Below are 72,089 nucleotides of genomic sequence, written 5' to 3'. Positions count from 1 at the left end.
ACAAAACACTCCTGTTAATTCTATTACAGGACCGGAGGCTTCGTATTATGCTTCTCTTTCTTTTAATGCTACACACAGCAGCCAATAAAAATCGTTGTATATGTAAAATAAACTACATTTCCCATGATGCAAACATACATCATTTCCTGTCATAGCCCATAAGAACTAGGCAACACCGGATATAGTCCTCTTTCTTTGCTCCTCACGCAGCCAGTTAAGTGCCTTATTGCTCTAGCAAGTTATGGTGTTTATGACGTATTGTCTGTTACTGATGTTTTGAGGCCTTGTTAAGGGTTTATAGCGCTTGTGTGCGTTCCGCTATTTTGTGTGCTTTCAGTATTTGCATTACCGCTTGTTATTGCCTCACATTGTGACTCGCGGCTGCCGCGCGACCCGCTGTCAGTGGAGGTGTGCGCGGGCTACCGCGAGTCTGCCTTGCTGTCTTCCCAGCGCGAGCATCGCGCTTACCTCAGACGCGCCTCCGTGATTACTGGCGGCGCGTCTGAGCTTCGGCGGCATTGTGTTATTTCCCGCCGGGCGAGCCAGGGTTGCAGCGGTCGCTGCGTGTTATTGTCCTCCTTTGCATCACCGGTACCGACCTGCCGACGGCGGGGTTTTCTTACCTAGTGTGAGCGCACAGGCCTCCCTCATTGGCCGAGGACGCTCGGAGCCTTTCTCTTTCGCTTTCCCTATAGTTGCAACGTGCGTAGCCCAATTGGGCTTGTTTCTAGTAGGATTGGGCTACGCATGTTGCTACTGCCTGTATTCCTTCGTTTTCTCTGCATTTCTCACCGGATTGTCCCCCGAGGAATTGTTCTACGCCACGCAGGCTATGAGAAACGCTGGGCCTGGAGGGTGCACACCTCCCTTGTAATATTTCTGCTTGGTTGGCTCCATTTTACGCCCTGTGGGCTGCAATAATTCTGATACAGCCTTGGCTGAGGAGCTAGGTACCTGGTAATTTTTTGTTGTGCTGTGGGTTAGCTCCCCCCTATACTCCTTCCAGGATTCTACCCTTTTGTTGAGCATGCCCATGTACAAGTTTGGTGCTACCATGGAGGACTGGGTGACCTATGAGGAGGATGATGTTCAAGGAGAGGAGGTGACTCCCACTTCTGTTGAAGATAAGATTGTTGAGGCCCTGGACGCTTCAGTTCAGGACTCTGTTAACAAGGCCCTGGAAAAGTCGGTTCCTGGAACTGTCCAACAAGCCTTTGCAACTGCGCTAAAGCCTATCACTATGCAATTAGAAAAGTTCGCCAAGCGCCATGGGTTCACAAAAAACCCAAAGCCCAGGAAGGATGAGGGACCTGCGGGCTCGCAGGCGGATTCTTGGCCCCACACTTATTCCTTGCAGTCTCTACCAGCTCCAGAACCCGGTAAGTCCGGGGCTCCAGATACAGACACTGACACTGACACTACCACCACTGGTACCTCTGATGAGTCCCCTCCGAGGAAGAAGGCTAAGAAGTCTAAGAATGTGGAGCCTTCCCCGCAGATGTCTACTCCATTTACATTCGATCCCGCGGACATTGTGCACCCTAGATCTTCCGATTGACTCCCGGCGCCTGAGGTCGCCCTTTATATTCATGACAATCTTAGAAAAAGTTTTGACAAGGAAGTCAGGAATAGACTCAGGTCAGAGTGTCCCAGGCCTGATATTGCGGACAAAGTAGCAGAAACCCCAGACATTGATTCCAGTATGCTGACCTTTCTCAAGAAATTTGCAAAGGACCCTTAGAAGGGCATTGACCGTGCTTGGAGAGGGTGTCAGGACAAACTCCTGGACGTAGTTGGGCCCCTAGCCAAGATTTTGGAAATCACGTTGGAAGCGCAGGAATCGGGGGCGGCAATGGATCCTCAAGTGCTGGCCGACTGGACCCAGAGGGCTATCTGCCTCTTGGGCAATGCCAACTGCGCTATTTTAACTGAGCCCCGGAAGTCCCTCCTCATGAGGATGGACTCTAACCTCACCGAACTTGCGGCAGCTGAACCAGGGCCCCTTGCTGATGGCAATTTGTTCGGTGAGCGTTTTGTAAAGGACGTTGCGAAATACGTGGGTACCTTTACCACCTTAGATAAAGTCCAGTCAGGCTTTAAGCGAGCTATCCAATCTGGTGTTTTTAACAGGGCAGGACGAGTCCGGGGACGCTCGTTTGGCCGCCAGAAATTCCACGGTCCCCAGAGAGGAGACTTTGGCCGTGGTAGAGGCTATTGGGATTCCACCCGAGGGGGAACTTTCTACCCTACCAGGCAACGTTTTAATAAGCGGAAATTCAACAGGGGAACATATCGTGGTGGTTTCCAAGCCACAGAATCTTCAGGTGAGTGCTCCGGATATATTTTCACTCCCTCTCGGGGGTCGTATTCGTCATTTCTTTCAAAACTGAGTTCAATTGTCTCAGGATGCATGGATTTTAGAAACTGTACAGGGTTTTCATCTCGATTTCTTTCAGGTTCCCATTCAGGACAGGTACCCCAGACAGCTGTCTTTTTCACAAACAGAATGCATTTTCATAGATTCAGAAATAGGAGAATTGCTGCAGAAACATGCGATAGCTCGCTGCGACGAGGGCCCTCGCGGTTTCTGCAGCAATATTTTTCTAGTCCAGAAGAAAGGAGGCGGTTATAGGTTGGTACTCAACTTGAAGGAATTCAATGGTTACATAGTTTACAAGCACTTCAAGATGGAGGGCATCCATATTTTAGCGGATCTTCTGAAGCAGGGGGACTGGATGGTCCGCCTGGATTTGAAGGACGCTTACCTCTCTGTGCCGATATTTCCTCCCCATCGGAGGTTCTTGCAGTTCCAATGGAGAGACCAGTGGTACGAATATTTGGTCCTTCCTTTCGGTCTTTCGTCAGCTCCTTGGTGCTTCACCAAGGTGTTGAAGCCTGTGGTGGCCTACCTCAGGGAGCAGGGGATTCGCATGATAGTGTATCTGGACGATATACTAATCATGGCTCAGTCGCAAGACATGGCGAGTGGGCACCTGCACACGACCATTGTTACGCTACCAAATCTCGGGTTTGTGGTCAACGAGACCAAGTCCGTCCTCTGTCCAACCCAGAAGATAGAGTTTCTGGGGTTTGTGATTGATTCCAACACGGCTCAGTTAAGCCTTCCCTGGTCCAAGTTACGCGATATCCAGAAGGAGCTACGCGCACTTCTGTCCAAACAGACTCACTTCGACAGGTGGCCAGGATAGTGGGCCTTCTGGCGTCGTCCATTCAGGCGATCTTTCTGGGCCCTCTGCATTATCGGGCCCTGCAGAGATTGAACACCCAGCATTTACAGCAGGGTCTCTCATACACGGACCCGATTCCTCGGTCCTCGGATGTGCGGCAAGAGCTTTAGTGGTGGCTAGGCCACGTGGAAGCTTGGAACGGTCGGGCCATTTTCGGTTCCGTTCCAGAGGTGGTCATAGAGTCCGACGCCAGCCGCTGGGGCTGAGGTGCGTGCTGTGGCGATGTTTCTACAGGAGGGCGATGGTCCCTGCAGTAGCTGGATCTCCACATAACTGTTTGGAACATCTTGCCGGATCGTTTGCGATCAAGACTCTGTCACCCAAGAACGTGTCATGTTGCATGCTGTTGAGGATGGACAACATCTCGGCGGTGCGCTATATCAACAAACTGGGAGGTACAAGATCCTCCATGTTAGTAGAGATAGCGAAAGACTTCTGGCACTACTGCCTGAGTCGTCAGATATCGGTGGTAGCCGAGTACATACCGGGTCAGTCAAATGTAGTGGCAGATTGGTATTCATGCTACCTCAGGGACTACAGCGATTGGCAGCTCCAACCGCGGGTGGTTCATTGGTTGCAGAGGATATGGGGGTCTTGCCAGATCGACCTTTTTGCATCCAGGTTGAATCGGCAGATGTCTCAGTTCTTCAGTTGGAAGCCAGATCCGTCGGCTCTGGTGACGGATGCATTCACGCAGGACTGGTCTCAGTCCCTGAATTATGCGTTTCCCCCATTCATATTGATTCCGTGAGTATACTCACGGATAGTGCGTCAGAGGGCGGAGGCGATCCTAGTGACCCCCCTCTGGAAATCGCAACCTTGGTTCCCGAGCCTTCTGGAGATCAGTTGCGATCTTCCCAGGAGGATCCTGGAATTTCCGACGATACTCCAGGGCCCTCAGGGAGAGACTCATCCAATGGTGATTTCGGGACGTCTGTCCTGATGGCCTGGAGACTTTCAGGAAACGTTGGCAAATGCCAGAGATTTCGGAGCAGGCTTCAGCCTTTATCGATCAAGCCTGGGCCCCCTCCACGAGGAAACGGTACGCTTCAGCCTGGAAGGGTTGGGTTCGTTGGTGCGTGGAACAACGCGTGGATCCCGTGGGGGCAGGATTACCCTGCATTGTGAATTTCCTCTCTATGAAAGCTTCCGAGGGTTTGGCTTATCGGTCAGTTAACAATTTCCGTTCCACGATTTCGGCGGGTCATTCTCAGTTTGAAGGTAAGCCTGTTGGCATGCATCCCCTTGTTTGCAAGCTTCATCAGGGTGGCGAATCCGCCTAAGCCCAACTACACCTCACTATGGGATGTCTCTCTGGTTCTTGCCTTGTTCAATAGTTGGCCTCAGAATGATTTGTTATCCAGGAAACAACTTTCAGCCAAGTTAGCTATGCTGTTCTGTCTTGCGGCATGTCGGCGGTCGTCGGACGTCAAGGCCTTGGACCTTACAGGTAGAGTCTTTACTCCTCAAGGAGTTTCTTTCAATATTACGGCCAGGACTAAGACGATGTCTAGCAGTATTGACTATCATGCTTTCTCTTCCAATACAAAACTTTGTGTGGTGAATTGTCTCATGGTTTATGAAGAGTGTACAAGGTCTTTACGGCCGGCAGGTGTTACGCAGTTACTCATTGCCTTGCAAAAGCCTTTCAGGCCTGTTACTGCGGCTTCTATAGCCAGATGGTTGAAATATGTTATGCAAGATGCGGGGATTAATACCCAAATGTTTGGTGCTCATTCTGTACGTGGTGCCATGGCATCTAAGAGTTTTATGTTGGGATGTACTGTTCAGGACATCATGCGTTCAGCGGATTGGTCCTCAGAATCTACTTTTAAACAGTTGTATTATAAACCAGTGGGTGATATTTCCTCTGTGGTGTTTCAAGAGCGTTAAACTAGCATAATACGAAGCCTCCGGTCCTGTAATAGAATAAAAACATTAGCTAGCTATCGCGCCAAGAATTTTCAATTCTATTAAGGACACGGAGGCGAGGATTATCCCACCCTGTTTATTACACGTATTGTAATATTATGCCCACCCTGATATGATCTGTTTGACAGAATTTACGGGCGTATTTTTCTCATTTTTTCAGGTTCTGAAAAGAAGATGGACGGAATGTTTTGCGGATTGGTGGAATTCTTTCCAGTTGGCTGTTCTTCCACGTTGGAGGCGATTCATGTTGGATCAATGTTGTTATGGGACTAATGTTCGTAGCAAAGAAAGAGGACTATATCCGGTGTTGCCTAGTTCTTATGGGCTATGACAGGAAGTGATGTACGTTTGCATCATCGGAAATGTAGTTTATTTTACATATACAACAATTTTTATTGGCTGCTGTGTGTAGCATTAAAAGAAAGAGAAGCATAATCCTCGCCTCCGTGTCCTTAATTGAATTGAAAATTCTTGGCGTGATAGCTAGCTAATTTTTTATTCTAACAGAGGAAGAGTTTGAAACCTGTAGTACTGACTTAATGTGCTGCAGCCTGGTATATCAAGAGCGTATATTTAAGTCAAGATCGCCCTCCTGTGAGAGTTTACGTTACTGCACCTTTAAGTAGGCCCTTCGAGCTGGTTCTGCCGTTCAGAACAATGTTCCATCATTAAAACACACCACAATGACAAATCTGCACATCAAACTTATTGCTTGAAAATTTCATTACAGCAAAGGAGAGGAAACACAAATACAGGGAAGACAATATTATAGCCTCCCTCCCAGCCCGGTAGCACGTGAATAAGTCAGGCCGCACACACAGCTCGGTATTACACAGCTTTATTCTCTAGAGTGTAATCGTCAGCTGACTGTACTGTCTCATGAATTGTATCAACCACACCCAATCACTTACATCACTCGACTACTGAGTCTGTTAGGGACCAGAAGGCTCCCGCGCTTTTTAAAACACAAGACACTATGGCCCAGATTCACAAAGGTTTAACGTTGTAGGATTAGCAATACTTTTATAAAGCTAACCCGACGCTAAACCTGTTAGGAGATTTACAAAAGGACTCTGGATTGTGGGGGAAACTAACGCAAAGCAGCTTTATTTTGCATTAAGGGGGTGTTACATGGCTGATACATGGGCGTTTTCATGCAACCACCCATCGGATTTGAAGCTAAACCCTATTCACTAACATTTGTAGAAAGGGTTTATTTATTAGAAAGGGTTTATTTAGCACCAAAAATTAACATTGTTAAAAAGCATGTGTTAAACTGAGAATTGTTTATATTTCTCTGTGCTTTTCCAACTTTGCACGTGCATATTATCAAGAACGGCGTTAAAATTATCGCAGCTTTAGCGGCAGGAAACTGCCGCTAAAGCGGCGATAATGAGCTTGATAATATGCCCTAGAGAATTCTAATAGAAACCCATGTTCACACCAGTACATGAGCTTCTATGGGAATTCACAAGGGCATGTTATCAAGCCCATTATCACCACTTTAGCGTCAGTTTCCTGCCGTTAAAGCGGTGATAATTTTAACGCCGTTTCTTGATAATATGCCCCCACGTGTGCTGCACTGTGCAGCACACATACCAAGAGGAAAGACTTTTAAACATGTCTAGGCTTAGTATTTTGTACAGGAAAGTTACCCTTCCTTCACAAAGTCTATGTCAGACTCTGACACGAACACCAGCGCTATTGCGCTAGGGTGTGCGACTGCTGTGCGACTGCTGGTATCAGCCCTGGCACTAGAGAGAGTGGAGGAGAGTGGCATTTATTTGTGACTATGGCATTCTCCTACTCTCTCCCTGAAACGCAAAGCAGTGCAGACTCTTAAGTGCTGCATTCCATGACAGATTCGAAAATCTGGCCCCACATCTCCATCTTTTTTAAATAAAAAGTACAAACAAAACGTATATACATCATAGTTCCTCGGGGGCTTATCAAGCACTCGAACCACTCTTCCAGATCTCATTGGGTGAGGAAGAGGAGACACAGGAGAAGCAATCACAGCAGGCACTTGCAATCTGGAAGCTTTTGCAGTCCTTGGGCTGTCCTGGCTTTCTGATGACGGAGTCTCACCGGCAGCCGCGGCCGGTATTGGGAGTACCGGCCGGGCAGTGACGTGGGGAGGGGGAGTGGCAGGGTAGGGGGTAGTAATGTATGGAATCCGGACCTTAACAGGTAAGTAAACATCAAAATAAATAAAATGAATTTCAATGCAGTGCGCGCAATGAAATTCGTTTGATTTATTTTTATGTTTACTTACCTGTTAAGGTACGGATTCCATACATTACTACCCCTCACCCTGCCCCTCCCCCTCCCCACGTCACCGCCCGGCCGGTACTCCCACTACCGGACGCGGCTGCTCACCGGATGTCTAGAACCCAGCCACGGCCCCTTCAGGTAAGAGAGGTGGGGTAGTGGGGTCGGGTGGGGGGGATTCCGGCAGACGGCCATGAGGGGAAGTTAATTATTTATTTAATTATCCCTCATTGTCATCTGTTGAACTCCCACGCACCATTCTTACCTACACTAGAACCAAGAGACTGCGATCCAGGTGCTTGAAATGTGGTACATTCTACACCAAGGGATGGACTGCCCCATCATTTAACCATATAATATTGCTCTCCACACTGGATGGCCCTAGCCTGGATCTCCTGACCATTTGCAGTGCTGTGCTTGTCGAGAGGAGGCTCGTGGGACACTGACAGCTTTCTTGTGTCACTCCAAGCCCACACAGAGACATATTGGGCCACCTGCTAACGCCTTACGCCACAAGGGAGATTCCTGCAATGGTACACTCGTCATGCTGATGGCTAGCTCCAATAATTGACCTGTCGATTTTGGAGCCTGAATTCTGCTGGCGGCACCGCTACGCCACTGCCCTGGACATGTGACTGGAGGCACACATTATTTGGAGGCTAGTGTGATAAATTGCTTCTCGCGCTCCCGGAACACCTGGACTGGCTCTAACATTGACTGCTCTGCCTCAAATTCTACATCCTCCTGTAAATTGATTGATAGAGTGCACAACACAGAGTCCACACTAGCTGGGAAGCGGCCAACGCAGCAGGCCCTACAGGAGTGGGTGCAGATAGTTGCAGAGGAGGTTGGCAATCTACATGGCAGGGCATAGGACGCAGAAGGACGATCCAGGCGCAATAACACCCCTCTGCTGGGTTTTTACTAAACTCTCCGATAGCCCGAGCATGGAACATGTCCTTGAAGAACGGCTCATGAGGATGGTACTGTGAGACAAGGTGTCAAAGTTTTTCTCATTTGAACGAGCACATCGGGCACCGGGCAGGCACCCGCTTCCTGGCACCTGCCACGCCCCATCATAGGTCACCTCCTCAACTACTGAGACTGAGACCTTCTGTTAGTGGTTTTGCATCTGTGACTATGATAACAGGGTGATTTCAGCATATTCCGATTTCACACTGGAAACTCAAGGAGGCTGATTGTGAAACAACTCATATTTTTCACTCATGGGAAGATATTTGGACTTGGCTCCATGCCAGGGGGCTGTTGTGTGACACACCCACGGACTCAAGAGACGGTAAATGGCTAGTACCCCAATCTTGACGGGGTAAAGCAGACCCATCAAGGAGAAACCAACCAAAGATCAAGTGGAACAAGCCTGAGCGGTGTATGAGGCTTCGCTCAACAACACCAACTCCTCTGAACCACTCCATCCTGAGCAGCTGTCGGGATCGGACTCATGTGGGTCATCCTTATCGGCTGCAGGGAGACATCGGGGCCTGAACATCGGCCAAGGACCTGTAGGATGGATCCGAAGGTCTGTGGGGGAGGATGTCTGGTAAGGGTCTCCGGCTGCTAGGACTGATACCCACCAAAGGTAAGCAGCCAGTGCTTAATTTGTCAGTGCTTAATGTGCCAGGGCCCTTCTTGGAAGGCTACTGCAGCCTCCTCCACTCATACCCTGCCAGCGCTGCCAATGACAGTACCAGCATAACACCTAAGCATTGACATCCTACAAATGTAACGATTCAGACGATTTCTGGCCACACAAAACTAAAATATTGGTGTGAGAGGCTGGCATTATTCATTTTCAGTGTATATTGACTTAATAAACACGGCTGCTGTGCTGACCTCCAAATTTAAAGACAACGCCACCATGAGGTGGGCTGTCACTAGAGCCGTTACTGAGAATTAAGTGCAGGTGCTGAGCACCGGAAATCACTTGTACAAATTAAGCACTGTAGGCGGCATTGACTGTGAGGACTGGATGTTATACCCTTTGATGTGCATCACGAAAATGGTGCACACTGGCACTTCCACGCTCCAATCAGTCACCCTTGCTTTGCCTGATTCATTCACTAATTGTTTTTTCGGTAGTTGTTGAGGGGCATTTGGACTGGGCTTCATATCACCTTACCTGGGGGGGAATGTGTTTGTTACTTTTTGTTTTATTCATGTATGTGGAGGTCCGTGGGAGATGATCGTGGGGAGGGAGGCAAGGAAGGCTTTGATATTGGAATATGGTGTATGCAGGGTACATATGATTTGCTCGTTAGGGTTTGCCGTGAGGCAGCGCATTTGTAATATCCTATCATGAGCACATGTGCTGACACACTCACCCCGCTGCCGCAACACCAAGAGGTGTAGTGGAATGAGCACGATATGGCATCCCTGATTAAACCCTACCATGCCATTGTCTTGCCCAAGCGCGGATGCACACACATAGCTATTATGCAGGAGATGCATTTAACAGTGGCCGACCTGTAGAAGGCACTTAATACATGGAGCGGGCAAGTATATGCAGGGCTTTAAGTGGGCCGGGTCTCACCGGTGCTTAGCACCAGCAGTTTTTTAACGGGGGCCTGAAAAGGGTCTCTATAAGGCTCTGTTTTGAGCCCAAGCACAGGTGGCCCGTTTTTTTTCCGGACTGCAGTGACAGCAGGCACATCGATGTGCGGTGCTCACACTGCTCACTTCTTACTAGTGGACAAGTTGTGGTGTGACGTCTTGCCAGGTGAGCGCTATAGGGGAAGGGAAATCCTTAAAAGCAGAGGTGTTCAAACTTTTTTGCTGTGACCCCCCTTAGCAAAATGTTTTCAAGTCAGGCCCCCCTCCAAAACGTTGCCAGTACTTGGGGTAGTGGAAAGATCTAGGACGAGTGCAAGGGGTGGGATTATCATTTCAGGAGTACTTTTTCTGTAACTGATGATCCACACTAAATGTGACCGTGTAAAAGAGCAAATATATCAAGCAATATTACAACTTCTGAAACTTGGGGTGTTGTGAGCCCCTCACACTCCTGAGTCCCAATGCAAGTGCACATGTAGCACTAATGATAGCTGTAGGCTTGTGATGTGCCTCGTTCACCTCTTCCTCACTATGCACGGCCTTCACTCCAATCTTGGAACAAATTTGCAGTCCCTTTCATTATAAAATGAGCTCTGGCATGTTGTCCACAACTTTGCAGTAAGGGTTCCCCCACCTCTAATGCTAGGAAGAAAAGTCCACAGCCTATTTTTATAAATGATGGCAGTCATAATTGTTATGCAGTCGACCTGTCACTCCTGGGCCCGAGGGCCACTGCATCAACTTTAGTAATGAGATCAACTGCTTTGTGAAGTGGCATTCTTCTCTGCCCCTTATTGAAAAAATGGGACTCTATCTTGCCCCTTTCCCCACTCTGTCATCTCTCTGAGGCCTAACCTAATGTGTCTCCCCTGATTACATTTTCCCTTCTCTTGGGCCATTGGTCCGAGGCCCAAAGCCACACCCGCAAAACAATGGTAACAATAGTGGGCCCCAACATAATCAAGAAAAGACAGTAAAATAAACCTTCAATTAAGAAGTGGATACCAACCTATTATGGGCGCACTACCTTAACATCAGGGTACAAAATATAATTATTTGTAGTAATCACTAAGGTGCTTCAAGAGGAATGATGCGTATCCAACATCAACTGGCTTCATGTGAAGCAATACTGAAAACAATATCCTCTGAGCACTCCCACAGTTCAATCAAGTAATTCCAACGTGTATATGGCAAGTAACTCCAATCCTCAGGAGTCGGTTCAAATTAATATAATCTCCAAAGTCAATGCAAACAAAAGTCCACTTTCTGTATAAGAAGTCCTTATAATTTATTTCACAAGTTGATTACACCAGCCAACACGTGTTTCGTCGTGTATATATTGTACCTCGACTTCTTCAGGGCTGTAATCAAACAAAACATTTCCTACTATCAGTAAAAAATATTTTCATGTAACTAAAATTAGATGTGAAATAGTACCAATCGCCAACCATTAAGATAAAAGGCCTGCAGAGTGAAGAGTTTGAAGTGAGAAAAATGAAATAACAGAAAGCCATTCCAGTCTTAATAAGCACCCAGTGTAAAACGAAAGAGAAAGAACCCTATTACCAAGATATATAAGCAAGGTGGGGGTAAATAATCACCTCTGTATCTTTCCGTAATCTCTCTTTTATATTATAGTCCTCATAACACGAACAAGTCAATCAATCTGTAACAACAGAGGCGTAACATATAATATATACCTTATATCCTGTCACTTCTATCCAAAAGGCACCTGTTTGACCCACTAGTGAATCCAAACAGAAATAATATGCCAGCTAAAATTAAGCGATCACCCCCTATGTTATGAATCAATCGGGTTTACCTTCAAAATTCTCCTCGTAACTCATCCAGCAATATGTCAACAGTGTCTGTCTCTCCAAACACCTATAATTATCTACCAAAATCAAAATTAATTATGTTGCAAACCAAGTATATATTGCTGGATAGAATTAAACCTAACGCGTATCCTACAAAACTCACCCAGTAAAAATCATCTGGTGTGTTCTAATATATTATCATTTAGACTCCAAACATCCAAAGTATCCTAAACAATAGAAATAGCACATGTCACACCTCAATTCACGGTCCATATGCCATAAATGAAATTATTAAACCATCCTGTGAGTACAAACATCTGTGTCAATGTATATTCCTGTAAACAATATACCAAGTTTAAATAAACTTATTTCACATAACCCTTTTTATGTACAATGTTGCCCTAAGTCATCCCCACTATCAATATCACATTCACTTCTATGCAAGTGAGGGAGATCAGTAAGTGTCAAAACACCAAATATTAATGCGCTAATCCATTCTCTCCTCCCATAATTAAGATAGAATTACATATACTCACCAACGGTAACTATAAATTATATATTATGCAAAGGGTCGTCTTCTCTTGGTCAATATACGGTTATCTGTATCAAAATAATGACTAAAGTAAGATAACCCGTATCAAGTCTCTAGTTACATAGAGTAGATAAATTTTGCCCACACTCACCAAACGTCGTTATCTTCAAATATCTCGACTGCCTGAAATATATATAAAAGGAAACGGATATAAATATCAATACCGTTTCAGAATTTAGTGTTTACCATAAAACTACCGCCAACTCGACTCGAAATATACCTGTGTTCTGCTTATAAGCATTTCCTTCTAAGTCAAACGTTCACATCCAAGTATTGGCGTCTAACTTGGGCGCCATCTTAGAGTGTCCTTAAATATGCTGTTTCAGCGCGCGCCATCTTGTAACATGTTACTATTAGTTCTAAAATCCCAAGCAAGAAATTAAATATGCACTCAAGCCAAATGAATATCAATACTCCAGAATCATACAATTACCTATAATCGTACTATATAGTATTTTAAGTACGCTAACTAAACTAAAGTACAAAATCTCGGCATTACACATGGGCGCCATCTTGGAATGGGCTAAGATGCGATAGTATGTAAGCGCCATCTTTCAGTATGTTCGTAACATTATTAAGAGTAAACACACGTTACTCCATATATATTTCTGATCTAAACTAATATCACTGATACGTTAACAGGCATCATAGTGTAATGATGCATATAATATCCATACACGTTGGCGATCCATTCAATTATCCGATTACGATCGGATTTCCAGAGTAATTCATAGATCTAATTCAGACCCTATGCTTATCAACCGTAAACTCCGGGATAATGTACTAATCCATTCATATATCTATACATACCTAAGTAGCCAGATCACAGAAATAAAACCATATTAAGTATCCATATTGTGCCATGGTAGAGGGTGAGTAGAGTTAATGAAGGGTAAATGTCAGCCAGTAATCCAAACGTAAGGCAACCGAGGGTGCAATATCATCTTAACTACTCAATCACATTTCATCATCTTACATATAATATTTAGAAGGGAAGCAAAGTTAAATCCTAGGGACTGTGCGTCCCTGTACAGTCTAGTTCCAGAAATCTGCTAGGTGTCGACAGCAGTCATTAATATATTTACAGAAAATTGCAAAAGAAACAACACATAGGTCAAAGATCAGCCCAATTTCTACTCATTGCCCAAGAAGTACTGGTATTCATTATCAATATTAAGCCCATACTGGACCGATTTCAGTTTCATTATCCACAGTACCTCCCTACGTCTGAGTTTCAGAGTTCTGTTACCTCCCCTGGGATCCTGAAGTACATGCTCTATTGCATGATAACAAAATTGGTGATTTTCCTGATTATCAATGTTCTGGACATAATGAGCAGCTATTGGGTATCTAGTGTCCCCATTTTTCCAAGCCCTGATATGCTCCATCATTCTGTCTCTTAGTCTTCTTATCGTGCTGCCCACGTAAATCTGTCCACATGAACAGACTATAACATACACCACAAAGGAGGTTTCACAGTTCATGAAAGTATCTATTTCATACATTACTGAATTATTGTAGCTGAAACTCACAATCTTTTTACAGGCCCATCTGCAGCAATTACAACGCCCACATTTGTAAAATCCCTTAGTCACACTCCTGGGCCAAATTTCTCTATTTCTAATTGGATAACTTGGGCTTAAGTCACTCGCCAAGGTTCTCCCTTTCCTGAAGGTCACAGCCGGTCTCTGTCCAATGTGTTCTAATAAATCCTTATCAGAAGATAACAGGTGCCAGTGTCGATTTAGAATAGAGTACAATTTATTGGACTCTGTATTGTAATTAGTCACTAGGCGTACCTCTCGTTCTTTCTTCTCTGTAATTTCCTTATCTTTTAATGTTTGATATCGTTCAAGTTTATGGACACGTATTTTTGCCTTCTCAATAACAGCCCGTTGGTAACCCCTAGCATGAAATCTGGAAGACATATCCTGTACTGTATCCTTAAATTCATCGTCCTCCGAACAGTTCCTCCTAGCTCTGACCATCTCTCCATACGGGATGGATTTTATCTGAGAATTGGGGTGGCAACTCTTAGCGTGTAATAGTGAGTTACAACTAGTCTCCTTCCTATACATCTTGGAACACAACTTATTTCCTTTTATATATAACTCAACATCGAGAAAATAAATCCTCTCTTTATCATATTGGGTTGTGAACCTCAAATTAACATCATTACTGTTAAGGTATTCAAAAAAACACAGAAGGTCCTCCAGACTGCCGGTCCAGATCATGAGACAGTCGTCTATGAAACGACCCCAATATTGAATATATTCAGTCCACCTGACCCCACGACGACCCCAGATCCACTCCGCCTCGAACCATCCCATGAACAGGTTGGCAAAAGACGGAGCAAACCTGGAGCCCATCGCGGTCCCAAGGCGCTGTCTATACCAATTACGGTTAAACACAAATACATTGTTACTAAGCACTATCTGTGTCATATCTAGTATCATCTTTGTGTGCTCATAGTACTCAGCTGGTCTCCTGTTGAAAAAGGTCTCCACTGCATGAATTCCCAAAGTGTGGTCTATATTTGAGTATAATGAGACCACATCTAGTGTTACAAGAAACATGTCACTTTGCCAGGTCACATCTGACATCATATTCAAAACATGCTTAGTGTCCCTAATATAGGAGGGTAAATTTTCAACAAACGGTCTCATGAATATGTCAATATACTCAGATATCTTTTCAGTCGGACCCCCAATACCAGAGATAATTGGCCGTCCGGGTGGGTTCTCCCTATTCTTATGTACCTTAGGTAAGGTGTATAAACAAGGAGCTTTAGGTGTCGTGATTGTCAAATAGTTATACTCATCCAAATCCAATAGCGACATATCATACCAATTTCTAAGTCTCTCATTGATCATTATCATTAGGGATGGCAGTGGATTGTTGGATAAAGGCTCGTAATATCTATGATCATCTAACTGTGACATAATTTCTGCATTGTATTTGATGGTATCCATTACTACCACGTTGCCACCCTTGTCAGCCATTCGAATTGTGATGTCATTATTGGATTTAAGGAGTTTAAGTGCTTTTCTTTCTCCCTGTGTAAGATTGTCTGATTTTTTGTAGAAGCCACCCTTAGACCGTTTATCTATGAGTTTATCAATTTCAAATTCCACAGACTTGTGGAACGCATCTATAGTATTGCCTATGCCCAATTGAGGAGTCCACTTAGATTTCAATTTTAGACCGCTGCTTTGACTGAGATATCTGTTAATCTCTAAGTCCTCCAAGACTCTAGACAGTGTAATAGGGTCTTCCTCATTCTCTGTCAATGAAAGTAACAGTTTTGTAGCATTAACCCCTTCTATGGTCAGGTCACTTAATTGACTGTGTAAGGTAGTACTTTTGTCTTTTAATGGTGCATGAACAAAAAATTTTTTAATTTTCAAAAGTCTCACAAATTTATAAACATCAATCTTGGTCATGTACCAGTCCGAGATAACATTAGGACAAAATCCTAGTCCCTTTTTCAACAGTTTAATCATGTCATTGGTCAATTCAAATTCAGATATATTGATAATCTCAATCTCATTTTCAATATTGCTCTGCATATCATTCAATCCTTCCATGACCTCAGCCTCATTCCCCTTCTTGCATCCTGTTGTCCTCCTGCCCCTGGATCCTCTCCTAGTCTTGTATTTCCGCCACCTCTGCCCCTGATCGTGGAGTCCCGATTCCCAATTCTGTGACGCTTCACCTCTTCTAAAAAATCATTCTCTCGTGTGCCTGGTTCGGCCACCGCCCCTCCATTCACCTCTTCACTCTCACTACTTACTATAGATGAGGCATCAGTTTCACTAGCTGCAACGCTAGGTGTGGCAGTTGCTTTCTGCTTGGAACCACGGGGTTGTCTAATTAAGTAATCAAAGCGCTTAGCAAAGGTGAAAACGCGGCCCGCTTTATAATCATTCTCATCTCTTTGCAGCTTCCGTGCCTTCCTACGCTTTATATCTGCCTGGAGATCTGTTAGGAAGTTATCCAAAATAGTGTAATTTTTCATAATCACTTCTGGTTGGTTAAGTTCTTTAATTTCCTCCTCTAATTTATGTATCTCTTCGAGCAATTTCTTAATCTTCCTCTCTGCATTCTCTATAAGAATGTTAATAAGATTTCTGGAGGAATTTGTGAGCTCTCGCTCCCAATTTGCTAACAGGTCTGGTTCCAGGTTTTCGTATGTGGGCATGATTTGAGACCTCAAGCCCCTAGGTATTCTATTAAGCAGAAGATACTGTTTCAATGTAGCTGCGTCCCACCACTTGTTAAGCTCCTGTCTTTTCAAATTCTCCAATCTTTTGAATTTCTCCTTCAGACCCTCCGTCTTAGCAGGTATCGGTGCATTGACTGTCTTGCCTTGCTTTTTCCCTGTCTTGAGATTATTAAATAGCTCCTGTGCTTCCTGATCTCTATTCATTATAAAGATAGGTATAACGTACCCTCCCGGTGGCAGCTCCAAGTTGCAAAAAAGTTCAATTAAGAAGTGGATACCAACCTATTATGGGCGCACTACCTTAACATCAGGGTACAAAATATAATTATTTGTAGTAATCACTAAGGTGCTTCAAGAGGAATGATGCGTATCCAACATCAACTGGCTTCATGTGAAGCAATACTGAAAACAATATCCTCTGAGCACTCCCACAGTTCAATCAAGTAATTCCAACGTGTATATGGCAAGTAACTCCAATCCTCAGGAGTCGGTTCAAATTAATATAATCTCCAAAGTCAATGCAAACAAAAGTCCACTTTCTGTATAAGAAGTCCTTATAATTTATTTCACAAGTTGATTACACCAGCCAACACGTGTTTCGTCGTGTATATATTGTACCTCGACTTCTTCAGGGCTGTAATCAAACAAAACATTTCCTACTATCAGTAAAAAATATTTTCATGTAACTAAAATTAGATGTGAAATAGTACCAATCGCCAACCATTAAGATAAAAGGCCTGCAGAGTGAAGAGTTTGAAGTGAGAAAAATGAAATAACAGAAAGCCATTCCAGTCTTAATAAGCACCCAGTGTAAAACGAAAGAGAAAGAACCCTATTACCAAGATATATAAGCAAGGTGGGGGTAAATAATCACCTCTGTATCTTTCCGTAATCTCTCTTTTATATTATAGTCCTCATAACACGAACAAGTCAATCAATCTGTAACAACAGAGGCGTAACATATAATATATACCTTATATCCTGTCACTTCTATCCAAAAGGCACCTGTTTGACCCACTAGTGAATCCAAACAGAAATAATATGCCAGCTAAAATTAAGCGATCACCCCCTATGTTATGAATCAATCGGGTTTACCTTCAAAATTCTCCTCGTAACTCATCCAGCAATATGTCAACAGTGTCTGTCTCTCCAAACACCTATAATTATCTACCAAAATCAAAATTAATTATGTTGCAAACCAAGTATATATTGCTGGATAGAATTAAACCTAACGCGTATCCTACAAAACTCACCCAGTAAAAATCATCTGGTGTGTTCTAATATATTATCATTTAGACTCCAAACATCCAAAGTATCCTAAACAATAGAAATAGCACATGTCACACCTCAATTCACGGTCCATATGCCATAAATGAAATTATTAAACCATCCTGTGAGTACAAACATCTGTGTCAATGTATATTCCTGTAAACAATATACCAAGTTTAAATAAACTTATTTCACATAACCCTTTTTATGTACAATGTTGCCCTAAGTCATCCCCACTATCAATATCACATTCACTTCTATGCAAGTGAGGGAGATCAGTAAGTGTCAAAACACCAAATATTAATGCGCTAATCCATTCTCTCCTCCCATAATTAAGATAGAATTACATATACTCACCAACGGTAACTATAAATTATATATTATGCAAAGGGTCGTCTTCTCTTGGTCAATATACGGTTATCTGTATCAAAATAATGACTAAAGTAAGATAACCCGTATCAAGTCTCTAGTTACATAGAGTAGATAAATTTTGCCCACACTCACCAAACGTCGTTATCTTCAAATATCTCGACTGCCTGAAATATATATAAAAGGAAACGGATATAAATATCAATACCGTTTCAGAATTTAGTGTTTACCATAAAACTACCGCCAACTCGACTCGAAATATACCTGTGTTCTGCTTATAAGCATTTCCTTCTAAGTCAAACGTTCACATCCAAGTATTGGCGTCTAACTTGGGCGCCATCTTAGAGTGTCCTTAAATATGCTGTTTCAGCGCGCGCCATCTTGTAACATGTTACTATTAGTTCTAAAATCCCAAGCAAGAAATTAAATATGCACTCAAGCCAAATGAATATCAATACTCCAGAATCATACAATTACCTATAATCGTACTATATAGTATTTTAAGTACGCTAACTAAACTAAAGTACAAAATCTCGGCATTACACATGGGCGCCATCTTGGAATGGGCTAAGATGCGATAGTATGTAAGCGCCATCTTTCAGTATGTTCGTAACATTATTAAGAGTAAACACACGTTACTCCATATATATTTCTGATCTAAACTAATATCACTGATACGTTAACAGGCATCATAGTGTAATGATGCATATAATATCCATACACGTTGGCGATCCATTCAATTATCCGATTACGATCGGATTTCCAGAGTAATTCATAGATCTAATTCAGACCCTATGCTTATCAACCGTAAACTCCGGGATAATGTACTAATCCATTCATATATCTATACATACCTAAGTAGCCAGATCACAGAAATAAAACCATATTAAGTATCCATATTGTGCCATGGTAGAGGGTGAGTAGAGTTAATGAAGGGTAAATGTTAGCCAGTAATCCAAACGTAAGGCAACCGAGGGTGCAATATCATCTTAACTACTCAATCACATTTCATCATCTTACATATAATATTTAGAAGGGAAGCAAAGTTAAATCCTAGGGACTGTGCGTCCCTGTACAGTCTAGTTCCAGAAATCTGCTAGGTGTCGACAGCAGTCATTAATATATTTACAGAAAATTGCAAAAGAAACAACACATAGGTCAAAGATCAGCCCAATTTCTACTCATTGCCCAAGAAGTACTGGTATTCATTATCAATATTAAGCCCATACTGGACCGATTTCAGTTTCATTATCCACAGTACCTCCCTACGTCTGAGTTTCAGAGTTCTGTTACCTCCCCTGGGATCCTGAAGTACATGCTCTATTGCATGATAACAAAATTGGTGATTTTCCTGATTATCAATGTTCTGGACATAATGAGCAGCTATTGGGTATCTAGTGTCCCCATTTTTCCAAGCCCTGATATGCTCCATCATTCTGTCTCTTAGTCTTCTTATCGTGCTGCCCACGTAAATCTGTCCACATGAACAGACTATAACATACACCACAAAGGAGGTTTCACAGTTCATGAAAGTATCTATTTCATACATTACTGAATTATTGTAGCTGAAACTCACAATCTTTTTACAGGCCCATCTGCAGCAATTACAACGCCCACATTTGTAAAATCCCTTAGTCACACTCCTGGGCCAAATTTCTCTATTTCTAATTGGATAACTTGGGCTTAAGTCACTCGCCAAGGTTCTCCCTTTCCTGAAGGTCACAGCCGGTCTCTGTCCAATGTGTTCTAATAAATCCTTATCAGAAGATAACAGGTGCCAGTGTCGATTTAGAATAGAGTACAATTTATTGGACTCTGTATTGTAATTAGTCACTAGGCGTACCTCTCGTTCTTTCTTCTCTGTAATTTCCTTATCTTTTAATGTTTGATATCGTTCAAGTTTATGGACACGTATTTTTGCCTTCTCAATAACAGCCCGTTGGTAACCCCTAGCATGAAATCTGGAAGACATATCCTGTACTGTATCCTTAAATTCATCGTCCTCCGAACAGTTCCTCCTAGCTCTGACCATCTCTCCATACGGGATGGATTTTATCTGAGAATTGGGGTGGCAACTCTTAGCGTGTAATAGTGAGTTACAACTAGTCTCCTTCCTATACATCTTGGAACACAACTTATTTCCTTTTATATATAACTCAACATCGAGAAAATAAATCCTCTCTTTATCATATTGGGTTGTGAACCTCAAATTAACATCATTACTGTTAAGGTATTCAAAAAAACACAGAAGGTCCTCCAGACTGCCGGTCCAGATCATGAGACAGTCGTCTATGAAACGACCCCAATATTGAATATATTCAGTCCACCTGACCCCACGACGACCCCAGATCCACTCCGCCTCGAACCATCCCATGAACAGGTTGGCAAAAGACGGAGCAAACCTGGAGCCCATCGCGGTCCCAAGGCGCTGTCTATACCAATTACGGTTAAACACAAATACATTGTTACTAAGCACTATCTGTGTCATATCTAGTATCATCTTTGTGTGCTCATAGTACTCAGCTGGTCTCCTGTTGAAAAAGGTCTCCACTGCATGAATTCCCAAAGTGTGGTCTATATTTGAGTATAATGAGACCACATCTAGTGTTACAAGAAACATGTCACTTTGCCAGGTCACATCTGACATCATATTCAAACATGCTTAGTGTCCCTAATATAGGAGGGTAAATTTTCAACAAACGGTCTCATGAATATGTCAATATACTCAGATATCTTTTCAGTCGGACCCCCAATACCAGAGATAATTGGCCGTCCGGGTGGGTTCTCCCTATTCTTATGTACCTTAGGTAAGGTGTATAAACAAGGAGCTTTAGGTGTCGTGATTGTCAAATAGTTATACTCATCCAAATCCAATAGCGACATATCATACCAATTTCTAAGTCTAACTCTGAAACTCAGACGTAGGGAGGTACTGTGGATAATGAAACTGAAATCGGTCCAGTATGGGCTTAATATTGATAATGAATACCAGTACTTCTTGGGCAATGAGTAGAAATTGGGCTGATCTTTGACCTATGTGTTGTTTCTTTTGCAATTTTCTGTAAATATATTAATGACTGCTGTCGACACCTAGCAGATTTCTGGAACTAGACTGTACAGGGACGCACAGTCCCTAGGATTTAACTTTGCTTCCCTTCTAAATATTATATGTAAGATGATGAAATGTGATTGAGTAGTTAAGATGATATTGCACCCTCGGTTGCCTTACGTTTGGATTACTGGCTAACATTTACCCTTCATTAACTCTACTCACCCTCTACCATGGCACAATATGGATACTTAATATGGTTTTATTTCTGTGATCTGGCTACTTAGGTATGTATAGATATATGAATGGATTAGTACATTATCCCGGAGTTTACGGTTGATAAGCATAGGGTCTGAATTAGATCTATGAATTACTCTGGAAATCCGATCGTAATCGGATAATTGAATGGATCGCCAACGTGTATGGATATTATATGCATCATTACACTATGATGCCTGTTAACGTATCAGTGATATTAGTTTAGATCAGAAATATATATGGAGTAACGTGTGTTTACTCTTAATAATGTTACGAACATACTGAAAGATGGCGCTTACATACTATCGCATCTTAGCCCATTCCAAGATGGCGCCCATGTGTAATGCCGAGATTTTGTACTTTAGTTTAGTTAGCGTACTTAAAATACTATATAGTACGATTATAGGTAATTGTATGATTCTGGAGTATTGATATTCATTTGGCTTGAGTGCATATTTAATTTCTTGCTTGGGATTTTAGAACTAATAGTAACATGTTACAAGATGGCGCGCGCTGAAACAGCATATTTAAGGACACTCTAAGATGGCGCCCAAGTTAGACGCCAATACTTGGATGTGAACGTTTGACTTAGAAGGAAATGCTTATAAGCAGAACACAGGTATATTTCGAGTCGAGTTGGCGGTAGTTTTATGGTAAACACTAAATTCTGAAACGGTATTGATATTTATATCCGTTTCCTTTTATATATATTTCAGGCAGTCGAGATATTTGAAGATAACGACGTTTGGTGAGTGTGGGCAAAATTTATCTACTCTATGTAACTAGAGACTTGATACGGGTTATCTTACTTTAGTCATTATTTTGATACAGATAACCGTATATTGACCAAGAGAAGACGACCCTTTGCATAATATATAATTTATAGTTACCGTTGGTGAGTATATGTAATTCTATCTTAATTATGGGAGGAGAGAATGGATTAGCGCATTAATATTTGGTGTTTTGACACTTACTGATCTCCCTCACTTGCATAGAAGTGAATGTGATATTGATAGTGGGGATGACTTAGGGCAACATTGTACATAAAAAGGGTTATGTGAAATAAGTTTATTTAAACTTGGTATATTGTTTACAGGAATATACATTGACACAGATGTTTGTACTCACAGGATGGTTTAATAATTTCATTTATGGCATATGGACCGTGAATTGAGGTGTGACATGTGCTATTTCTATTGTTTAGGATACTTTGGATGTTTGGAGTCTAAATGATAATATATTAGAACACACCAGATGATTTTTACTGGGTGAGTTTTGTAGGATACGCGTTAGGTTTAATTCTATCCAGCAATATATACTTGGTTTGCAACATAATTAATTTTGATTTTGGTAGATAATTATAGGTGTTTGGAGAGACAGACACTGTTGACATATTGCTGGATGAGTTACGAGGAGAATTTTGAAGGTAAACCCGATTGATTCATAACATAGGGGGTGATCGCTTAATTTTAGCTGGCATATTATTTCTGTTTGGATTCACTAGTGGGTCAAACAGGTGCCTTTTGGATAGAAGTGACAGGATATAAGGTATATATTATATGTTACGCCTCTGTTGTTACAGATTGATTGACTTGTTCGTGTTATGAGGACTATAATATAAAAGAGAGATTACGGAAAGATACAGAGGTGATTATTTACCCCCACCTTGCTTATATATCTTGGTAATAGGGTTCTTTCTCTTTCGTTTTACACTGGGTGCTTATTAAGACTGGAATGGCTTTCTGTTATTTCATTTTTCTCACTTCAAACTCTTCACTCTGCAGGCCTTTTATCTTAATGGTTGGCGATTGGTACTATTTCACATCTAATTTTAGTTACATGAAAATATTTTTTACTGATAGTAGGAAATGTTTTGTTTGATTACAGCCCTGAAGAAGTCGAGGTACAATATATACACGACGAAACACGTGTTGGCTGGTGTAATCAACTTGTGAAATAAATTATAAGGACTTCTTATACAGAAAGTGGACTTTTGTTTGCATTGACTTTGGAGATTATATTAATTTGAACCGACTCCTGAGGATTGGAGTTACTTGCCATATACACGTTGGAATTACTTGATTGAACTGTGGGAGTGCTCAGAGGATATTGTTTTCAGTAAAATAAACCTAATCACACCCCTGGCCCCCATGCAACTGTATCTGTGGAACAAATGATACCTACCACTTTGCCCACTCTCTCCACTGGCCCATCACTCCTGGACATGAGGAGGTTGTCTGTTCCTTTGCATTGAAAAGAAAAGGAGTAGATACCGCATCTTGCCACATGTTGCTTTGGACCTGTTCCCTGCACTGCAAGGGTAATAGGGCCCTAATGCTTACCAGGGAAAAAGAATTCCCATCCATCATTATGCTAGTAACACAGACACAATTGGTGTGTACTGCCCTGGTTCCACTGCACCTGCTGCACTAATTGTAATGATAGCCATTTAAAATTCACATGCCGCATAATTGCCCATGTGCTGCATATGCTATACATTTTAAGAAACAAAAATCTGTTTCTAGCTCAAATGGATCAAAGGTTACTAAAAAGACAACAACACATGTTGCCACAGATGAAAGGCTCATCGCAAAGGTTGACAGTCAGCTTTCTGTTGCTTATTGCTGAATTTGGGTGTTAATCTGGAATTAATGAGGTGAATCATCTGCCCACACAGTGCCAGTATGTGTAAAATTGTTAAAATAATGAAGAAACACTATCACAAAAAGTACTGTGTTAAAACACCTGTTCTGGCTTTTTTTTCACCGCATAATTTAGTCAACCCTGCCACATAATTTCATCCTTTCCGGCACATATATAAAGCAGCATTGCTTATATAATGTATATTATTGAAAAATTTATATAATGATTTGTTTATTCACAGTGCTTTATGTTAATTGTGAATACAAAAGTCAGGATTCTACACTATGCCAAGCAGGATTCGAATATCTGATTCCCTGGTTTCACTGACAACTGTAGTGATCGCATTAATACATTGAGGTTTGATAATATTAAAGAAAGCATTTCCAAGGATTACTTTAATTTGCATTTATTTTTCGTTTACGTTATGTGCATTATTTTATATCCAACTGGCTAAATGTGTAATAACCACCAAAAACTTCTAGGAAATGTTGTTCTTTTTCTTTTTGGCCAAGTCTTTGAACGCGCCACAAAGGCACAAGAATAACAGTTGCCATCGTTTTATATGACTTTTACCTGCTGGATGTAAATAAAGACAGCCTGGAAACGAGATAAATAAAGAAAGTCGCACTTCCAGGCCATCTTCATTTACAAGTATTTACACTGTCATTTGCTCCCCCCTAGGAACAAAGCCACGGCCCCCCAGTGGGGCGTGCCCCACAGTTTGAAGACCTCTGCTTTAAAGAGAGACCTGTTCCCTCTGGATTTCCCTTCTATTTTTGAAACTCAGGTGCAGCAACATTGTCTTGGTGTCACCAGGGCTTTAAGTGGATGCTTTTTAAATATTCTATACAAGCCATACTTGCCACTTATTTATCTTAAGCAACTAACAACCATTGACAAAGCCAATAGTCCTAACTTATTGTAGGTATGCTGTTACTTGTATCATATATCTGGATGCAATTACATAAATAGCAAATTACAAGTTGGGCAGAACACTCTGCTAAGCACAGATTTATAGCTTGTGTTTTTAAGCCACCCCCATAATTACATTTGCCACTCCCCTTTGAGAGCCCCCCTCGTTTTTTCATCCCACTTCAAGCCCTGAATATATGGTGAATCTTCCACTGTGTGTGTGCAAGGGGTGCTAACCTGGATTGCATCAGGGGCTCCGTATGTGGTGGAGTGTCACAATGCAGATGTGGAAAGAGATGTGATTTTAAAGGCCCAACTGAATGAAGTGCAACTCACACTAGTAGGGCTCTATGTACCCAACCCACCCAACACAGGTCAATCACGCTTTTTTGATACACTTACCCCTGCCCATTTCCATGACCCAGCGGCGCCGAGTATCTGGGATGGGGACTTTGTGTACTGGATTTCTCACTGAATTGTTCTATAAGAAGTCATATCCTCGCTGGCAACTGGCTCAAATGTCTGGATCAAGTAGCAACCTATAAATACCTTGGTGTGCAATTAGACAAAAACAATTCTTTTAAGCCACAGCTAGAATCCTTAAAAAGGAAGGGAGTATGATCTTTTTTTTATTGAAATGAATCTTTATTGTTCAATTAATTAAAATTGTTACAATATTCTATCAATAAAACAAAAACGTGTTTAAGAACTCACACAATTAGTTAAGAATGAAGTAGTCGTTTAAAAAGATTTAAAATAATTAAAATGACTGTTGTTATGATTATTTTCTTATCTAGCGGTAAAATGTTGTGCGTAGGATTTAAGAAAACAGTTTTTATCATATTTTCTCTTACTTGATGGCCGACTAAGTCCTGTTATAATTCAGTTTTCAGTTTCAGTTTGGTTTGGATGGCGTCTGTGAATTTCCCTAGTCGGGCCACAATTTGAGGTATTTTAATAGAGAAGCACAGGTCAGAAATTTCCCTGCAACTTTGTAGGCCAAGCAACCTACAGATGGGGAGAACCAAGCGCTGCCGCTCACTGACTAGCTTTGGGCAACAGCACAACAGATGGATCCAGGATTCACGGTGGTAATTGCAGAGTCGGCCAGCCACTGAATTATCCTGCCAGGCCCAAGTTGAGTTAACATCCGTGATGGGCAAAGCGAGCAGTCTCATGTAAGGGATTCTTCCCCGGGCCAGGACTGTCAAAGATTGCTCCAGGTAGAGCTGTAGTGTTCCCATGGTGTATGAGTAGTCCAGCGAGGGGAGATTCAAATGGTGATGCATGCTTTCCAAGTCCCTTTCAAAAGATATTCTCTTGGCCTGAGTATTCACTGTTTTCCCCCAAGCTGTTAGCGGGATGTCAGGCTTATGCAGATTTTGGATTTTGATGTCCAATAATCTAATGCCTCCTGCCAAATGCACCTGCCATAGGGAACCCTCCTCTTCAAAGAGCGTTTTAATTTGTCTTTTTAATGACAATTCTGGTGCTCGCGTGGTCCTGATATAATATTTTATTAAACCACCTGAGAAAGTAACGTCCGGACTGGTGAGCCCCAACTCTATCCTTACTCTTGCTCTCCTGGCCTGTCTAGGGAGAGCTAGGACCTTTTTGTAAGCCAAAATTTGATGGTTCGCGAGAAACTTATTGAGGGAACCGGGGAAAACTAAAAGGCCATAGTTAAGAGAGGGCACTAGCTTTGCTTTAAGAACTATCAAAATGCGTTCAGCAGTTGGACTGTGAAGTCGCTGATTAAGGCTTTTTAAAGAGAAAATTATGCCAGCCGCTTTCCTTCTCAGATGTTTCAGATGGGCTGTAGGTTTTGCCCCTTCCAATAGCCAAAAGCCCAAATAGTTGTAGCTCATACTTGTTTTAATTTGCTGGGCCCCAAGTTGCCAATGTGTGGTCTTCTTACGTGGGTACTTCCCGAATAAAAGTACCCTAGTCTTCTCCTGGTTCACCAGGAGTTTGTTCTGTTGGTTATATCCATGCAAATCTTTTAGGGCCTTCTGTAAGCCAGTTCTCGTGTGGTCCATAATCACAATGTCATCCGCATACTTGAGTATTTGAAGCCGCGTTTTTCCCAGTCTGGGGGCAATATACTTGCCCCCTCCAGCGCTTTCACCAGATCAACTGTGTACAGATTGAAAAGTACAGGGGCAAGTACGCACCCTTGTTTTAAGCCATTATTGGTTAGTACCTTAGCAGTGACTAATGTTTGACTGATTTTAATGCGGACCCAGGTCCCCTGATATAGGGAAATTATGGCTTTTAGCAGCTGTTGGGGATTCCCCAAGTGTATAGTATTTCCCACAGCTTTCCGCGATCAACCCTATCAAAAGCTGCACTATAATCAACAAAGCAATAGAAAAGTGGTAACTGAGATGTCTGGGTAGCGCGGTTAGACAGGTGGCCCAGTACTAAGATGTTGTCTGTGGTAGAGCTTTGGGCCCTGAATCTTGTTTGAAATAGGGGCAGAATGTTATTATCTGTTACCCAGGCTTCCAGTTCTTTCAAAAGTATTCTGGTGTATGCTTTGGCTTCAACGTCCAATAAAGCAATGAGCCGGTAATTTCCGGGTTTTGTGCTGTCCCCTTTTTTGTAAATTGGGGAAAGTATTGAACCTTTCCACGATAATGGAACAGTAAAGGTGGCAAAGGTGTGCTTAAAAAGTGTTGTTAACTACTCTGCCAAGAATCCCTGCGAGGCTTTAAACATAGATGCAGGAACTCCATTGGGTCCTGGAGCTCCATCTGACCTCATGTTTTTAATCAGGGTGATTACCTCGGCCACTGTAATGTTAGAAGTTTTCATGACTTTATCTTTTGTTGGAGATTGTTGATGGGAGTAAGTTTGGGTAATATCCTGTTGGGTTGAGTACAGCTGAGTTGCAGTCACGAGTCCAGTCTTGCCCCAGGACCACTGGGAAGCACTCTTAGCAGAATTAAAACTAGCCCTAAACTCATGCAGGCTTCAGTGTGGAGACCGGTATGTAAAGCATTTAAAAACAACAATGGAATAAATAATTAAGACATGACATACAATAAAAATTCAACACCACTTTTTAAAATAGGAACTATTTTTATCTTTAACATGACACCAAAAAACTCCAATGTAGGGATCCAGAGATATGAATTTTTAAAGAATAACCTATCTATCACTTAGTAACCTATAGAACCACACTGGGACTATTGGTTTCGCTTAACCGGTACAAAGTCAAACTTTTAGACCAACCGCGATGGAGTTCTGCGTGGATACACTGAGCTGGAGGCCCCAGTGTCAAGGAGGGTGTAGTCACAGGTTGGTTCCCAGTACTTCAAGGGAGCAGAATGATGCACAGATTCCAACTCCCAGCCTAGAACCCCCTCCAGCCCTCATGATTAAATGAAGGGCTAAGTGAACTCCACGGGGGGAAAGGAGATGGGAATAGAGAGAAGAGACTGCCTTGTTATGTTTTCTAATGTTCACCTCGCTACTCTTGACAGTCTACTTTTACAGGTCCTATGCAGTCTTCTCACCTTAAATCAATCTTCCAGTTCTATCATTAAAAGGTATTCATTATGAATAACAATTGACTTTGAGTTAATAATGTTAACTTATGTTTTTTCTTTTTCAGAGCTTGGTACTCGTGTGAACCCAGAAGCGAATTGCTGCTGAAAATTCTCTCTTCAGCTGGACCGCTAAACTCAGGTAAGATTCTTCGCTTCTAGTGGACAGCAATACTCAGGTAAGGCTTTCTCTTCAAGGAGGGTTGCTGTTGGGAATGGAAATTCTGCAGCTTCTCGATTCCGATAAGTTTGACACCTAATAAGACACTATCTCCCTACGCATGAGCACTACGAACGTATCTACTCTGAACTAACAAACATGCACATGCGTGAAGACATGACAATGCTGTGGACCTACTTGAGGTGAAGTGTGCCTCTCAGCACATTATGAGCACACTTCACTGCCTCCCTTGAACTCTTGCAAGATCTTGGCAGGGTAGATCACTAAACCCACAACTCTCGCAGGATGCTGCTGCCACCTCCCTCATCAATGGACGTAGCCTGTAGCACAAGATAGGTAAATTACAGCATCTTGCCGCTGCTGAATGACGAGAACTTGTTCTGCCCGATATTTAAAAAGTTCTCTGCGAGGTAGGTACCATCATTTTTGGGGGAGCGCTGACACCCAGTCAACATGTTACCTTTAGACTTAGAAACGTTTCTGTAGGTTTTTCTGCAGAGGTCACTCGATGCTCTTCACCAATCCGGATTCGGTGAGGGTTGGCCTGCTTGACTTTTAGGGAGATCCTGGTCAAATTCTGAAAGTCAGACCATTGGAGCTCTTCAGCTTGATGAACCTGAAATCCAGTCTAGGTCACGGTTGAAATGGCCAGCTTGCCTCTCGCGGTTTAGTTAGTAACCGTATGACCTTTTTTCCAACGTTGCTGAGTACTTCTCCAAATGTTTGGGACTTCTGCCTGAAGTTCCTCTTGAGGATCCAAAGGGTCCAAATCACAATCCAAGGGTCTGGAAGGTTTGGGACCACCATTCCTACAATGCACCTGGCCATAACACTTAAAAATCCACTGGAAACACTCCAGGCAGTGGACTTCTGGTGAAGATGATGCAGATGAGATCTGTTAACCTTTAGCTTTCAGGGAGTCCACTCCTTAATCATTTTAGAAGCAATCTACATCCACAGGACTGTAGGTCCAGATAGTGTAGCAGGCACTGTCAGTCAGAAGGCAGGGCGTCTTGATGCAAGTCAAGTTTCTAGCATGGTAATCCTTCCTCTTCTCTTAGTTTCAAGCAGTAGATCTCAGAGACTCTGCACCTCTCATGTATTCATTCAATGTTCTCTGGGGTCAAGCAGGAGAGCACCCCTTTCCAAAGAGGTGCAAGACTGTTTGGCCACTGCCTCCAAAGTCTGGCATAATCTTCTCCCAGAAAGTGCTATTCCTTCAAAGTTTAACACAGCTGAAATCTCAGTAGAGTAATAAGGAAATAAATAAACCTTCAGTATGACTCATTTCTATAGCTCTCCTCCCCCCAACACCTGCAGATTCCCTCCTTAAGACTGCAATCTGACTGGGTCAGAGGAGATGATGGTAGGCAGACCTGGAATTTCATGCCTGTCCTGTTCTTCCTTTGTAACTTTATCGAAGCAGCCTCGCTAAGCCTGTTAACTCTGGCCAATCAGCAAAGACTACAGGAAGGATGAATTTTGGCTTTATGGACAATAAAGCGTTATAACGTATTTTCTGTACATTTTAGGATAAACCCAATATTGGCATATTGTTTGAATTGTCAACACCATTCTACTGAGTCTTTAAATGATATTTACTTAATTCTTATCAATATTTACTCATTCATTAACTATTGCAATGTTATCTTTTGTGGCTGTAATCTACAATGGGGAACATGAAATGATATAATGTAGATCAATACTCCACAGTGCTCCTAGCACCATATATATTTTGGGAGACACTTTACCACAAAGGGGCAAATGAAATGTGCAATTTATCCCCAAGACAAATAAAATATATTTGTAAGGGCCCTCCTTATGATTACATGACTCCCCACACCTGTGACACCTAGAGGAAACTCTGGGGGTACCTCATATGCAACAATATTGTAGATATTATCACTTTTTAAGTGCCCCTACCACTAAAGTTGAGTGTGCAGTAAATTTACTTTTAAAAGCAGGGCTGCAGCACAGGGCTGGGTTTAAAATGACCTCAGAACTCATCAGTGCACACATTCAAGTGCAGGATAGTCCGCTGGCCTCTAAACCGCCATGTCCAGTTAATAACTAGGGACTTATAGGTAGTTTTAATCCCCTGCCCAATTATCTAAAAGGGATGAATAGGGTCGGTTGTGCCAATTGTAAGAGTACCCAAATATATAGTGTACCCTAAGGCCTTGATAGAGATTGCCCAGGGAGTCCGTTATGACCAGTACCAGGGGGTGAACAGGACACACAGGATGGCTTTGCAACACCTGTTTTAAGCCCTCTGACATCTTAAGCTTGACAGCCTGTTCATTTTATTATGGAGTACATCCTAGTCATTGCAATAAAACTAACTCTATCTGTTCTATTGATGTGCAGAAAATAATTGGTGGAATACTCTTGTCACTTCCTCACGGTCTGTCTTCAAAATTTGATTAAAGGGTTCCTGAATTCCTATATCTTCTTTGCCTTTTTTTATCCATAGCCAGTCTGTGAGGAATTCTCCTATTTTATTCTCCGCCCCATAAACCTATTGGTCTGGTGAGCAGTTCCTGCTCTCAAAAGGTGTGTGTAGCTACCAACATCTCCCACATCTTTAGATATAGTTGTGTTATCTACTCTAGAGAATGTTTCATTTATGATCTGCCTTTGTTTCAAATTTTCTGACACTTCATAAGTGATACAATGACCTCTAAATACAGCCTTGAACGTATCTACTCTTTGTATATTGAGATACAACTGTTTTTAAAATATTACTATAATCATTAAAAGATGACTACCTGTTTATGCGTATCTGTATGTGTAGCAATGGCTAGGTCACTGTGTCTTTGGAGATGCTGGGCCCACCAGTCCCTGGCACTAAAGAAAATGACTTTTCTGGCACATGTGGATATTTATGTGCATCAAAATGCCAGGCAGCTGAATGGCTGAAGTGGGCTTACCCACTGTCCTATATTGTTGTGGGTGGACACAAAATATGAATGACACTACAACATGAATGATGATGGATGGTTGAAAGTCCTCTATTATGGAAAAACTAAAGACCCTGTCTAATCCCAAACCAAAAAATCAGAAAGTTAAAATCCAAAGTTCACACAACATAGGGCAGCAGGCAAAGTTACTGTGCCTCATTATATGAATGGAAGACAACTGAAGTAGCAGATACATATCTCTTCAGCTCCTTCCTAGAGCTTGCAGAGTTGTCGCGGCCTACACCAACTGCACGTACCCTTGCAATATGCTGCAAGGGTGCCTGCCTTATAAGCAGGATTGTTTTTTGTAGGAGGGGTACCTTCCCACATGAAAATAATCTTGTAAGGCAATTTACTCTTTCAATTTGTGATGCATCACTCATAGAAAGATGAAGTAATGAAGAGAAATAAATTTACAATAACATCCTATTCCCCCTCCAGGCAGGGTTCAGGGCCAAAATGTCAACGATAGACCAGATTTTCAGGCTGCAGCTCCTCTTTTGGAAGATAGTAATGATGGGGAGCGGCAGTCTGTATCTGGTCTTCGTTGACCTCAAAAGCGCCTTCGACTTGGTTCCCAGAGAGGCACTATGGAAGGTCCTCAAAGAGTTGGGACTTCCATCTTATCTCTTACTCCTACTTAGGAAATTACACAGTGTAATACACACTGGCACCTTTGCCCAAATTAGATGTGGTAAGAACGGGGAACATACTAAACGCATTCCAGTTAATAGGGGAGTGAGGCAAGGATGTGTGTTAGCCCCCACACTATTTTGCATCTTCAAAAATGGCTTAGTGGATGTTATAAATAAATGTCAGAACATCGATGCCCCTAAGCTAGCAAACAAGAGATTACCAGCAATGATGTTTGCAGAGGACACCTTGCTCCTCTCAAAACCCCCTATGGGCCTGCAGAAAATCTTGGATGTCTTCTGTGAATTTTGTAGAGGTAGGGGTTTAGAAATCAATTACAACAAAAAAAAGTATGGTTTTCAACCCCAGTAAGCATGTCCGCTCTAATCTCTGCATGAATGGTGTACCGTTAGAAAGGGTATCAGAATTTGATTACCTGGGTTTTACCCTAAATTAAAACATGACATAGAAATCCCAAGTGGCCAGATCTAATCTGAAATAAACACAGACAGCTGGGGGATTCGCTAAACATTACAGGAAGTCCTGCCACAAAATCCTTACCCCAGCTACAGAGATTTACAAGACGGAGGCAAGAAGTTCAGCCCTCTACGGGGCTGAACTATGGGGGCACTTGAACCTTAGGCCAATTACACATAACGAAAAATAATTTCTTGAGGCAATTGATAGGGCTTCCGCAAACCTCCCCTCTGTTGCCCCTGTATATGGACTTGGGGTGAGACCTATTGCACAAGAAATTGCAAGGCGTCCGCTACTGTATCGGCAACGTCTGTGGGCAACAAACGAGCTGGCGGAGTACAGAGCCGAATTGCAAGAGGTATTCAGCCTAAGAAAAGCTTAAATGAGATAGGCTGTCCCGAGCTATGGGCAAGTCCTCTAATTGCCCACACCAGGGTCACTCAAACATATACATCCACCATGGACTGGAAGGCGAAATTTGATAACATCTCAGAGGACCCCAAGATTGTCTCTCTGACTCGCCAGTTTCTGGATATAAAAGCCATTTACCAACTAGAGCCGTGCTTGGACTTTATACGTCCAACCATTGCCAGGAAACTCTATTTGCAGTTTCATCATGGTTGTCTCCCCCTGCATTCATTTGTTAATAAATGGTCTAAGGATGTTTCCATGGCCTGCCCTGCCTGTGGTCTAGCTGAGGAAACAGAACTGCATGTTCTTTTTGTTTGCCAAGGTTACTCCAAGATCAGAAGAAGAGAATTACAGCAATTATGTAAGAATCTTGGTGCTATGCATTGCATAGATGTGTACAGGCTTTTAAAACATGCCACCAGAATGCACATAGTATTTGCTACCTCACGATTTCTTGCTGCAATGTGGTGGGCTCGTTTGCAATTCTTAAAACTTTAATGAAACGTATTTTTTTTATCTGTGGTTATCGACAAACTGCGAAAGATCTTTTTCTTTTACCAATGTATTTTATTCTTTTTAAAATTCCTGCCAAAATCTTTTTTAATCGTTGACATGAAATGCTGTCTTTTATGGTTTTACAACCGAAATAAAGATTTTCTACATAAAAAATAAAATAAAGTTATTTATCTTCATTTGCACCTCACCAGGGAAGCCATAGCATTTTGACACATTCACAAGTTTAGTAGCTTCAGTTATTATGGGAATGCACAAAAATCCATGGGTGGATGTATGGGAATGCTCATGCTGCCCTCATGAAAAGGCTGCTGGACACAGTTGGTATATTCCATATAGGAACCCAATATAGGCTCAGGTAGTCACCTAACCTTTCACCTAAATTCTACCCTACTATTACACTGCATAATGGTTCTTAGTGCTGACCGTTTACCTACTTACGGTAATGTCCAAAGATGCATTGGGTTTTCTCCGAAAAGCTTAAGCCTCATTCATTATGCATGAGGATTGTCTGAATCACAGCAGGACAGCAGGCCTACAATCTCCTGCATAATAACTATGTATAATGGTCATTCCACCCCTCATCCTAGTCCGACATGACACAGCACGGTATATCCCCAGGGGGTACCACTTTGGGTATATATACACCATATCTTGCTGAGATAGTCAGAGGAGAATAGGACTTCCAAGCTGACACTCTGAGGTGAGACGCCAAGGCTCCTGCATGCAGACACTCCAGCTCCCAGTGGTCTGACATCGCTTGCAGGGTATCCATCTTGAAGTCAAGACATAGTCCCACAGTCTCTCACTTCAGGTAAAGTGGTTGACTTTATCCTAGAGGGATACATGGCTTTACACCCACATACATGCTAGATACACTTAGGTACATCTAGTTAGGATCGCATCATAGGAGTATGCATTTACTACTGTCATGTATTTTATATACTTGCCTGTATTCATTGTTTTAGCACAATGACAGAAATCTACCATCCTTTTACTCTGTTGGTGCTTATAATCATTTATATCTGTTACTGTCTAATGGTTGTTTCAGCACACCTATTTTACTTTGCATCGCGCTATTTTGGATTGTGCCCCAGTCTTGTTTAGATATTGGCTGCTTGCTGCCATTTTGTTGTTGTTGTTCTGCCCCCCTGCCCTGATCTCCACCCCGCTCCCGCCTCCCAGCTGACCCTCCCTCACCCCTCCCCTTCACTATCCACTTATGACAGATGCTTTTGCGCGCAGTGTTTACGCGCAGCGATCGCAGCCTATGCGCGCCGAAGGCGCGCCAAAGGTAAGCCCGTCTACGCCCGTCCACGCCTGAACCGCGCCCAGGGCCAGACCCCTTGGCCCCCGCAAAATCCACTCCGCCCGCATGACATACGACGCTGCAACCCTCTTAGCCCTGAACCCCGGTCGAACACCACAATGCTGTGAGACTACCCCAGGACACACCCATGGACCCTTCACCTGTAACTCCTGCAAGTTCGCCTGCATCAGGACCCATACCAAATCCACCAACTCCAAACACAGCTCCAACTCTAACCACCTGAAGTGCATCCTGCTCAACACCCGATCGATCCACAGACATGTCACTGAACTCTGGGACCTACTCGACACTACCGCGCCAGACGTCGCCTTCCTTACAGAAACATGGTTGAACGCCTCATCTGCACCCGACATCGCCATAGCCATCCCGGACGGCTACAAGATCACCCGTAAGGACCGCAGCTACCAAACAGGAGGAGGCATCGCCATCGTCCATAAGAACACCATCCGAATCACGACCAGCTCCGACGACAACCTCGCTACCGCCGAACACCTTCACTTCCAGATCCACACCGACCCCAGGACCACACTCAGAGGCACCCTCATCTACAGACCACCAGGAACCCGCACACAATTCAGCGAAGACATCAGGGACTTCATCAGCCCACATGCCCTCACCTCCGAGAACTACATCCTACTAGGAGACCTCAACTTCCACCTGGAAAAGAAAAACGACAGCAACACCTCCACACTGCTGGACAACCTGGACAATCTCGGACTAAAACAACTCGTTGACACCCCCACCCACTTGGCCAGACACACGCTCAACCCCATCTTCACCTCCAGCAAACACATCTCCTTCGATCACACCACAGCTCTCCACTGGACGGACCACAGCTGCGTTCACTTCAGCTACAAACAGACCACGACCCACAACCCTCCACAACCTATTCCTCGAAGAAATTGGAACAAAATCACCACCGACCAACTCTTCACTTCACTTAACCTAAACCCTCCCGCCATATCATCGGACCCAAACCAAGCGGCCACCAAATTCACACAATGGATCTCCCACAGCGCTGACGAATTAGCACCCTTGAAAAACCATCAATTCAAACAAGGTAGCAAAAAGGCCCCCTGGTTCAACGATGACCTTAAGAAATCCAAGAAGCTATGTCGTACTCTCGAGAAAACCTGGAGAAAAAAAACAACCACTGACAACCTTGCCACCTTCAAGGACGCCACACGCAAGCACCACCAATTGATCCGATCCACCAAACAATCAGCATTCAAGGATTGTCTCGACAACAACGCCCACAACAGCAAGGAACTATTTAACATCGTCAATGAATTTACCAACACCTCCGCCGGCTCCAACGACATCACTCTCTCCCAAGACCTCTGCGACTCTTTATCCTCTTTCTTCCACAACAAAATCGCCGACATACATAACAGCTTTGAAAACCAGCCCGAAGAACAGTCCACCCCACCCACCTCCGAACCTAAACAACACCCTAACAACCTCTACGCCTGGAACCCAATCACTACTGAAGACACCATCCGCCTGATGAACTCCATCCACTCAGGTTCGCCTACCGATCTTTGTCCCCACCACATTTTCAATAAACCAGACTCCATAATCGCACCCCATCTCCGCGAGGTCATCAACTGTTCCTTCAACTCCGCTACCTTCCCGGAAAGCTGGAAACACGCCGAACTAAGCGCCCTTTTGAAGAAACCCACAGCTGACCCCACGGAACTCAAGAACTACCGCCCCATCTCGCTCCTCCCATTCCCTGACAAAGTCATTGAAAAAGCCGTCAACAGCCAGCTCGCCACCTTCCTCGAATCCAACAAATCCCTCGACCCTTCACAAGCCGGCTTCCGAGCCAAACATAGCACAGAAACCGCCCTCCTCGCAGCAACTGACGACATCCGAACACTACTAGACAACGGAAAAACAGCTGCCCTCATACTACTCGACCTCTCCGCCGCCTTCGACACAGTCTGCCATAGCACCCTCATACAACGCCTCAGCAACGTTGGAATTCAAGGAAAAGCTTTGGACTGGATCATCTCGTTCCTCGTCGGAAGAACCCAGAGAGTCCGTCTCCCCCCATGCAAATCAGAAGCCACCGAAGTCATCTGCGGCGAACCACAAGGTTCATCTCTCAGTCCCACCCTCTTCAACGTTTACATGAGTCCCCTCGCATCCATCGCGCGACAACACAACCTCAGCATCATCTCCTACGCAGACGACACCCAACTGATCCTCTCCCTCACCAAAGACCCAAACACCGCCAAATCCAATCTACACGAAGGAATGAAAGAAGTAGCCGAGTGGATGAAGAACAGTCGTTTAAAACTAAACTCGGACAAAACGGAAGTCCTCATCTTAGGATCCTCCCCCTCTGCCTGGGACGACTCTTGGTGGCCACCGGCCCTGGGTACAGCACCCATACCCACAGATCACGCACGTAACCTAGGCTTCATCCTAGACTCCTCCCTCTCAGTGACCAGACAAGTCAACGCTGTCTCATCTTCTTGCTTCAACATCCTACGCATACTCAAAAAAATCTTCCGCTGGATCCCCACCGAAACAAGAAAGACAGTCACCCACGCACTGGTCACGAGCCGACTTGACTACGGGAACACCCGTTACGCCGGAACCACAGCTAAACTACAGAAAAAACTCCAATGCATCCAAAACGCCTCAGCCAGACTCATACTGGACATACCCCATCAAGCTCACATCTCCGGTCACCTGAAAGACCTCCATTGGCTCCCTGTCAACAAGAGAATAACATTCCGTCTCCTCACCCACGCACACAAGGCCCTCTACGACCTAGGACCCGAATGCCTCAACACACGACTGTCCTTCTACACACCCACCCGCCAACTACGTTCAACCAATCAAGCCCTCGCCGCAATTCCGTGCATCCATAGATCCACCATGGGAGGAAGATCCTTCTCCTACTTAGCGGCCAAGACCTAGAACTCCCTCCCCACTCCCCTCCGCCTCACACAGAACCACCTCTCCTTCAGAAAGCAGCTTAAAACATGGCTATTCGATAAATAATGCACCCACCCTCCCTCAAGCGCCTTGAGACCCTCTGGGTGAGTAGTGCACTATACAAATTACTGAACTTGAACTTGAACTCTAGAATGATGCTGGTTCAATAAATGCTTTTTGAAAAACGTCCCCACCATTTATTCGGTGTATCTCTCTGAGCACGAGTGCCTGAGGGTAAAGTAGTACACTGTTTCCACAGACCTGAGGGATTAGCGGTTGTCGAGTTCGATAGTTGCCAAGAACTATTCTCTCCTTGGTAAGAGGCGTTTCTAGTGACACTGAGAGCTAGTTGGTATACAGGCTAAGGTACCCGGTAGGGGTGTCAAGAATCAGTCTGACACAAATCCTATAGTGTTTGTTGTCTAAACGTGCGGATCCTATATAGGTTTTTTAGAAACTACATGACACAGTGAAATACAACAAAGGTCAAAGAGCTACATTTCGTCACAATTTCTTTACTAAGTCATGCATTGTGATGCAAGTCAGCCCTCATAAGGTTTAGTAAATACCAACTAACATTTTGCATAGTGGCTGCACCAAAAAAATAGCTCAACCTGGGCCCTAATGTGATTACTTAGACTAAAAGTGGCTTTGCTTTCTGAAAAGAATTGCACAAAGTCATAATATGCATTTTTTAAGCTATGGTCTTTAGTGTTTACCACTACATGCTTTAGCACAAACTATGGTTTTGCTAGGTTTTGTGTGAGAAATCATGTACTCACACAACAAAGGGAAAGGAGGGTCTGAGGAGAAAATATTTACAGGGAAGCGAGGGTTTGCTCCCCAATCAATTAACAAAAACACAACATAGAGCCCTTGGGTCTAAATGAGTGAATACTTTATTGTGTGGTTACTCAAAACCCTTACATTAAAAACCAGAATACAAAATTGCAAAAGTTAAAACCAAGAGAGTGTCGGCAAGCACGTTTGTGTGCTGGGCGCTGGTAGATACAGTGAGAAGGGTTCATAGTGGGGCAGCCCAATGTGTGTCTGCAAGGTCTCTATTCATGTGTGCCCTAAGTGGCCATCAGCTTGGACCGTGTCTGATGGATATATTTTCCGAAAGAGGTCATCTGTTTTACCATCGTTAGTGTGTATAGTTGGTAAATTGCCTCCTTTGCGGTGCGTGACCCCACTTGTATTAGAATAGGCCTGAGGTAGAGACTGCGAGCCGTACACAGCGCCGGGCAACAAAATAGGAGGTGGGTCAGTGACTCTCATTTGTACCTACGGAGCCTGCATTCCCGTGCAGCTAGTCCAGCCAGTTCAGAGGCATATAGTTCTTTTAGGGGCAGGGGGGGTAGTCTGTAGGCTAAAATCTTATGAAGGGCTGCACGGCCCACAGCCTGCGTGAAGTGGGATTTAGGGTTGTGCACAGTGTCGGCAGGCATAGGGACTCGTGAAAGTTTCTATTAGCCAATGACACCAGGTCCAGTTCCCGCGAACGCGCACGTACTTGTTTTTTGATCGCGTTTTTGATGGCGGTATAACTGACGTGTTCGGGATTCCAGGACTCTGTGGCTAGATGGAGAAGATCCTTTGCCACATTAAGAGTGGCTGACCAGGGATTCCCAGGTACCATGAAGATATGTTTCAATACTGCCTTGAGTGTGTTCCCGTGTGCCACTGTTGTAAGGAAGTAATATTTACTTAAGGGGGCCATCTCTTTAAGATTTTGCTGGTTGAGCGAGAACTCTAAACGAATTAGCGTATTTCTGGTGCACCTTGGTAAGTGGAACAGTCTCTTATAAGCTCTGCAGTGTATTTTTTCTAGGTCCTTGTTGAGTTTACCCGGGAACGCTTGCACAATTGAGGGGTGCAACAGGGTGTCAAAGTGACACCCTGCCACCCTTCAATGTTTCCCCCAATTACCGAATCGGTATTTACCGATTCGGTAATTACCGAATTTTACCGATTCTGTAATGAAATCGGTAAAATTACCTAAATCCCGATTGCCAGTTCTTAAATACCGAATCGGTATGATTTGGTATTTAAGAATCGGTAATCTGGGATTACCTACATCGGGCCCCAAGGCTCCATCTTACTGATTTTTTCTTTGGGTAGTGTCCGAAGATGATTACTTTTGATTTGGAGGGATTTGCTACCAGCCTGTTTTTTTTGTTGTATACTGCAAGTGCCGTCAGCGCCTTTTGTAACCCAATTTTAGTGTGGTCCAGCAGTACCAAATCATCCGCATATTGCATAAATTGAATTTTGGTCCCTCCAATCTTTGGGGTTGCTAAGGCTGTCCCGGACATGGCCCTCTCCATGTCCGCTGTATATAGATTGAACAACATTGGGGCCAAGACGCACCCTTGTTTTAGGCCTCGATCTGTGTCAATCTTGGCGGATGCGGAGTCCCTCGGGAGTTTGATTCTAACCCACGTTTTTTGGTATGACTGGATCTCTCTTAGCAGGGAAGAGTTGATGTTCCATTGAGCCAGCTTTCTCCACAGGATGGCGCGATCTACCCCATCAAACGCTGCCGAGTAATCAATGAAGCACGCGAATAGGGGAGACTTTTGCGCCACCGCATTTGATGGACCAGAAAAGAAAGTGCGATGATGTTATCTACAGTGGCAGACCCAGGTCTAAATCCGGTATGGCAGAATGGGAGGAGGCCTTCTTCGCTCGTCCAGTCTGCAAGGTCCCTCAGGATGGCACTAGCGTAAGCTTTTCCCTTGATGTCCAGGAGGGCGATCATACGGTAGCTTGATGGATCTGTTTTGGGGCCTTTCTTGTGGATTGGATGTAAGAGCGAGCCTCTCCATGAGTCTGGCACGTCCCCCAAGAGCCAGCATGCAGCATACAGGTGGGTCAGATTTTCGGACCAAAATTCGATGTTCGCTTTGAATAGGTGGCCAGGAATGCCATTAGGGCCCGGAGCGCCGTTTTGCCTGATGTTTTTTAGTATTTTGGACACTAACATTTTTCCGGGCGGGCCTTCTTTTCGTTAACAGTGTCTGGCTCACCACCTGCTATGGGTGCGTCATTTTGCTGGTTAACTGATCCCTCTTCATTATAGAGGGCTTTTACATGGGCGACCCAAATGGATGCCTCAAGGGAGTTTTCTCTATGGTCTGTACCTCGTCCGAGATTGCTTAGGTAGCTCCAGAACTCTTGCAATTTCCCAGGGCTCAACAGGTCGAAGATTTTTAGCCATTGTGCTTCGCAGTGGTCACGTTTTGCATCCCAAACCTTCTTGGAGTGGCTTTTTGTGGCTTCTTGTAATTGTATTTTGTTTGAGTTTGAGCCGATTTTACGAAAGGCTTTTCGTTTCGTGTTCAGTTGTTTAGCACTTATTTTAATTATTGCATTGTGTCCATATGCAGTTGGAGGATGCCAGTGGGTTGTTCTATCTGTATCCCCGCGAAGTTTTGCCGCCAGGGTCCCGGTTATGCCGTTCCATGTTGCTATAGCACCCTTCTTCTGTTCACTTGGTGGCCAGCCTATCCACGAGTTTTCCCAGTTGTTAAATGAGGTAATTACAATCGGCCCCCATTTAATTCTTCTGGGTAACTTTATCAGTTCTTTGCCATCGGCTGCTCCAATGCATTGTAGCCTGTGGCGTGTGTTCACTGTAAAGTTCAGCGTGATGGTTAGGGCGGCATGATCGCTGTCACTACGCGGATGAACTGAAAAATTTGACATCAGGGGTTGCAGTTTGTCACTTAAGATGATGTAGTCGATCGTCGTTTGGTTGTTGTACGTATGACCGACAATAGCTCCTGGGCTGTTCTTTAAATGAACTGAATGCGCTGTCGCCAGTTTGTAAGATTTAGTAGGTCATTCAGTGCAGTAGTAGTCCCAGACTGGTGACTTTGTGTGGTTTGCACCCCTATGTTATGGGTATTGAGGTCACCAAGGATAATGCATTCTAATGATGGGAATTGGAGCAGTAAGGACGCTAAATAGTTTGTAAGCGTCAGCGGGTTGGCTGTAGGCCCGTGTGGATTATAGTAAATATTAATAAGTAAGATTGAAAAATTCCCGTTTGTCGAGTGGCGGCCTTTCAGGATGCCCGCATGAAGGGAGTCTGGAAGGTTGTTTATTTCCGTGAATTCCAATTTCAATGAATGCTTTATGTAGACGCATGTTCCCCCCGATGGTCTTCCGAAGATGTTGATCTTTTTTGCTGCTTTACCATATTCTGCATATCCTCTTAATGAAAGAGGGTTGATCAACCAGGATTCTTGTATACAGATTATGTCCGCCTCCTCCATGAATTTCACGGTAGTTTGATTTTGGAGCAGCCTTTCGAGCCCAGCAGCATTCCTGGTCATGATTAACCCTGGGCGTAGTTCGCGTAGCCGCACTCCGCGACGCTACGCGAAGACGCACTTGCACTCCGCGAGCTACACGTAGCTCCGCGGACATGCGTAGTAGCTTGCTAGACCCGTTCGCGAACTTACCGCGGCGGTCGCGACGGGCAGAGCCATCTTCGATTTCACACTCTGGCTATGGTTTTGGGCCTACTTTAGCATCTCACTCCTATCTCTTCCATCCTGGTCTTTTCCCTCAGTTTTTCTAACTCTCTTTACTTCTTACCTATTTCTGTCTGCGCCTAGGTTTATATTTCTCATTTTATGTTTACTTTTACCACTTTTTTTGCAACTTTTCTCTTGTTTTATATTACTTCCTTCTTTTATCTTTCTTCTTTCTTCCCCTAACCTTTTTGTCTTCAACTTTCCTTCTCCCCTCCACCCAGAACCATGGTGAAGGGTGCCAGCAGCATCGGCGGCTCAAAGGGCAAGGCGGCTGTGCCTAAAAAAACCCGGCTGCCTTGCGGCAGAATGCGCCCGGCAGGAGTGACGCCCCGCCAACTTTTTGGGGAGGAGGAGGTGGCCGCCCTGGTCTTTTTTATCCAACGTCACCTCCCCTTGACTTTGGCAGCAGGCGGCAGGCGGCAGGCCCGGCTCCGGCTACCAGCGCATTGAAGAGCGTCTCCGGCGGTGGGCGAAGGTGCGCCGTGCAGTCTTCCGCTGCTCCGGTATCCGGCGTACCCACCATCAGGTGTCCCACCGCTGGGCCGACATTTTGGACCGGGAGCAGGACCTGTTGGACCTGCTTGGTGTGGAGGTTGTGGGTCTTGGTGAGTGGCTACCCCAAAAATAAAGTGTGTATGTATATATATATATATATATATATATATATATATATATATATATATATATATATATATATATATAGTTATATACGTATATATATATATATATATTACCTACTGGCGGTCGCCAGTAGGTATATATAGTTAGGATTTTTTCCCTATGGGATTTTTGAAAATTCTATGTCTAATAACTTTGGCGTTTGTGGACGGAATTGGCTGAAATTTTCTGGAAAATGGAACATTTTGTTTCTGAGCAGCCACTGGAAATTTGGGGGGAGTTGGTCCAGGGGGGGCCGAGAAAAAAGGGGGGTCCCAAAACGTGTTTTTAACATTGAGTTTTCCATAGGGCGGTTAGCCTCACTTTTAGCCCGAACGGCTGAATGGATTTGCACGAAACTTGGCAAAATTGTAGGGACTGGTAGCCCGATGTGCCTTTTGTAGGTCTCAATATATGTGCTGCAGTGGATTTTGAGAAAATAACGTTCAAAAAAAGATATATATCTGTAAGCGCGGACCAGGCAGCGCCCCGGTACGCGTACTTGACGCGTAACGGAACTTCGCGTAGCGAAGTTGATTGGCTCTCCGGTGTCTGTCAACATTCTAAACAGTCCGGAGCGGCCGCCATCTTGTCTCTCGGTAGGATCGAGAGACAAGAGGAGGTCAAAAGCGAAGGGGCAAATGACCTTAAGGGGGCATAGTAGATACTCCCTGACCCCCTAGGTTTGATGTGGAGGCTTTAAAGGGGCCCCGCTAAGCAAAAAAAAAAAAAAAATTTTTTTGTTTTTTTTCGTGGTTAGCGCCCGGTACGCGAACCGGGAAGCGTACTGGGGAGCGTATCACAATAAAAAATGAATGATAGACTTTTCAAATGCTGTATGTTAATTGATTGTTGGTTTTGTTGATTATTTTTTTTTTTTTTTTAACTTTTTTTATTGTGTTTCATAATTTATTAAACTTTCTAACATTTCATTGTCAGAAATTTCATAATCATGGAATATAGATTGTAGTCTCTGAGGTTGTAAAATGTCCTCATTTGCAAGGAGGTTATCTACTGCTTGCACACATTGCAGTAGTTCTTGGTCCCATGTTTCATCCATAAATTCAATCTCATTTGGATCAATGATTTCTGTGTTGGACTCTGGAAGGACAATTTCAAATGAAATGTTTTGTTCACTTTCCATTTTTCCTGAAATTTGCATAAAAAAAATATATATTAGTAGAGGTAGGGCACTGTTGGGATTAATTTTAGATAGGCAGTTTTTATCAGAGAATTTATCTTTGGGCAGTGTATAGTATCAGAGTGGAAGTAGGAATATAAAAAAGTGTATCTAAATTTATAAGTACTACAGAGGGATAGTATATAACTAACAGAAAAAGTTTGCCATATTAACTTAAAGTGCACAATATACTTCAGTTTTAAAAATAACAACTTACCTTTAAAAAGAAGTTGAAGTTATTAATGAAAATCCAAATGAAATGTACACCAGGAAGTAGTAGTCAAAATGGCTGTGTTTCCTTCTCTTCCTTTATATATATTCGGGTACATAACCAATCAAATGTCAGGTAAAAAAAGTAGAAAATGAAAGTAACATTTTAATTGGTTGTCAATTCCAACACTTCAGATGTGTTTTGTGAAGTAATTTACCTCACGGTATTTAGAGAGGACTTCAGGCTAAATGGCTAAATGGAATTCCAATCAAATTTGTGAAAATGGTAGGGATTGGTATGTAGTATGAGCTATTCTATATTTGGTGAAATTGTCTCCAGTGGCTTTTCTGTGAACTACTTTCCCACCTTTTTTGATGGTGCGCTTCCCAGGAAGCGACCCGGTACGCGAACCGGTGAGCGCCCTGGTACGCGAACCTTAAGCGTAACGGGAGTCCACCATTTTGTGTTTCGGTCGAATTATGATACAAGATGGAGGGCAAATAATGTTCAGAATGGGTAGAAGGGGGCACGGTAGACTTATCTTGACCCCCTAGGTTTTGTGAGGGTGGCTGAGGAGGCCCATATGTGCGGAAAAAAAAACATTTTTTTTAAAAATTTCGCGAGGTTAGCTCCCGGTACGCGTACCGGGTAGCGCACCAGGGAGCGTATTTTGTTGAAAATTAGTGAAAATAGTTAGAGTAAAAAAATAATTGTGAGTGATTAGATGTAGGGTAGCTCTGAGAAGAGCTTTTGGGTTTATGGTACATTTAGGTACTTATAAGTAGGTACCAATGCACATTTTTAAATTCAGAGTGAAAACTCTGTTGCCCTCATCTGAGAAGTGAACTCCATCTCCTCTGTAGATATCTTGCATGTAGTAACGCAAGTTATTGTTGTACAGGGAGCCCATTCCATGGTCTCTCATGTAAGCTGAAACAGATTTGTTTACATGCTTCCTCGACTTCTCAATTTGTGGACAAAATTGGTTTGACCACCTCCATTTCTGTCTTTGGCATATATTTGAATATACCAAGGCAGTCTGAGGAAAAAGTGCCATTAATTGCTCAAAGGTGTCCTTTAAAAGCATTTCCAGACCTACACCAGTCAAAGTGCCCAAGTCATTACCTCCACAGTGCACAATTAACAGGTCAGGTTTTGGCAAATGCATAAAGGTTTTCACCAATGGTATCAATTGGTGACATTTTAATCCTCTCTGGCCAAACCACTTAATTTCCACATCTTGTAAATTGAGGTTAGGTAAATTCCTGCTTTCAACGTACCTTTGAGCCCAGTGAATATAACTATGACCAACAATCCAGACAGAAAACATGGTGAGAGAAGGTTCTCCTGCAGTCAGATGAAGTGTGGCAATGAAATGGCAGTTGAAAAAATGTGAGTTTGAAATGAAAAAAACTGTGGAGTTTCTGTGTTCATGAAGTAGTAACAGTGATTGGTGGATTTTGATTGATGAAAACAGAAAGTTAGGGTGTAGAGATGTGTTCTTTGAAAGATGTATTTTGAGTGGTCAATAAAAAATCATTAAATGAAAGAAAGCACTGGATATGCAGGTGCACTGAGAGTTCAGAGTTCAATTGCAACATTGTTGTGTGAATTTGCAAACACCAGAGTTTCTCCAAGAGGTGGTTGCTATGGAAAATAGGCAGAAAGGGCAGAGGGGGAAGGGTTTTCATTTGAAAAAAAGTGAGGGAAGAGTTTTGATTGGGTGACATGAGAAATATGTGTGAAGAATTACACCATTTCTGTGCTTTTGATAGCTGCAGACTCTGGAGTGCATACCTTTTGCTCTGCTGAAGACAAATTGGTGTGTTTCTTAGACTGTTTTCAAACTCAAAGTATTTGCTAAGGTGAGAAAATATTTCTTTACTTTAGATAGAGAATAGTGTGCTTTAAGGAGAAAATTATGATTTATGTGGCGCAATTTGCTAGTAAATATGCTCTCACATGTGCATGGAAATTTTTGATTTTGAATGTTTTTGTTATATAGCCATGTTAAAAGTGACGCAACCATGCTGGAAAGCCAATCAAAAAATGCTTTCATGTGTTTTAATGACATTTTAAGTCATTTTCTGATGTGCAGTGTTTAGAAATTATGATTTGAAAATCGTTTTTGTGGAAAAGGAATTGTTTTTAAAATCATGACAAGGATATAATGGTGTATGGTTATTTATAAGGCAATTGACTGTCCTTGATGTTATTTTTATCATTTTAGTGTAAGACCTTTCTCTGTGGCGCAAATTGCTTGTAAATATGCTCTTACATGTGCATGAAAATTTTAATTATCAATGTTTGTGTTACATAGCCATGATAAAAGTGAACCAACCATGCAGGAAAGCCAATAAAAAAACGCTTTCATGTGTTTCAATGACATTTTAAGTCATTTTCTCATGTGCAGTTTTTTGAAATTATGATCTGAAAATCGTTTTGGGGAAAAAGGAATTGTTTTTAAATTCATGAGAAGGACATAATGGTGTATGGTTCTTTATAAGGCAATTGACTGTCCCTGATGTTATTTTTCCCATTTTAATGTCAGACCTTTCTTTGTGGCGCAAATTGCTTGTAAATATGCTCCCACCTGTACATTGAAAATTTTGATTTTGAATGTTTATGTTACATAGCCATGTTAAAAGTGACCCTACCATGCAGGAAAGCCAATCAAAATACGCTTTTATGTGTCTTAAGGACAATTTAAGTAATTTTCCCATGTGTAGTGTTTTGAAGTTATGATTTGAAAATCGTTTTTGAGGTAAAGGAATGTTGTTAAAATTTATGTTCGCCATATGCCCCCAAATTTCTTTCTCAGGGTTGCAGCAGGGTGTTCTTGAGACACCCCTGCACTTTTGGAATAAATTCCTAATTTGTGATGAGCAAATTGTTAATCGCAAATTGCACCTTCATTTATATGAGCCTCCTAGCCCATGGAAATGAATGGGTAATTTGCAATTAGCAATTTTCTCATCGCAAATTTGGAATGGTAAAGAATCGCTATTTATTCCTTAAAATTCGCTTTTTTGGAAATGCAAAATAGTTATATGATACATATGGCGGTTGATGTCTAACAAGATAAGAAGCTTATGGATACATTTATGATGACTGGTGCAATGAAGTAGAAATCACTTACTTCATTGGTAGGCCTTTACAATAAATTATCTCCTCTGTATTCTTCATCAAGCATAACTTTAATCTGCAATCCTGAGTAGGCCTCACCTTAAACAAACCTCTGGATAGGCCACATCTTATTGTCATCCTGATTTAATCATTTATAATTCTAGGGACAGATTTATGATAGGTGTATACCTCTTTTGTGCCACTTAGAAAACATTGTCCATGGGGAAATGACTTAAAATGTCATTAAGACACATGAATGTTTTTTTTTAAAACGTTTGCAATTTTTTTGGGTCACTTTCAACATGGCTATGTGTCTGAAACAGTCAAAATCTAAATTTGCAATGCACTGGTGGGAGCATATTTACAAGGAATGTGCTTCATGGGGAAAGGTCTTATAATGTAATATGGGAAAAATGACATTAGAGATACTGAAATGCCTTATAGAGAAGCATACACCATTATGTCCTTGTCATAAATTTGCAAACCATTACTTTTCCCCAAAAACGATTTTCAAATTATATTTAGAAAACAGTGCACATGTGGAAATTACTTAAAATGTCAATAATTCAAAATTTGTGATTCCTTAAATGCAATGTATAAAAAAAAAATATGTAAAAAATGATATTAAGGATTTGGAAACTACCACCAACTTGTAGTTTGTGGTAATTTGCGAATTCTTTTCAAAAAGCATTTTTTTTTTTAAAAAAAAAAGGTCCCATATGACGCCCATACATGCCATTAGGGCATGTAGGTGTGCCATGTGCTCCCAAATTTCTTTTTCAGGGGTGCAGCAGGGTGTTCTTGAGATACCCCTGCACGCTTGAAAAAAATCCTATTTTGTGATGAGCTAATTGCTAATCACAACTTGCAACATTAATTCCTATGAGCCTCCTAGCCTATGGAAATGAATGGGTAATTTGCAATTAGCAATTTGCTCATTGCAAATTAGGAATAGTAAAGAATCGCTATTTATTCCTTAAAATTTGCTATTTATAATATGTAAAATATTTTGATGATACATATGGCAGTTCATCTGTAACAAGATAAGAAGCTTAGGGATAGATTTATGATGAGTGGCGCATCCCCAGGGATGTGACAGTCATCCTGCGCCACTGTTCCGCCACCCATGGTGTGCTGCATTTACAATGCGGCGCAGCATGGGGCAAAAAAGGCACAGATGCGTGACGCATCTGTGCTGTAAAGGTGGCGCATTGCTGGAGTTGTATCGTAAGTGCGATGCAGCTCCAGCAAGGATCAGGGGTGCCCCATCTATACAATGCTGCGTCAAGACCTATGCCAGCTTCAAGCAGGCGCAGGGTTTTGAAGCAGCTTTCTCCTATCTGATTGTAAATGCGGCACACCATGGGTGGTAAAGCAGTGGTGCACATTAACTGGTGCATGCCTGGGGATGTGCCATTTAATATAAATCTGCACTTTAACATTTGAGTATGTGCAGGGGAAACAGAGTCGTTGAGGCTTATCCAAGGTTAAGAACAGATGAGTCCTGTTCAGTGAAAAATTAGACATAGGCTTCACCTGCTCAGCATCGCTGGACATGGCTAAATAATAGCTGCAAAATGTTACTCTTGTTAAATAATTTTACTATTATAATCTGTGAGATTTGTCTCTTACTCTGCAACATCTCATTGTTGTTGTCTTTCTTTAAAGATAAAGACAACCTCAACATGAGCGACAATCTGCAATCAGTTGATTTTGACCTCATCATTGAACTTGTAATTGAAACATCAGTGGATGTTGATCCATTGGATGATTTAAATCCTGAGGATGAAGAAGAGCGTGATGAGGATGCAGATTTGTCCGAATTATATGATATAGGATGGGAAGCTGACCTGCTTGAGCCTTTGGAATTATAAACATTTATTTTTAAAATTTATAATCAATAAAAAGTAAAAAGGTAAACCGTTTAATTTAAAAATAAAGACACCTTCAAAAACAGGTTATGTGTAGTGTCTTCAATAAAATATTAAAATATGCTCATAAAATTAGATCAGATTCACATATAAAATAGCATAGGTAACATAAATATAAATCTCATTTCTTTTCTGCTATTTCTGTATTGTAAATTTGCAAGGACTAAAAAATCTTCTATTTAAAATGTCAAGTAGTGTGTTATGTTTTTGATCACTATTACTGATTTACTGTTTGATAATAATGTTTAATAACATTTTTATTATATTTTTCCTCAGATTCAACTATGCCTACAAAAATAAGAGAGATGAAGGCTGCAAAACGTCAAAGACAGCAGGAGAAAAAAAAAATGCAGCAGTCCTCTAACAAAAAGATTTCTCAAGCGATGAAGAAAGCACCGGGTAAGAGCTCTAAATATTTCATAAAAAATATTTCTAATAAAAAAAATATTAGTACAGAAAATGTTTCAATCCATAACAACACAAGTAAATCAAATGGAAAGAAAAGGACAAATGAAAATGTTACTGCTAAAGCAAGAGATAAATCTGTGCATGATAGTAGAAGGAAACAACAGTTTACGGAGATTCGTAAACGAATGTTCCGTAACAGGATAATTGGCAATTTGTTAAAAAATATTAAGAAAGGTCAACAGAAATTAGTTTTTTATAGGAGAAAAAAAAAAGTTGAGAAAGTTATTGATCAGGCTTTTGAAATTAAACGTAAGTTATTTATTTTGATAATCAATAGAATTAGGAAGCTAAACAAGGCAATTTTTGATTTCAAAAGAAATAGTAGATGGAAGAGAATAGTTAATCGTAGTAATTTTTGTGAAGTTTTTTCTGGAGAATGGATACATAGTTCAAGCTGTGAGGCATTTTTTAATGAAGAGAGTTATTTCCAGGATAATGATTTGGTGCATGCAGTTGACATCAGTGGTCGTGCTTATGAAGTGAAAGATGGTTGTCCAGTTGAAAAAGAAAAACTTGTGACAACAGAGGCAGAAGAGTTGTTAGGTAATGAGGTTTTAGGAAGACGTGCTAAGGGTCCTGTGTACACCTGGAAGTGTAGTAGTATTTGCAGTGTGCGACAGGATTCCATCAATTTGCTTTGTGATTTTGTACGGTCATTTAACAAGAAAAGTTTGAAGCAGAAAATGAGGTTGTTGCAAGAATTAGATCCTTGCAGAGTGAGAGAAGTGACAGGTTTGCATGGTCATTCACTGGCTTGTCTTTCCAGGAGAGTATGCCAGAGTGTTTTTCATCATTTCAGGATGCTAGCAGTGCATCATAACAAAGTGAGGAAGTTAGTTAGACTGTTGTATTATGCTAAGAGTCCAGCAATTATGCTGAAACAATTATGCGCTGCTCTTTTGCATGGTTCTGAAATAGATGTGAGGAATATATGTGAAGAAATTGAGTTTTGTTACTTTGGAAGTAAAGAGGAGAATGTTGAAATTGAGCAAGAAATAGAGGGTCATTTGGAAGATACTGTACATGTTTCCAGTACAGATAATTTCCAGAGGGAAATTGCGACGTTTGACATGAAATCAAGTGAGAGGCCTAATTTCACTTGTGTGTGTTGTCGACGCACTTATTATAAGAATCAGACTAAGTTAGTGGATTTATATGCAAAAAGTGAAAGGGAAAATAATAGTGAATGGAAGGATTTTGCAACATACTTGATGGTAGAAAATTGTTTTGATTTGGGATTGGATCAACGTGTGTGTACTTATTGTTGTAACAAATTAAAACAAAACCAGATGCCTGCTAGAGCAGTTCATAATAATCTGGAATTGGTTGAGATTCCTTCTGAATTGAAGGATTTAAATACTTATGAATCTATTTTGATTCAAAGTATCCATCCCTTTCAGGCTATTGTAAGAATGGAGCCAAAGACAGGGAAATTGCCTCCATCAGATTTACAGAGAGGATTAAAGGGAAGAGTTGTTTATTTGCCTCTAGATTTGAAGAAAAACATTAACACAATTGGAGTAGAAAAAGTGGAAGAGGAACCTCTGGTTATCTTAGTTAATGGGGTTCCGACAAAGAATAAGAAAATATGGCAAGATTTAGTAGATGTTAGGAAAGTTAAAAAGGCAACATTGTATTTGAAAAAAAATAATAAATACTATAAGAATGTATATGTTGCAGAAGAGGAAGTAAGTGAGGAAGAGGATAGCGATTTGTGTGCTGGTCAAATTGAGAAAGTAGAACCCTCTACTAGTGAGGAAATATATGAACATTATAGTGTTCATCCTTTGCATTCAAAGGAAGTCATGGGGAATGCTATTGAGTTGTTTCAAATGAAACAAGCCAAAGGGAGTCCCATTAGTGTTTGGGAGGAAAGTTTGGAAGCTCGGTGTTTCCCACAGCTTTTTCCAACAGGTCAGGGAGGAAGATATGATGAGCGACCTCATCAAATTCCTGCTTCTGAATACCGGACTTTGCGATTGTATGCAGGAGATGCTAGGTTTCGACAATGCATTCCTTATTTGTTTCATCTCCTGTTTGAAAGCGATCTGTCTGGACTGTCATATGCAGTGAACCACATCTTGAAAAGTGGTATACACATGCAAAACATCTCGGCAAGTGATTTTATGGATAAAGTGAATGTCCAAGATAGTATTTTGGATTCTCACCTGATTAATCTCATGGCGTGTCAGCGTGGTACTAATGAGTACTGGTACCGTCGTCATGGTGATTTAAAATGTATGCTGAGGAACTTAGGTACTCCCACATGGTTCCTCACTCTGAGCTGTGCCGAGTATGGCTGGGAAGACTTACTTGAATTTCTACGAGAGGCAAATGCTAACGTAGAAAACATCGAATTCAAGACACCCGGAGAACTGTGCTCTTTGGATCCAGTCAATGTATGTAGGTACTTCAATCATAGATTTGAAGCTATGATGTCTTTCATCATGAATAAGAAGAATCCACCTCTTGGAGAGGTGTTGGATTTCTTCTGGAGAAAGGAGTACCAAGCAAGAGGTGCTCCTCATATACATATGTTGCTGTGGATCAAGGATGCACCTAAATTTGGAACGGATCCAGATGACTCAGTGATGAGTTTCATCCAACAGTATTCTACGTGTGCTGTTCCAAACGCAAAGGAGAAGAAAAGCCTAAGAGAAAAAGTTCTGCGTTTCCAAAGCCATCGATGTGGAAAGTACTGCCGTCGTAAATTCCGAAACAAGGACAAGTTCTACACTAAATGTCGTTTCGGCTTTCCACGACCGGTGATTTCTAAAGGAAGAGTAAACAGTTTGATGTCTTCGCTGCGACACAATGTCATGAAGAAATCACCTAAAAACACTTACAATTTGAAGAGGAACGAAGAGTCCAAGTACATCAACGACTACAACCCGGTGATTTTGTCCATGTGGAATGCTAACATGGATATACAGTTTGTGGCTGATAACTGTATGGCTGTGGCTCGGTATGTGACGTCTTACATCACCAAAAAAGAGAAGACAGAATTGAAGGATATGTGGGAGGACATTTCCCATGAAAAGAGCCTCAGCAAGAAGTTGTACAGTTTCAGTCTGAAGATGTTGTCGCATCGAGAAATCGGAGCGTACGAATGTTCTGACCGGTTGTCTTCAGCAAGTCTCTATGCCAAGTCCAGGAGTATCGTTTGGGCGAGTCTTGGTCTTGCTGCAACGCGTAATCGAGTTCTCAAACCTGTGCGGGAAATTGAGTATTTGGCGGAAAAGGAGCCAAACAGTACCGACATTTTGAAGACAAACATGTTGGATACATATTATCCAAATCGAAGCAGTCACCTAGAGAATGTTTGTCTGTATGAGGTTCTGCAAAATTACATGTTCAAGAGGAACATCAAAGAAGATACTGAGAAAGGAGTGTATGCTGTAATAGGAAGTGAGGGATGTCTGGTGAAGCAAAGAAAATGCCACTTGATAAACCATCGAAAATTGAGTGGCGAATCTCCTGAAAAAAAGGAGTTTTTCTATTTAGCACTTTTGCAACTTTTCAAGCCTTGGCGTGCAGAAGAGGAACTGCTTGGAGATTTCCTCTGTTATGAAGACTCTTTCAATGCCGCCAAGGAGACCATAGAATGTCCTGCTTTTCCCAAATATGTAGAAATGTTGAATGCGGAAATTGAGCAGGAAGCAACGATTGCAGCCGAGATTGCCAGAGACAGTTCTCAGGACAGTCAGAGTTCTGCTTCATTGAGTCAGGATCCACTAGGAGGACCTCTTATTGAAAATGAAGCTGCCACTGCTATGAATGAGGTGGAAAGAGCCATGGCACATGCTCAAGAGGATGCGGTTAACTTAGAAGAGTTGGAAAGGCAACTCAACGTTGAGCAGAGGAAAATATATGACGAAGTTACCATGCAAATTGATCATGGATTAAGTCATGATAAGAAAGAGTGCTCATGTACGTCGTTGAAGCCTGTCCGACTGTACGTGAGTGGAGAAGCGGGAACTGGAAAAAGTTTCCTCATTAAAGCAATTTCATGCTATTTGCAGGAAAGGACAGAGTCATCGCTGTCTTGTGTTGTCACTGCTCCAACTGGACTGGCAGCACATAATATTAAAGGGATTACTTTACATCGTTTACTGATGCTGCCAGTGGAGCATGACAACAAATTAGAATATCACAAGCTATCTGGAGATGCTTGTTTTGAAGTTTCAAGAATCTTGAGGAAAATGAAACTTCTTATCATTGACGAAGTAAGCATGGTTTCCAATGTCATGCTTGCCTTTGTGCATTTGAGGATGCAAGAAGTTCTCAAAACAGAGTATGATGTGTTATTTGGTGGCAAACACATCATTGTTTTCGGAGATCTTCTGCAGCTGACACCAGTGAAAGGGCAACCTGTGTTCAAAATGCTCACGCATGAAGATACCAGGAAGTGCCTAGGCAGCATTGGCAACGTCAATATATGGTTAAACTTCAATTATGCTGAACTGCATGAAAATATGCGTCAGGCAAAGGATGAAGTTTACAAGACTATTCTACAAGATGTTAGAATTGGAAAAGTGACCGAGCATGGGAAAGAAGCTTTACATGCACGATTACTGTCAAATTTATATCCAGAACAAGATGTTGTGCCTGAGAATATTTTTCAGAAAATTACTGATAAGAAATCTGGAATATGTTTGATGCCAACTCTTGCAGAATGTGCCAAATTTAACAACAAAATGTTGCATTTAGAAAAGCAAGAGATTGTGAAAGTGGAAGCTATTGATAGAGTAGAGCATATGGGATCAACAATTATTTTGTCTGAGAATCTGAAATCAAAATTGGATTCATTAGAGAAGACTATATCTAAAACTGCAGGTTTTGAAAAGACTCTGAATGTGTGCTTGAACTGCCGTATAATTTTAAGAAGGAATTTACATGTTGAAAGAGGTCTGGTAAATGGATCAATGGGTAATGTTGTTGATTTTGTGAAATACAGAAATAGAGATGGAATTGAATTTTTAAAAATTAAATTTGATGGCATTGAGGAAGTACAGCTAATTGCTCGTTGTTCTGCTAGATTTTTGCTTGTAAAAGACTTATATGTTCGCCGTAAGCAGTTCCCTGTTTGCTTGGCATATGCGGTGACAATTCATAAATCGCAAGGTTTAAGTGTAGACACTGCATTGGTGAATATTGGCAGTTCTGTGTTCAAGGAGGGTATGGCATATGTGGCATTGTCACGAGTTAGAACTTTATCGGGATTGTACTTGATTGAGTGTGATGTCAGAAACATTTGTGCAGATCTAGATTGTGTTAAGGAATACAATAGGTTAAGAAGAGAGTATGCGCCACATTTGCCTCAGTTTCCTTTGTTTGAGAAACGTCTGGTAGGCCGGAAACGAAGAAATGAGAACAATACTGGGGAGGTTGTAGCAAAAAGACAAAAAGTGAATGAACCTAAAATTACAAGCAGAAACAAAGAGGATTCTGTTGAAGATGTTGTTGGTTTTCAGTTTGAAAACAGTTCTGGTGTCAACTGCTATGCTAATGTAGTAATTAATGTTTTGTTTTCTCTAAAAAATGTAAAAGAAGAGATTGTGGTCAATTCTGATCAAAGATTTTGCAGTTTGTTGAATTCTGTGTTAGAGAAATGTAGCACAGATAGAACAAAAATAGAAAGTGTGTCTGAAATTCGAAACCTGTTAGACAGATGTTCAGGGCAAACACAATTCTCTCAAAATATTCAGCAAGATTGTCAGGAGTTTTTAATGTATATGCTTGATGTATTACATGCTGAAGGTGTAGATGTAGATCAGCTGTTTGGGCTTTCTTATCAATGGCAGCATGACTGCGAGAACTGTATGGTATCAAGTACTACTAGTGTAGACTCAGAAAGATTTATATATTTAACTTTGCCAGACAGTAAATCAGTCTCCTTTAATAAGCTAGTAAAAGCTGCTAATCACAACATGGAGTGTAGCCAATGTAAATCTGAAATGATGTCCACATTATTTATACGAACATATGGCCAGTACGTCATTTTAATGTTCCAACGATGTAGGCCTGATGGAACAAAATTGACAACTTTAATAAAAAAATTTGTAGCTTCGCAGTTGTCAATATCAGGAAGGACTTTTGTAACTACAGCAATTATATATCATGACGGCCCTTCAATATCATCAGGACATTACACAGCTTATTTAAAGTCTAGAAATGGCTGGTCATTCTGCAATGATTCTGTTTTAATTTTCAAAAAAAAATTGCCGTATGACCTTAAAAACTCTTACCTGGAGTTTTTAAAACCAAAATTTTAGGAAAATAATCTCGGGATATGATCTGTGGAATTTCAAGAAGTTCTAATGGCTCCTACACAATTTGGCCTTGAGGATAAGTGTAGTTCAGAGACATAACTTCTAATCAAAGGATTGGACATCATGGAGATGTATGTGCACTTTAAATGAGTTCAGAAAAACTGTTTCTTTTCATAAGCTAATTGAAGCAGCCAATCAAAACATGGAGTAGAGGGAATGTAAGTCTGCAATGCTGTCTACTGTTTTACATTGCTTTGTGATTAAAAGTGATGTAGAGAATTAAATAATTGTAGTACTCATAGAGGTAGTGTAAGTCTGCTTCATATTAAGCAGTATCAGTGTCATAGGAAATGTAGAACATGACTGACCAAGAAGGGGAAGATATTACTATTCCAGGATTGTGAAAATGATCTTCAACATTTTAATTCTGAAAGTTGCGGAAATGCCAAATGATGGGATTGGCTTACAAGAAATCCAAGAGTTATAAATATCTCTGACTAGATTTGGCCTTGTGGAAAATAGTGGTAGAGAGCAAGAAGTCATTTATTGCATGTAACGTGTTTTTAAAAACGATGGAGGTTTTCTTTCAGAAAGTGGCGGGCTGAAAGTAATAACAGCACAAAAGAGTGTAAGCTGTTCATAGGACATCCTTGGACGTCATGGAAAGTAAGTTAACTTTAAGGAGTTCTGAATTTTATTTTCTGATGTTGTATGGGTTTTTTAAACACAATCATTTTGATTGTGTTTTTTTTTCCCCGCTGTTACATGATGAATACCTTCAAGTCACTGTTTTTAGTGAATTTTGATACATTCTGAGAACAGCAAAAATAAACCATTTAACATGTATAATTAATTCTGTACTGTTTGCATTTATGATGTATATGTAGAACTGTGTAGGAGGCATGGAGAAGGTGAGTTTTCTGTAAGTGTTAAATTTATTGTATGCAGTGCTGCACTTCTACGTATTCTTTCATATGCTGGACTACATCTGCACAATGAGATACCTAAGCAAAGGAAACACAAGTGATGTGATTGTGAAATGAGCAAAATAAATTGCACATATTTCAATTACATCACCTGAGTTTCCTATCATTACGAATCACATTGTGCAGATCAAGTTTAGGTCTGTCCAGGGAAACATAGGAGGTTTCTACTTTGTTGAAGAGTGCAGTGGACATGACTCACTTCATTAGTAGACTTTCACAGATATTATCTCCTCTGTACACTTCAACAAGTGTAAATCTCATCTTGAACTCTGAGTAGGCCTCACCTCAAACAAATCTCTGGATAGGAGACATGTTATTGGCATACTGAAGCGACACTTTTCTGAAACAAGAGCAATGCAAAAGATGCACCATGTTTTAAGATAGGCCTCACTTCATCTGCATCAAGATACTGTTAGTTTAAAATGTATATCTTTAGCATTGTGTAGAGGACCTGGAGAAGCAGAAGCTTCTGTCAGTGTCAAAGTTGTTGAAAAACTATTTGTCCTTCAATATTTTCCCTTGTCGTTTGTAATTTTTAAATACATATTTTAATTTTTTTCAAATGTTGGTTCTCTCTTTCACAGATTGAAAGTATAGAAATAAAATGTGATTAATTTAACGGCAATTACAAGGTAAATAGTTGTACTCTTTTCGTTACATTTCTATCACATTCACCTACTATTAGATCCACTGCTTCACTTCTTTAATCCTCAGTTTCCTGCCTTTGCTACTTTCCTCATTCCTTTCTCTATTACCTATTTACTCAACTCCTTCCACTCTTTTTCTCAGTCCCTCTGTTCTCATAGTTCCTCAGTCTTGTTCACTCACTCCATCTCTATTACTCTTAGTGTCTGTGAATTACTTTCCCAACTTTTTTTTTTTGGGGACCGCTTCCTGGGAAGTTGCCCGGTTCGCAAACCAGCAGCGTTATGGCAGTCCACCATTTTGTGTTTCGTTCGAATCAAGATACAAGATGGAGGGCAAATAATGTTCAGAATAGGTAGAAGGGGGCACGGTAGATGTATCTTGACCCCCTTGGTTTTCTGAGGGTGGCTGAGGAGGACCATAGTTCTTCACTCTTGTTCACTCTCTCTGTTTCTATTAATGTCACTGTTTATGACTGATCAAAAAAATGTTTTTTAAAAAAGAACAGTAACTATAAGGGAAGGAAATAGACAGTTATGTTAAAAGAAAGACAGCTATAGGGAGTAAACTAACGATACTGTTACCTACAATCCACTGCTGTTGATGTTACTGACCATGTCATGAATGATGTAATATGTGACATCATCAACAGTGGATTGTAGGTAACAGTATCCTTAGTTTACTCCCTAGAGCTGTCTTTCTTTTAACATAACTGTGTATTTCCTTCCCTTATAGTTACTGTTCTTTTTTAAAAAATATTTTTTTGGTTAGCTTCCGGTACGCGTACCGGGTAGCGCTCCGGGAGCGAACTAAGAGAAATACAGGTTGGCAGAGTTCCAAATATTCTACCAATTTTTTTATAATGGGGAGTTAGTTCTGAAAAGAACTTTTTTTTTATGTTTTTGTTGTTTTATATTTTTTTTAGTATTTTTTGAACATTTTTTTACTTTTTTTGTATTTTCTGAACGTTTTTAAAAAATTTTTGGTTTTTTTGGGGGGGGGGGAAACAAAAACGATCCATTATAAAGGGCTCAACAGGAGCAAAAAAAAAAAAGAATTTATTTTTTGGTGCGTCTTGTGCAAACATTAATATGATTTTGAATTGCTCGCAAAATCAAAGTGATGCTACTTTCTCTGTAGCAGATGAAAGCGCCACATTCCACGCACACTTGTTTTACGTGCCCAAACAACATTTGGATGTTTGCAATCACCTCCCTCGCCTCTGGTCCCGACACCTCTGGAACCACCGATCTTCTTGCCATTTGGAGGGGATTTTGTTGTTGGTCACGTAGCTGGGCAGCACTATAGTTATTTGGGTGCCACCTACTCATATGCCGATGCATAGTATGATTGCCATAACTATATTTTTTATCAGTGCCCCTTGACAATCTGTCACCGCATATGCGGCAAAACACGTAACGAGCATTCACTTTCTTTTGCCCCTCAGGAATTCTGTAGAATTGCCAGATATAATTCTCCTGTCGATTGTACCTCCTGGGCTCCTCTGGCAAAAACTCATGCTCTTCCTCCTCTTCCTCCTCTTCCTGTTCTTCCTCTTCTTGCAGAATTACTTCTGCAGGTGGTCCTCTCTTTCTTGGATTTGGTGGAGGTGGTGGGCTAGCACCAGCTGAAGCTACTAATGAAGCCATCACAAAGTCTCAATAAAGGGTCTTTCTCTCACCAAGATGAAAGTCAGAGTGATGAAAGAAGGAGGGGTTTTCATCATTTGGGAAAAACAAAAGTTCTAAACCAATGAAAAGTGTCCATTTTAGATCACATGACCTTGTATTACATCATTAGGAAACCAAAAGTGAAATGAACCAATGAAAAGTGTTATTATCGAGTCACATGACCTGCTATGTTTACATTACGCGGTCGGCGCCGCGCCGCGGATCGCTTCCGGTTCGCGTACCGCTGCGCTTCCGGGTACGCGAACGTAGCACGTAATATGACGTATTACGCGAGAACGCGAAACGTCATGCTGACGCGAAGCGTCGCGATGTTGTTTTGTAACGCGAGAGGTGCGCTAAAGGAACGTTTACCAGTTCGCGTACCGGGTCGCGCCTCCGGATTGAGCTAACGGGAAGCTAACCGGTACGCGTACTGGGAGCGAAACAAAAAAAATACAAAAAAAATTGTATAAAAAACATGTAAAAAATATTTTTCTTTTTAAAGAATAATACATTGTAAAGGTTTTGATATTAGCTATTAAAAAACCAATGAAATTCACTGAAAAAACCATAGGTTATAGACCATATATAGTTAGGAATTAGCATTTACAAAACCTTAAAAATTCACTGAAAAAACCATAGGTTATAGACCATATATAGTTAGGGATTAGCATTTAAAAAACCTTATTTTACTCACACAAAACCATTGAAATTCCATATATAGTTAGTTGTACTAACTATATATCACGCACCCGCAATCCACTGCTGATGATGTCACATATTACATCATTCATGACATGGTCAGTGACATCACTGATGACATCACTGATGACATCTCAAATGACATCACTGATGACATCACTGATGACATCTCAAATGACATCACTGATGACATCACTGATGACATCTCAAATGACATTACTGATGACATCACTGTTGTGATAATACGATGAACCTCTTCAGACTCTAATATAACCTTAGATACACTCAGTGTAAACACAGACTCACAGATTGTCACTCATCCATGAAGTTACACACACACCTAGACAGTCATGCAAACAATCAATCACACCTCCATTTCCTTAACTATACAGTTAAACACACCTTACTTACTTATTCAAACAAATACTAAAACATATTTACTCACTTATACAATCCTGGATACAAGTTCACAATGATCCATACAGCCACTCACACATTCACTGGCTCTTATGCACAGTTATTTATATATGTCAACTCTCACATGTACTGTATTTTACATATGTACTTAATTTGACATGTAGCACTGAGATATCTATTCACTCACCAATACAGTCATGCACACAGTCAACCGCCCATACAGCTGTTTCCAACATGCACTTTTGAACCCATACATCTATGCACAGAGTCATACACTTCCCAGCCACTCACACACACACTCAGTCTCCCATACAAATGCTTGGGCAACCAATCAATAACCTATATAGTTACTCATATAGCTACTGATCAACACATGCAGCAGTTTACAGAACAACAGACATAATGATGCACAAATTAAGACAGTTTAGTCACTAACCCATGCACTCAGTGAGACACATTTAATCACTCACTCATACAGTCAGTCACGCACCTACTAAATCCTTCATCCAGACACTTCTACATCTACTCATTCTTCAATATGTAAAACATATTTAAACTTTACAGAAACACACAGTCACTGGATGATGTCATCAGTGATGTCATCAGTGATGTCATTTGAGATGTCATCAGTGATGTCATCAGTGATGTCACTGACCATGTCATGAATGATGTAATATGTGACATCATCAGCAGTGGATTGCGGGTGCGTGATATATAGTTAGTACAACTAACTATATATGGAATTTCAATGGTTTTGTGTGAGTAAAATAAGGTTTTTTAAATGCTAATCCCTAACTATATATGGTCTATAACCTATGGTTTTTTCAGTGAATATATATATATATATATATATATATATATATATATATATATATATATATATATATATATAGTTGTATAAATATTGTTATTGTATCTTTGTAAATATTGGCTGAATAAGTAACGCGATGACTGTTGCTCCTAGTTACATTTGCGATGTATTCCGGTATATCTACTGTCATTGTATGACAGTGTTCTTCTTCTTCACTGGCTCTTGCGTGTTGTTTCAACTTGGCGCTAGCTGTTGCTGTTTATTGATGTGAGATTTTCTTTATTGTTGAGAACTGAAGTTAGTTAATGCTATTAATAGAGTCTTGTCCTTCCTTTGTCCGTCAGTGAAATAGCGGTGGATGGATAATTGTACGTAGTTTGCATATTGTAGCATTTTTTTCACGGCCTTCTCTTCTGCATGAATCGAATCCTTTTCTTGCAAAGAATGCTAACGTTACTTTGTTCTTCTTACCTCAGCCAGGGCCGGCTCTAGGGGGCATGTGCAAGCTGTGCAACTGCACAGGGGCACCAAACTTGAGGGGCCACCGCACCAATAGATATCCTTAATTTAATAATACTCTAAGGATGGATACATATTTGTGTTGCGGCCCCTGGCATGGATTTGTTGCCTCCGGCTCTGTTCCACTGTAGCAGTGTTTTTTGCAATGATGTCTATGTTTCACAGCACTCAATGTTTTTCTCTTTGTTTATTATTTTTTACATGAACCACAGAACCCAGGGGCAAGCAGAATACAGGGACCGAGTCGGCGGGTGAACCACCACTTACACAGAGCTCCTCTACTGAGGATCCTGCTGCTGTCCCCAGTAAGTCCAACAGTGCTTGTTTTTTCCTCTGTAATGTGTCTGCTTTGGCAATTGACAGCAACCAAGTATGCATCCAGAATGATGTTTGTCTAGTATTTTTGTAAACGTTAGTATACCACTACTAGTCTTGTGGGTATTCTATCTCCTATGGAGTTATATACATATTACACAACTATGTAACTATGCACACGAAAATTGGATGTTGGTACTGATAGGCAGGTTGGACCTTACTTACACCTCAGTCACAGAACTCTGAGGAACGCACAATTCACTGAACGTCAGCCTATATGGCCTGAGTCATTGGTCAATTATTCAATTCACACTCCTGAACCCCAATACCAAGATGCCGAATGCTTTTAGGACACAAACCGTTACCTAAGAAACCCCCTTTTGCTCACTCACTCGTGTGAGTCTCTAAGACAACAGACACTGAAAATAAACTTCAGAGTCAAAGTGGTCATTCAAAAGCTTTATTTTGTTAGAAGTAAGTAAGTAACATCAATGTTTTTAAGTTGTTCCGTCAAATACGTTGAAGGGCCCACCAGAAAAAATCCAGAGTTAAAAAAGGCATAATAAAGTAATCAACATTTGTACAGCTACTAGTGCACAATAGGGAAATGTGGCAACTATCGGAGACCTCTCACCAACGTATACTAGTCAGATATTCCTCTTTTTTTGTAAGCTATGGAAATGTCCGCTTCGTAGAAGGCAATCTTCTCACCTGCCGAAAAATAATGACAAAAGTGGTGCACGTTAGACAGTATGAAATACATTTATGCCAGTTTTATGCAGCCATGCTAAAAAGAAGTTGTAACCTGTAAGCAAACTCTATTCCACAATCCACATAGAAAACTTAAATACGGGCCCTTTTACTTTCCCACCTCTTCAGGTGTATGCATTGAACAATGATGTGTTGCCCCAGAGCGTCTTCTCGTACTGCGCAACAAGCTGCGAGTTAACATGCGCAAAACTGGATACATTGATGTACAAAGGTTACATAGTTCACTTCCAATTTCCAAGGACTAGAGTAGCAGGACAGATGAGATGAGCTTGGGTACCATACCATAACAATGAATGCTAATATGTGTAGTGACTCTGCTGTACTATGCAATGTGGACTCATACTGATTACGTACGTTGTACTTAACTGTTTTGAAGAACTCCATTCTTGGTGAACAAGTAGAAAGGGGGCTGTGCATCCATCTAAAAAGGTGTACTTATTTTTATAGGTGCAGAACCCTTACCATCGACCAGTGCCGACGGGGACAGCGGCGCAGCTTCAGCGATCCCGGCGGGGACAGGAGGAACAGAGGCACCTACACCAGCAGCAGTGGGGGGGGAGCCAACAGCGGCGGGCGATGGTAAGTTACATTCAATAGTGATCTGCATTACTTGGTGGGAGGGGAAAACTTTCTCACTGTACTCTACTGGAAAATATATGATGTTACCTTTACTTGTCATTAGCATGCTAAGCATTACCACTACAGTAATGCAAGTGGCTGATAGCAGTCGGATGCATGGGTTGTTGTTAAATCATGTAAAGGGGAAAACACAGCTGCCAGCGTGGTTGGGAGACACACCCAATACCGGTGGTTAGTGGATAGTCTCAGCAGCAGCGGTGTTTTGGGCAAACCCAAAGGCAAGGGAAGGAGGGGACGACTGGGTGCATGGGTCGTTGCTGGTGAAACACAAACCAAATAAGGTTTGTTGCGCGGTATAAAGTATTATAGTCTTTACTAGACATGTGCTACTAGCTGCCCCCTGTTAATTAATGTTACTTTGAGAGTGTTCCCGCCTTCCCGGAATCAGAGTATATAATACAAAAGGAGATATGAAAAAGACAGGTGTTCGTTCTAATGTGTGTGACCGTTGAAGTACACCCATGCTAATAGGGCAGGCATAATGCCGTGCCAAAAAGTCCAAAAAATTAATAGAGGCTGTAGAATGTTCAAGATAGACGCAACACAATTTCTGGTACTCAGCTTGCTTGCTAGTGCTACTGTGCCGCCCACTATGTGTTGAATCAATGTTGTGTTCTTGATTTGCGGGGAGTTTGGATTACAACAATTCTGTTTCTTTCTTTATAGTTACTCCTTCCCAAAAACCAACAAGGAAGGAGTTGGCAGTCCGGGCCCGGCAGCGGAAACTGCAGGCAATTGTAGAGGCCTACCGCCGGCTGGTGGATCAGGCCGAGGAGGAGGAGGAGGAGGCGGCGGCAGCAGCTGCTGCCTCTTCCAATGCCCCGGGCCCCAAGCCTGCAGGACTACGTCGCCGTGGTCAGGCAGCCGCCCGCCGCCGCATTGTTACATCTTCGGCGGCCCCCCCACAACAACAACAACATGCATGCAAGTGTAGGTGCCGTGATTTCAAAGCAAAGATTCTCCGCCGGGTAGCGAAGTTGGAGGAGGAGCGGAAGAAGCTGGAGGACGGTCTAGAGGAGCGTGTGAAGATAATGGTGGACAAACACCTGAAAGCCCGCCGGCTTTGAAATGGACCCTGTTTTTTGCCCCTTTTTTAATCCTTTTGTTGGTGGGTGGGATGTGGGAGTTGGGGTGTACATTTGGGTTGAAATTTGGTTGGGGTTAGGGGAGGGTAGGGACAGCTCTGGGTCAGGGGGTTACATTTGTTATATATTTTATTTTTCTATTATCATTATGAAAATATAAAAATAAAACAAAGATATTTTCACAAGAAAACATTTGAAGTTCATTTGTGTTTGTTGGGGGGGTGGAGGGGGGACTGTTTCACAAAAAAATGTACGTTGTGCAACATGAACATGAACTACGAACGATAAATTAAGTACTGACTGCACCTGTAGTAGTAGGGTCACAAGTGCATAAATAATTTATATTATTAAATAACATGGGAAAATTGCCCATCACGTGAGTCTGAAGTTACTAGTATAATTTAATTCCATGCACATTTGCTCAGAGTCGGCTAAACAATCCTATGCAATGCATTGCATCATTCCTTTAATATACCTGTCCTAGTTGTCAGGGAAGAGGAGCTCGTCCTCAAACTCTGTGCGTTCAGACAGAAGTAGGTCATGTAACCCAGTAGTGAGGACGTCTTCTTCGCACTCGCTTTCTTCATCCGGCGGTGATTCACGTACTTGATAGTCTGGTGGTATGAAGCGTTGATTCATTTTTATCATTGTCAGCCGCTCCACGCTTTTGGGGGAGAGACTAGTCCTTTTCGATGTGACAATGGCACCAGCAGCACTGAAAACCCGCTCAGAGGAGACACTGGCTACAGGACAAGCCAGATACTTTATCGCCAGCCTGCTCAGCACTGGCCACTGTCTCCTTCTTTCATACCAATAGACCAATGGGCTTTGCTCCATGAACACCTCTGTTGTGTCATCCAGATAGGCCTGAACCATCCGCTCAATGTTCATTGGTGCTCGGCTTTGCTGGTCCTCTTTTCCCTTTGCAACAGCAACGGACTTACCCATCCCTTTCTGTAGAAAAAAAGCAGTTATGCTTTTGGTTGGGTCTGCTGAATCAGATCGTGTAGGTGCTGCTTTTGGTACTGTTGGTGCCTGCTGGAAAGCAGACGCACTGCTCTCATGCTGTGAAGAACTTGCGTCAGGAGTACTTGGACTGGCCTGGGCTGGCAGTGGCAGGCCTTTAAGTAACAGCCGTTCAGTTTCTAACTCATTAGCTTCCGCAGCTATGGAAGTTTTGTACTTGTCAACATCCTCATCTGAAAATGGAATTACTTCGTTACTGCTGACAAATAATTTGTACCGTGGATCCAAGATTGTTGCAGTTATGTAATGTTCACCTGACACAATATTGTTGAGCCTTACATTTTCACACAAGCGGTTGACTAAGCCCTTGGCTAAGGTATATGCATCAACTTTTTGTTCGTCACCTTCGTATGTTTGACAGACCTCCTTCACCTGTTGCTCAAGCATGTACAACAATGGGATGGCTTGGCCCATAGTACAGTCCTCCCTGCTAACTGCACGTGTGAAGACCTCAAAGGGTTGTAGCATCTCTGTGATGCATTTAATGAGGTCCCACTGCCACATCTCAATGGTCAGGGCTTTAAGATTAACAGTAGGATCCCCTAATCTTCTTGACATGACATAAGCATTCAGTGGGATGTACTGCTCAAAGAGACGCTCAAGCATAAAATAAGTTGAGTTCCAACGTGTTGGGACCTCCTGGATCAGTGCTTTGACTGGCAACCTATGCTCTTGCTGAATGACCCGTAGCAGCTTCCGTCCTTTGAAAGAATGGTTAAAGTGCGTGCATATTCTTCTGCAGATGGCCATTATGTTGCTGACTTTGGCTTCATTTTTCAGAAAGTCTTGCACGACTAAGTTTATGCAGTGTGCCAAACAGGGTACCCTGAAATAATGTCCTTCTCTCATTGCCTTCACTACATTACTGCCATTGTCGGTGGAAACAAAACCAATCTTAAGGCCTCTTGGTTTCAGCCATTCAAAGACCTTGTCGTTAAAGTCAGACAAAATGTTTTCAGCAGTATGACTTTTGTCCATACCAAACATGGCTATAGTTGCATGTCTGCGCGTATCATTAAAAATTCCAGCAACGTCACGGAGGCCTGAAGTTAACTTGTCTTTAACACCTGCAAAAGAGATCCAGTGTGCGGTGATGCACATGAAATCTGTAGCATCGCAACTGCTCCACATGTCTGTTGTCAGGTGGATACAATGGACAACACTCTGTTGTAAGGCTTTCCCAATCAATTCCAGCACATCGTGGTGTAGTGCTGGAACAGCCACTCGGGCAAAATAGTAGCGACTGGGAACGTTCCATTTTGGGCAGAGGGTTGCCACTAATTCCAGAAATCCAACAGCCTCAACAAATGAAAATGGGAGAAGGTCCAGTGCTAACATTTTCGCAAGTTTGGCATTGTATAAACGTGCTACTGGGTGGTTCCGCTCGTACTTTCCCTCCTGCCTTAACATGCTAGGAATGGTAAGCTGCTTTGCATGTCTTTGAGTTGTGCTAGACGGACCACCTTGCATCGCAGACTTTGCACTCCTTGGTGTTTCCAGCTGACTCTGGTGCCACTGAGAAGTTGCAGATGCGGAGGATGTGGACTTTACCACTCCAGTGCTGGCGACAGGGGTCCATTGTGTACCACTCCTAGATAGAAGGTCATCGTCTCCCTCTTCTTCTACCTCCTGGTCAACCATGAGTGGACCTTGTACCACTGTATCCCCACCAACACGAGTGCTAACAGTTTTTAAGCTTGCAAGGTGGTTCTCCCACCTGATCAAGTGTGTTTTTTTCAAATGGGTCGTTTGGCCTCCAGTCCCATAGTTTGTACCAAGCTTACCACGACTAACATTGACATGACAAATGGTGCATACAGCAATGTTCTCCTGAACTGGGTGAACCGTAAAGAAGTCCCACACTGGGGAGGTAAACTTTTGTCTCCTGCCATAGGAAGAGGAGGACCCACTGCCAATGCCGGATGGACTGGAGGATTGTGGAATTTCACTATGGGACAGCTCAGTCCTAGTACTGCCACTACCTCCTTCTGTTGAAGTGGCGCTTCTGCTGGATGTCGGATGCTGCCGGGCCTTCGCTGTTGAAAAAATTGGAGCTGGTGTTACTTTGGGTGTTGAGTGTGTAGGAGTTATGCGTGGTACCTGCTCATCAGTCATTGCAGCATTTCTTGATAGGGTGAAAATGTTGGTCTCTACATCCTCTGCACCAGGAATAACGCTTGTGATGATGACAGTGTCAGACCCGTCTTTATCACCAGCAGTATCCTGCTCACCTACATTGACCTCCATAAGTTCAAGCCTGCCTGGAAACTTCCTTTTTCCTAGCATGGTCTTCTTGGGATGTCTCTCCTTTGAATGCGCAGATAGTTGTGGCTGCCAATCCGTATCAAGGTCATCGGAAGGGATGCTGTGCGAAGAACTCGATGCACTAACCCTCCTTTCCCTTGGTGAATTCAAAGGAAATAGATCACCTACAGAAGTGGCTTCCTCTTCTTCTTGCTCGGAAGGAGGCTCTACTTCCTGAACTGCCCCGACTTCGGGAGGAACAACTACTACTTTTTGGTGCGGAGATGGTGGTTGTTGTTCTTGAGGAAGTACTATTGCGGGCTGGGGTTTTTCAACAACAACTGTTGCGGGCGGTGGTTGTGGTTGTTCAACAACTGTTGCGGGAAGTGGTTGTGGTTGTGGGTGAACAACTCCTATTGCGGGCGGTGGTTGTGGTTGTTGAACATCTACTGCTGGCGGTGGTTGTTGAGCACTTCCATCTTGCGTGGATTGTGTACTACTTTGAGACAGCGATAAGTTTAGTTCTGGCTCAGTATCACTGCTCGCAAGCAGAAGGCTGGCTACCTCTTCGACCCTCATCATGTGCTTGGCCCTGGGATGCTGGCTTGCCCCCACTAATGCAGATGTGCTGGTCCCAGCTTGCACCCCAGACCCCGCTGCTGCAGGCGTACCTTTTGGGGTGCCAAAAAAGGTTTTGGGGTCCATACCAGACTTAAGTGACACTTCCTTCTGCTGTTCCTTCTTCGCAGCAACTTTCTTTGTGGTGGAGGACCTGGTAGCTTTCTTAGGGCCCATCTTCTTCTGATGTCAGTCAGCTCACAGCAGCACAAATTGCAGAGATGTCTGGTCAGATGAGTCACACACCACACGTGGCGTACAACTGAAGGACGTCCGTCTGGCAGTAGAACGAGCGATGGATGAAAAAACAACCAGCACCTCCTCAGTCTTTTTTGTGCACCTACAAGTAAAGAAGGCAGAACAACATCAGTCAAACAAGCAGTAAGGCAACATGAACAATTGAAAGACACACAGGCCAATGTATAAAAGACAAAACAGAAGACTAATAATACCAGTCCAGCAGCACCACAGCTCAAAGGCCACATGAAGTCCAGAAAGAACCAATAAAGTCAAGCAGGCCTATATAGATACCAATATGGACAGAAAAACGAGGATGCCTGCTGCACATGACAGGTTAATGTGCAAGGAATAAATAGCCCATGGCTAAGACAGAGGTTGTAAACCTAACACCGCAAAAACACATACAAACAAACCCCTGCCCAGGCTCCAAAAACAACAACCAAATGACAAATTCTGTTTTTTTGGGTGCACAAGAAAGACCTGCAACATTTTTGAGAAACTTTTATGCAACTCGGGACATATTGTCCGCGAGAATGCTAAATCGGCATGTTCGGCAGCGCGAATGGAATAAAAAGTCGTGTTCGCGTTCCCGAGCAAGTACATTGAGTGCGCGGACAAGACAAAAAATGTAAGTTCACGTGCTCACACTGTGCGAAGTTACCAAAACTACCCAAGCTGTATTCCTAGGGTTACCTAATGGCAGAAATTGACAGAGTATTTAAAGTTTAAACACACCCAAAACCAGAAATACCCCACACATAAAAATAAGATTTTCTATATCAATCCAAGCCATCCATGATTTTCACATTAAGGGTACACCACAAAAACAGTTGATTAACTTTCATGACCCTACTATGAGTAGTACCTATGGCCTACTGCCAGAGTAGGCCACAAGGTTGGAGGCCTATGCCTATGGCAAAAGCACAAAGGAAGGACACACAAAATGGCCGCCGACATAGGGCCTGGCCACCAACAACAACATGGCAAAATCACAAAGGATGTATACACAAAATGGCCTCCACCACATGGCCTGGCCACCAACAACAACATGGCAAAATAAATCACAAAGGAAGCATACACAAAATGGCCTCCACCACATGGCCTGGCCACCAACAACAACATGGCAAAATAAATCACAAAGGAAGCATACACAAAAAGATCACCACCATAGGGCCTGGCCACCAACAACAACATGGACAACTTTACAAAATGGCCTCCACCACATGGCCTGGCCACCAACAACAACATGGCAAAATAAATCACAAAGGAAGCATACACAAAATGGCCGCCACCACATGGCCTGGCCACCAACAACAACATGACAAGAAAGAGAAGACAGACAATAATGCCTATGGCAAAGGGACAATGCTTTGCTTCACAAAATGGACACACCACACCACCGCCCAAATTGGTCACCCCACCCAAAAAAAAAAAAAAATTACATAGAGGACAGAAAATGGAAGTGGTCCATGCTCCAAAAAGAGAAAACTACAACCAAATGACAGCATAACATAAATGAGGACTTTTTGGGTGCACAAGAAACACCTGCAACATTTTTGAGAAACTTTTATGCAACTCGGGACATATTGTCCGCGAGAATGCTAAATCGGCATGTTCGGCAGCGCGAATGGAATAAAAAGTCGTGTTCGCGTTCCCGAGCAAGTACATTGAGTGCGCGGACAAGACAAAAAATGTAAGTTGACGTGCTCACACTGTGCGAAGTTACCAAAACTACCCAAGCTGTATTCCTAGGGTTACCTAATGGCAGAAATTGACAGAGTATTTAAAGTTTAAACACACCCAAAACCAGAAATACCCCACACATAAAAATAAGATTTTCTATATCAATCCAAGCCATCCATGATTTTCACATTAAGGGTACACCACAAAAACAGTTGATTAACTTTCATGACCCTATGAGTAGTACCTATGGCCTACTGCCAGAGTAGGGCACAAGGTTGGAGGCCTATGGCAAGAGCAAAGTGGCTGGAAACATAAAATGGCCGCCAACACATGGCCAGGCCAACCACAGAAAGTTAATACAATGAACTCATGCATGCCTACACACTAACTACATGGGGTACTAGGGTCAGATATTGGCTTAAAAATTAGAAACATTTTAAATTCCACAAAATGCAATGTTAAAAAAAAATTACAATTTGGGACCTCATGAAAGTACAGGCCTCCATCAATAATTTAATTCCAGGATTGAATACTGTAGTTAAAAAAAAAAAAAATCAAACAAGCACAAGTCTACATCACTCATACATTACACAAACTTACTTGAAAAAGAGAATTCCAATTCAAAAAGTCCTCATTAAATCCAAGGTAAATCAGTAATGCAGCCAACACAGACAGAAAGTGATCCTTCCAGCTCAAAATCCAAAGGAAAGTGAGCACCACATGGACAAAGCACTGGGAGGAGCCTGGTGGACAGGAACAGGAAGTTGTACACTCAAGAGCCCTTCCTCCTTACTCTTCAAAACAAGAGTAGAAACAAAAAGAGGGGTCCTTCCCCCCTAAAAATAAAGCCAAATGTACAACTTTAAGGTTTTTTGCTTTTTTTTCCTAACCAAAATGGGAATTTATTATGGTTTTAACATGCTCGCGAGTTATTCTGTGCAAGAATGCAGTTTCTGCGTGTTCGGCAACTCGATCTTACCAAAAAGCATCCTCGCGCATCCTTATGACGCTATCGCGCATCAAAATGACGTTATCGCGTTCGCACAGTCGCACGGGACTGTGCGAGAGTGTTTACAAACATGGTGGCACAAGCGACCAGGAAAAAACGAACGCAGAACGAAGGTAAGCCATTGCCGCGCACGCGATAATGTTATTCAGCGCGCGA

The 72,089-nt window shown here is 42.2% G+C and overlaps 2 protein-coding genes across 2 annotated transcripts; one reads left to right on the top strand and one right to left on the bottom strand.

Annotated features, from left to right (window-relative positions):
* The first annotated feature begins 28,394 nt into the window (after positions 1 to 28,394).
* LOC144769722 (uncharacterized) lies at positions 28,395 to 65,314 on the top strand. Its single transcript, XM_078653902.1, has 5 exons — positions 28,395 to 28,456; positions 28,773 to 28,846; positions 62,516 to 62,608; positions 63,837 to 63,968; positions 64,695 to 65,314. Exons 1-5 carry the CDS (start codon positions 28,395 to 28,397, stop codon positions 65,093 to 65,095), a joined length of 762 nt encoding a protein of 253 aa, XP_078510028.1. The 3' UTR covers positions 65,096 to 65,314.
* On the bottom strand, positions 63,071 to 66,697 carry LOC144769721 (putative protein ZBED10P). The gene is made up of 2 exons (XM_078653901.1): positions 65,589 to 66,697; positions 63,071 to 63,329 (listed from the first exon to the last, which is right to left on the bottom strand). Exon 1 carries the CDS (start codon positions 66,695 to 66,697, stop codon positions 65,594 to 65,596), a length of 1,104 nt encoding a protein of 367 aa, XP_078510027.1. The 3' UTR covers positions 63,071 to 63,329; positions 65,589 to 65,593.
* Positions 66,698 to 72,089: the final 5,392 nt, after the last annotated feature.

This window comes from Lissotriton helveticus, chromosome 7, assembly GCF_964261635.1.
Source record: "Lissotriton helveticus chromosome 7, aLisHel1.1, whole genome shotgun sequence".
NCBI classification, from domain to species: Eukaryota; Metazoa; Chordata; class Amphibia; order Caudata; family Salamandridae; genus Lissotriton; species Lissotriton helveticus.
The sequence above is the reverse complement of the archived record's forward strand: the minus strand, read 5'-3'. Positions and strand labels throughout refer to the sequence as shown.

What these genes read in the sequence shown, in the direction of transcription:
- LOC144769722 (XM_078653902.1), top strand. Translation starts at nt 28,395, where the DNA reads ATGGAGTTCTGCGTGGATACACTGAGCTGGAGGCCCCAGTGTCAAGGA. An exon ending in AGCTGGACCGCTAAACTCAG is followed by an intron (nt 28,847 to 62,515) that starts GTAAGATTCTTC and finishes CATGAACCACAG; the next exon opens with AACCCAGGGGCAAGCAGAAT. An exon ending in GCCAACAGCGGCGGGCGATG is followed by an intron (nt 63,969 to 64,694) that starts GTAAGTTACATT and finishes CTTTCTTTATAG; the next exon opens with TTACTCCTTCCCAAAAACCA.
- LOC144769721 (XM_078653901.1), bottom strand. Translation starts at nt 66,697, where the DNA reads ATGTCAAGAAGATTAGGGGATCCTACTGTTAATCTTAAAGCCCTGACC.